The sequence below is a fragment of the Hippopotamus amphibius genome, chromosome 9 (genome assembly GCF_030028045.1).
Source record: "Hippopotamus amphibius kiboko isolate mHipAmp2 chromosome 9, mHipAmp2.hap2, whole genome shotgun sequence".
Taxonomy (NCBI): Eukaryota; Metazoa; Chordata; class Mammalia; order Artiodactyla; family Hippopotamidae; genus Hippopotamus; species Hippopotamus amphibius.
This window is the reverse complement of record NC_080194.1, coordinates 102,950,899-103,012,852: the sequence shown is the minus strand read 5'-3', so window position 1 is coordinate 103,012,852 and position 61,954 is coordinate 102,950,899. Positions and strand designations below refer to the sequence as shown.

General features: G+C 44.4%; 1 pseudogene; it reads right to left on the bottom strand.

Annotated features, from left to right (window-relative positions):
* Positions 1-4,978: 4,978 nt before the first annotated feature.
* On the bottom strand, positions 4,979-17,042 carry LOC130829394 (zinc finger and SCAN domain-containing protein 25-like; annotated as a pseudogene).
* Positions 17,043-61,954: the final 44,912 nt, after the last annotated feature.

Below are 61,954 nucleotides of genomic sequence, written 5' to 3'. Positions count from 1 at the left end.
ATTCCTGATTTATCTGAAGTTTATTCTTTAATATGGTATGAGAAACGGATCTACTTTTATCTTTTTCCAAATGGCTATCTGGGTATCACAGTACCATTATTTTAAAAATCAGTCTCTGCCCAGTGATTTGAGATACCACCTTTTTCATATGCTAAATTTCCATACAGAGCTGGATCTATTTCTGACCCCTGTATTCCACTGCATCTGTCCACTTGTGCTACTACCACACTGTTTAAACTCTTGGTTTTTCCATCCCTTATTTTTCATTCTTTCCATTAGCACCTCAGCCCAGGCAGCAGGAACTCTGAGAAATGAAGACTGGGAAACCTAGGGAGAGGACTGGTTCCCAACAAGAACCGCTTATCGTCCACTCTGCTCTTCCCGTTCACAGCACATGCTGAGCCCTTCGGCAGGAGTCAATGAAACGTCTAGATGATAGAGACTGGCTTTTCTCAAAGTCTTCACAGACATGGAGATGGCAAGACTTAAATAGCTTCTGGAGGTGGGACTCAAGAAGGCAAATACAGACTTCTACCACCTCTTTTTCCCAGTCTCTCTAAAAGCTAATATACCACCCTCTCAATAAAGTACATGTTTCAACTAGGAAAGGAAAACATGAAGCAAGCTCTTGTACCTGCTGTATTTCCTGGTCTCTGGCCACTTAGACAATGGAGCTGACTTGCACTACACGCGGCAGGGATGGCGGCCCTTTTACTGTTACCACTTTGCTCTTCCAAACTGCTTCTCCCGAGTCCCTCTGCTGTCAGGGCACAACACGTGCAACACCCACCCTGTCCATCCTCACTCTCCTAGCAGTTTAAATTCCCAGAGACAAACATAAGGGAGACAATTGCCTACCCTCCCCACTTCATAACAAATATTTTCTGAAAATTTTTATTGAAACATCAGTCCTGGGAATGGACTGGACAAGACCAAGCTCCAGAAGTATGCCCTTCACTGGAGACAATAAAGAAAAAAATAAGGACTTCCCTGGTGGCACAGTGGGTAAGAATCTGCCTGCCAGTGCAGGAGACATGGGTTCCATCCCCGCTCCAGGAAGATCCCACATGCCACAGAGCAACTAAGCCCATGAGCCACAACTACTGAAGCCCCTGCACCTGAAGCCTGTGCACCTAGAGCCCATGCTCCACAATAAGAGAAGCCACTGCATTGAGAAGTCCACACACTGCAGTGAAGAGTAGCCCCCACTCGTTACAACTAGAGAAAGCCCAAGCTCAGCAATGAAGACCCAACACAGCCAAAGAAAGAAAGAGAGAGAGAGAGAGAGAGAAAGAAAGAAAGAAAGAGAAAGTAGAAACAAAGAATAAAAAGGCAAGATAGTGTAACATGGAAGAGCTAAATTGGACTCCATGTTGGATCTGTTTCTTTGACTTTAACCTTTGCTTTTCATTGCTTTAATCATACACAATGGCCTGCCTCAGGGAACCCTACCCACCCACATCCCTTCCCCAAGGCTAGTCAGTCCAGGAGATGTTTTGCAAGACTGATAACTCTTTTTACTTTACTTCCCCACCTCTCCCTCTCTGATTCTACAAAAGAAACTGGCATCCAGACCCTGATAAGATGGTTTTTTGGAGACACTAGTCTGCCATCTTCTCGGTCTGCTGGCTTCCCAAATAAAGTTGAATTCCTTGCCTCAGCACCTCATCTCTGACTCACTGGCCTGTTGTGCGGCAAGCAGAGCAAGCTTGGACTCGGTAACAATAGGAATATGAAATGGTAAGAAGCCCAAGGGAATTTCTTTGACTTGTAGAAATTCTAAGTGAATTTGATGCATTACCTCCCCAGGACAGACCCTGCAATTGGCAGGGCAGCAGCTACAGATGACTGCCAGACTGGGGGCCCGCTGCGGGGCAACTTACTGCAGTGTTCTTCCCTCGAGAGCCTTCTAACTATGAAAAGGTAGAAATCCAGGTCTTTCATCCATTCAAGTATTTAGATCTACTATGGGCCTTGAAGATGTTATTATGGAGGCAAAAATGTTGGAACTGGCTACACTGTGCTTAAGTGGCCCCCACCATGCACATGCATTCACTGGGGACGGTGAATCTAGGCCCAGGCAAAAGCTCACTGCCGTGTGGAGGCTTCACAGCAGGTACTTGCCTGAAAGGAACCCAAAGCAACCAGCCAGGGTGCCTGTGATGGATCCGAGCATCCAGCCCTGAGATTCTGCTTCAATAACTCTGGGCTCTGCTTAGCAACACTACAGTTAACCCTCTGATCTCTAGTAACTCCTCTGTTTTCTAGAAATTACGCCACAAGGTCTTTAATTAGCAGGAAATAGCTCTAGGCCTTGGAAGCTCAGTCCTTTCTTTCAACAGCTAAACCACCTAATTTGCTTCAGCTCTTATCCTGAACCCAAGGGCAAGGGTTCTCAGCCAGGATCAGTTTGGCCCCCAGAGGACATTTAGCAAAGCCTGGAAACATCTTCAGTTGTCACAACTGGGCATTGAGTAGACCGAGGCCAAGGATCCTGCTAAACAGCCTACAGACTCACAGAACAGCCAGGGTGGCCTCCAAAACAAAGCATTTCCCGGCACAAAGGGAGAACCGTCCCGAGGTTGAGAAACTCAGGCAGAGTTTAAAAGAGCAAGTAGACTCCAGAGAAATGCGTTCTGCCAGTTCTTCTGTCTCAGGAGTGGGTTTGAAACCAGCTTATTTTTTAATAAACAAAGGTTCTCCTACTTCCCCCTAGGTACGGCAAGTACATCAGCACACTCAGCCTGCGTACAGCACTCACCCTGGCACACACTGTGAGAAGCAAACTGTTAATGCATTTCTGTCCAGGGACGGACCCTGGGCAGAAAGTTACCCTGGGGACAAAAGGGTTTCTCTTACAAAGGCCATACCCCTTGGGAGTGGCACCCTTCCTCATGGTCACAGCAGCAGGGCGCACACAGCCAGGCCCTGAAAGCGCACATTAGCCCGACGTGAGGGCACTGCAGACACTCAATCCTACATGGTGAGGGCTAAATATAAAGCGACCAAATGTCCCTGTTTGTCCCGGAGCCCCAGTTTACACCACTGTCCTGACATAATTAACAGCACTTCCCTTCACTCTCAAAAGGGGCAGGAAATGGACAAGATGAGCTTGTATTACCCTGTCACACCAGAGAGCAAAGAAGCTATCAAAAATGACTAAGGTTATGTCGAATCGGGAGCCAGTGTGAAGAGGCCTCCACTTCAAATTGACCAAAAGTGAAATGATTTGAGCATCAATAACAACTATGGTGGACTGGTTTAAATTCATGAATGCATTTTGATTAAAAAATAATAATAATTGATCACTTTTACAAGAAGAAAAGCCACCAGATCATTATTATTATGAAAACAGGTAAACAAAAGGAAGGAAAAATCAAGCATTTCCTTTCCTCTATGAACTGTATCTAAGAGTGAGGGGACACTTCTTACAGAAGCTTTCCAGCTAATAAACGAAGAATCTTTCACAGACTGAGTGAAATAAATACATTTAGGTTCCTAACATCATATAATGAGAAACAACCAGACATGCCACCATCTGCAATACGTTCTTGCCAAAATGTGAAATATGAATCTGGCTACACCTCTACACCTGTAAGTTTTTAGTCAATCAGTCGGCAGAGAACTATATTAAATTATGCCGTGAGTATGCAAACAATAAGGTTCAGAATGTGAGAAACTCCACAGGATAAATAATGCAGTTGTTTCAATGAATGAATTTCAAGGGGAAGGGGACTTCCCTGGCGGTCCAGTGGTTAGGGCTCCGTGCTTCTACTGCAGGGAGTATGGGACCAACCACTGGTCGGGAAACTAAGAGCACGCGAGCCGTGCAGCTTTTGTGGCCAAATAAAAAATTAAAAAAAAAAGATTCTCAAGGGGAAAAAGGGATAGGAACTATAGATTATTAGACTTAGAAGATAAAGCAACAAATTACAATTTATGGATCTTACTTTGATCTCAACAAAGCTTTTTAAAAATTATGTGGTTTTTTAAAAAAACATTAATTGGGAATTAAGGAACTGTTTGACTTTTTTAGGTATGATAATCGTATTGTGGGTTTTTTTTCCTAAAGAATCCTTACTATTTAGAGGTATACACTAAAATATCTATAAACAACACTTGGGATTTGCTTTAAAATACTTCAGTTGGGGAGGAAGATGAGAAGAAGGATGGGGCAGAGATGAAACAAGATTGGTTATCAGTATATAACCATGGTTAAAGCTGAATGACAAATACATGAGGATTCACTGATGAATGTTTGACATTTTCTACTATGAAAAATTCCTAGATAGAAAAATACAGAAAACAATATTTGACATTTGAATAGGTATCAAAAATAAGGCTGCTACAACTCCACTGAAAAAGTTCTCTTTTGAGACTCTTCTGAGGAACTGTCCATAAGCTTTGATCTCAAAGCAGACAGGGGGAGCCCATGTGGCAAAGACGGCAAGGCCTGACTCTTACAGAAGCTCCCTTAAGCGATCCCAACTGGCTGAAAACCCAGTGCAGGATCAGAGAATCTACTATTTAATTCAGGTAAACTGATGACTGATGAGCAACTCTGAATCCATGCTGCCCCTACTCCGCCCCATCCCCACCCCCAGCTTTGGAATACAGACTTCCTAGAAAAGGCCAAACTCAGGGAGGTCAGCCTCCACATCCCACAGACTAGAAGCCAGAGGCTTAGGAAAAGCCTTCCATTGGCTTTGGCCTCCAGGTGGCTGGAAGCCCTGCCTGGCTTGTCTGGGGCGTGGGGAAGAAAAGTGCTGACGCTGCACGTGGACCTCGACGTTGCTGAGAAGTAGCAGCCCAGCATCTCAGAGAATGTACGTCTCAAAGGGCCCTGGTCAGTGTAGCCCTGTGGGGACAACTGAAGGGCCAGGAGGTCATTCACCACGGTTATCTGCCAAGAAATGAGTGATAAAATAATGTGTTTCAAAGAGGACTGAGTAATGCAACTCTCTGTACTGAAGTCATTACCATTTACCTTATTTAAAATGGGAATAGGGGCGGGAGGGGTGAATCCCAGTGAAAGAATATAATATTGAGGCACCATTAGACAAATCGCATCTTGCAATTACAGGACACAGTCCAAAGACTAACTTACAGTCCCATCAGAAGACTAATCACTCAGCAGCCGGCGTCCAAAGGCACAGCATTACAACACTGCAGTGTGGTCCTGGCTAGTTAGGCTGTTTCCAGAATGTCCAAGAAAAAGGAAACCCTTTAACGATGGCAAAATAAATCTTAAACACAGTTACAAACACTGGATCTCCTCTTTTTTTAATGTATTTTTTTTTAACACCTACAAACATCTTTGTTTTTCCTAAATTGGCACTTGTGCAAAACAGACAGCTACCATCTCATCATCCCCAGGTGGCCCTGAGGGACCCCAAGCACCTCTCAGATGACAAGGACTGAGATGTACCGAGGACAGAGATAATTCAGGAACAAGAGGTAGGTGGTGGCGAATGCATTTCAGGGCCAGAAGCTGTCAGGACCAAGGCACGGGCTCAGATGCCAGGTCCAGAGGGTTCCTGGGGGCATCCACAGGTTCCACCTTGGGTGGTTCTGAAGATCAAATACGCTCACTAACACACAAGCTCCACAAGGACAGGGATTTCCCCCTATTCTATTCACTGATGTACCTCAAGCATCTAGAAGAGCTCCTGGCACACTGCGGCCTCAATAAATATTTGTGGTATGGGTCAAGTGAGGAAGCAGCAAAGTGCATTTTATATACTGTAAAGTGCCATCAAATATAGGGTATTGATACCAGCTCATTTTTTGGACTCACTGAATTAGAACTTTATACAGGACTGGATGATTTTCAAAACACTCCCAAGTTTATACAGTGAGCAACAGCAGAATATTAATTCCTAACAGATGTGTGGACAGTTGTTCGTGTTCAAGGAATAATGGAATGGGGGGGGAACTACCAATGAGAGTAGAATGTCACAGAGACAAAGGGGCCACAAATAAAGTAAATGAGGCTGCCTGAGTGACCCCAGCTGGGAGAGAGACCAGGCTCCAGGGGCGGGCAGCACAGAGCAGAACAGGGCAGGCGAGCGCGAGAGGACCTTCCTCCCGCTCAGCACTCACGGCCAGCGTAACTCAGGACGCTCTGGGCTATCAGCAAGTCTGCTTCCAGGGCCCGATCAGGCGCGCTGGGGCAACGAGGTCTCAGCGGTCTCCTTCACTGTACTCCTAGCGCCAGGTGCACAGCAGGTGTTCAATAAATATGTGCTAAATGGAAGAGCAGTGTGGGGAAGAAGGGAGTCAGAGTCTGAGCGAATGACCTTGCAGGGACACAGCTCTCAGAAAAGCGAGGTTCAAGCTGCTGACACGGGACAAGACTTCGCCTTGACAACCAGACTTGCTCAGGAGGTGGATGTGAAAACACCCACTAAAGGAGAAAAACCTTGACCTGAACTGAAACTCGGGCTGTCACTTCCTCAAAAGATGGTCAGAGAAAGTGTCAGCACCACTTGGGTAGGAGACATGAGACGCTGTGCTCGCTGGCATCTCAAACAAACCAGGCCTCTCTCTCCCTTCCCCTACGTTTGAGAACGAGTGGAAAGAAAATGGGTCAACGCGCCTCTCTACACCCAACACTCCTCGACGCCCCCAGCCCTTCCATGAGTACAGACAGGCGCATCTTCCAACGAGGTCTCCCTCCGCCTGGTGCTCCCGCCTTCTGCAGCACTGTCCGTGAGTAAAAGAGGGGCCTTCGGGCAGGGCGCGCTCACTGCCCCGGGGTCTCCTGGCGATGCTGCGTTTTCTAGTGCCAGTTGAGGATGGACTGCTGGTTGAAGCTCCGACCGCAGCCAGGGCAGCAGTAGGGCTTCTCCCCGGTGTGGATCCTTTAGTGCCTGACCAGCCGCTCCCCCTTGCTGAACTGCTTCCCGCACACCTGGCAGCCGTAGGGCTTCTCCCCGGTGTGGGCCCGCCGGTGCACAGCCAGGTTGGTGTTTCTGCTGAAGCACTTGCCGCACTCACAGGTGTAGGGCTTCTCTCCGGTGTGCGTCCGCCGGTGCACGTGCAGGTGCTGCTGGCGGCTGAAGCTCTTCCAGCAGTCCCCTCACTGGAAGGGCTTCTCGCCCGTATGGCTACTCTGGTGGACCTCGAGGTGGTGCCGCTGGCTGAAGGTCTTCCAGCACTCGCCGCACACGTAAGGCCGCCTGCCCAGGTGCGTCCTCTGGTGCTTCAGGAGGTACTCGTGCAGCGCGAACCCTTTCCCGCACTCCCCGCAGCCGTACGACTTGTCCTCTTTGTGGGTCCGTTGGTGTCTAACCAGATTTGAGCTCCGACTGAAGCCTTTTCCACACTCAGGGCACTGGAAAGGCTTCCAGAAGGAGCTTTGGGACTTGAGGTCATTGGTCAGAGGGGTGATGCCCTGCGGGGGAGCGGGTGGCCCGGGAGCGTTTCCCACCGAGCTCCCGGCCTCCTGCTCACAGGTTCTTCCAAGCTCCGGGCCCTAGAGAGCGGCGTCCCCAAACCTCTCTGCCGGCCCCTGAGCAAGCGGCCCCTTGCGGTCTGCCGGCTGGGTCTTCGCCTCCTTCTCCCTGCTCCCCAGGCCTAGAGGACAAAGCAGATACAGACTGATTCTGAAGCACACCTGAATGCAGACTTCTATGTTAGAACCTGGCTTCTGAGAGTGTCCCATTAACAATCCTTTCTTTTTCCCTTTAACCAACCACCTCAGTACATTTCACTCTCTGACTCTAAAACCAGACATTCCTTTACTTCCTTCCATCTGTTAGGGACTGAATGTTGGTGTTCCCTCCCAAATTCACAGGTTGAAGCTCTAAGCCCCCAGGTGCTGCTATTAGGAGGTGGGGCCTTTGGGCGCTAATTAGGTGAGGTATGAGGGTGGAGCCCCCAGGATGGGATTGTGTCCTGTAAGAGGAGAAGCCAGAGCTGGCTCTCTGCACACACAGAGGTCCATGAGCATGATCCCTCATGATGGGATGAACGTCCTTATAAAAAGAGGAAGAGACACAAAATCTCTCTCTCCCTCCCTCTGCCACATGAGGACATGGCAAGAAGGTGGCCGTCCATGAACCAGGAAGAGAGGCCTTCACCAGAGACAACCACTATGCCAGCAACTGGACCCTGGACTTCCCAGCCTCCAGAACTGAGAGATATAAATGCCTTGTTGTTGAAGCTGCCCATTCCGTGCTATTTTGTTACTTCAGCCCAAGCTCAGACAACCTCCATGCCTTCCCACTTAAGAGTCTACTAAATTTTAATACCCTCCCTCTTAACTTTCTAACAAGTCAGACTCTGCTTTCCTTCAAAATCTGACTCAGTGTTTTCCTCTAAGGAACATGCCCCGTTTACACCCTTCCCTGGGTCCCATCAGCACATGTACTCAATCAGCACTGTGTATTCCACACTTACTTACACGTGACCTTGTTGCACGTGCTACTCTACAATCACCAGATGTTCGTTCAGCTGCCCCAGGAACACAGACCTGTTCCAGCAACGGGGAGGTCCCAGCACTTCTCCACGTCCTCCCTCAGCTCACTGTCCCTGCTGGCACTGTGCCCTCTGCCTCACCCTGTTTTATTAATTGGGGTCTCTGGGAGCCTGGCACAGGGACTGACTCGGGAGATGCTTCAGGACTGCCATGAGGAATGAACCCAGTGTGTACAGGCCACCCCTACATCAGAGTGTTTATTAGGACCGAATCGCCCTTCTACAAGTCCCTCCTCTGATCCCTCTTATACTGTCTCTAACTTAACAGAACAGTTGTTTACAGAAGATCACGGCGAGAGGAGAGAGGTACTAGGGAGCGAAGAAACCAAGAAAGAAGAGGGAAATGACAAGTAATGCTTAAATGGGAAAGACTCCTTTCAGGCAAGCCCATTAAGATAAAAAGACACTTCATGCCTCCTGATGTGATAAAAATACGAAGGACACAGCTCTCACTTCTAATGTAGTCTTTTATTTTGCACTTTTAACGAAATTAAAAATGTGCAAAACACATAGAGCTGAAAGAATTTTCATAATGAACGCGACCATGTAAACAGCAGCAAGTTCAGGAAATAACATCACCAGCACCCAGAAGTTCCCTCCCATCCCCTCCAGAGACACCATCCTGCCCCCAGGGGAACGTGTTGTCCAGGCTTTCATCACCATAAAGTATTTTTGCCTGTTCTTGAACTTTACGTATTTGATTCACACACTGTGTCTGACTTCTGCTCAACTAAGCTTGTGCAATTCCCCCATATCGTGGTGTAGCTGCGGTTGCCCTGCATTCTTTCTCATCCGTGTATGATGTTACACTGTAAGATTACACCCTACTTATTCATCTGGCTGGTATTTATCAGGGTAGTTTCCGGGTTTGAGGTGTTATGAAGAGCAAAATTTAAATTAAATGCAATGCATGAACCTAACTGGACCATGGGAAATGTGAGTACGTGCTAGAGATCACATATCATGGAATTTACATTTATTTTCTCAGGCCCAAGCCTACATAGTTGTCAGTGCAAGAGCTGCCATCACGTGGGAAGGACTCTGAGGAAGACTCAAGGTTGAGGCGGCTAGAGGATGCTACGCTCTGGAAGCTGACCTCTGGCTCACCTGGCCTCATCCTAAATGTTAAGGAAGTATGTGGGCTGCTTTGAAACAGGGAGCAGATAACAGGACAAGCATAAAGCCAGTCTCTAGAACAGTCAGAATGGTCAGGAGGGTGTAAAAACTCACTGGGAACAGGAGGGCAGAACCCTTACCACACACGGTGGCATCTCTGGCAGAGGCATGTCCCTGGCAGTAGGATGAAGGCGCTGGGGTGCTGGCACCTCCGTGCGGGCACTGTGCATGGCCCCTGCACTGTGCCGATACCTCAGGTATCGAGGGGTTCCACGTCCTTTGCCATCACAGAAATATCACATCTTTTCATCACACGTAGCAACCCTGTCCTGGACCCAGGCTTCCTGAGCCCCCGTGGCTAGTCCTTCTGACACTACTCCATGACGACCACTAGTCAAAATCCCACACTTAACTTTACAGTCGCCCTTTGTATCCAAGCTTCCTACTCCTCAGACTCAACCAACAGCACATCGTGCCAGACTGCAGCACAAGTTTATTGAAAAAAATCCACGTATAAGTGGACCCACAGAGATCAAACCTCCATTGTTACTGGGTTGACTGTATGATACTTTTGCATGTTTTAAGATGAAACATGTTTTAAGATGAAAAAAGACCAGGTGATGTCAGTACAGGTGAGTGGTCAGCACATAGCTTACAAAGAAGTTATGAAACAAAGAGAGTCAGAGGGAACAAAGGCCCTTCGCAGCCCCAGTTCTCCTCTCCCCACTGCCCCCCCATCCCACTGCCAGGGCCGTCCCGCACTGCTCTTCCTTCACTCCACGGCCCCAGCCCCTGCGGAGTCTGCCGGCTGTCCCCATGGGCCCTCAGCCTGCACTTCCCAGGCTCACCCTTCCCTCCTCTCTTCTCCTGCCGCTCCTCCCCCATGAGCTCCTTTCCTCCCAGCTCTGACCCCAGATAAAACCCGGCTGCCACCCAAGACACCCAGCTGGGGCCCTGCTTGCTCTGTGACACGGGCCCACACCAGCCCCTCCCACTGCTGAGATCCCACCGCAGCCCCGTGCCCTTCTCCACACACACACTGCAGGCTCTGAGGTTTCAGAGACGTTAGTCCTGCCCCAACACAGAGCTGCTAACATGGGGCCTGCACGCAGCGGGGCACTCACTAACACCTGCTTGTGAATGAGACCGAGCGGGGGGGTCCCTCTTTTGCTGCTTTTCTCTTGCTCTCAAGCCTCGGTCCCCTCCATTCACAGATGCAGAGAAGGAGTTCGTTCAGGGCATCCTAATGACTGACCCATCTCATCTCAGCTGGAATAACTACCTCATGTTTTCCTGCCCCTTGTCCGCTCCTCTCCTGATTCGGTCCACATGCTCCCGCAGACCCGTTTACTCGTCTGCCATGACATTCCCTACCTTTACCAGCAGCCTCAGGTTCTGAAATCTGGGGCAAGAACCCTGACCTACAGCTTTCAAAGCTCCTCAGTTTCTTACCTCCAGGATGCAAACAGTCTTACCTGGAGATGAAACCCCACAGTCCTGGGGTTCCATGTACTCCCCAAAGCAGACTATCTGTGCTGGGGTCACATGCCTCCACTCCTCCTCAGGGAAAGCCAGGGCCATGTCTTTAAATGGACCCAACCCCTGAAACAGCACAGGAGATGGCGATGGATAAAGAAATAATCCCAAGGTTGGAGCAGTAAAAAAGCAGAGAGACACAGAGGACAACACTCCAGGGGAGAACAGAGCAGGAAGACAGAAGGAACCGGGGTCCCGAGACGGCCCCGAGTGGGACCAGAAGTGCCTCCCTCTCAAGTTTTGTGACAGAGAAGTGGTGGACCTGTCTGAGTCACTGTATTTTTGTGTCTCTGCTGCAGCCACTTAGCTGGTACCCAACAACCGTGGCTTCCAACGTCCACCCTTCAATCCCCTCCACGCGACCCTCACGTTTGCTGAAGACTGGGGGCTGCTGCTCCGCCCCTCATCCAGAACTGATTTTTCCTCAGAGAAAAGTAAACACTTGGGCAGGCCCTGTCTTAAGAAACAGCGCCATGTTAAAATCATTGTGTTGTCATTGCAACAGCATGAAGAACTACTGTGGTAGAGGAGAATATCTGACCAAATTCAAAAACGCTGAATTCTTTCTTCATCTCCTCTAAACCATAATCTTGGAAAACAGAAACAGGAAACAGCACAGGCATCAAACCTTGCCCAAACACAGCTTTAGTGAGCTCACACTTGAGTCACTTCTGGGAATTCCCTGGCAGTCCAGTGGTCAGGATTCCATGCTTCACTGCTGAGGGCCCAGGTTCAATCCCTGGTCAGGGACCTAAGATCCCACAAGCCATGTGGCATGGCCAAAAAAAAAAAAAAAAAAAAAAATTGAGTTACTTCTTTTTTTCTGCCAAATGACATCTTTTATTCTATAAGGAGCTCTTCACTTTCAGACTCGATGTCCCCTTCAGAAAAGTGCCACACTGAAAATCCCCCACCTCCCTAGGAACACTGGGCATCCCATGGGAGACATTTACACCATGGCGGGAGTGCCCCACCTGTGCTCTGGTGACCCCCATTTGTGGCAGGCCAAGAAGTGTTAACAAGGCCCAAACTCCTGGTGCAGCCACAGGAGGGGCCAGAGACCACTCTGCTTGGTGCTCCTGGGAGCCCCCACCCAAGTCAGCTACACTCCTGCTGACACAGGGGCGTGTGGTCCAGAGGCAGAGCGGCAGCAGGCGCAGCAAAGGCTCTCCACAAAGGGCTACTGATCTCCTGGCCACCCAGAACAGCCTAGATCACACCTGTGGGGTTGCCACTGCTGATGCATTCCTCCTCACAATTACAGGAGCAATACTGAGTCGACGGAGGGAAAACAAGGGGGCAAAAAACCAAAGAGTAATACAAATGAGTGAATTGAGCCTCATGCCTGGACCCTAAGGCATAAGGCTCAATTCAAACTAATCACTAAGGACAGTAAAGTGGGGAAAACAAAGCTGTCACATCCATCAGAACAAGAAAGGTAGAATAATTCAACTCTGTGCATGGCACTCTGCTATGCCGAGAAATCTCTGGGAAGGTGAGCCTCACTCAAAGCAACATTGAGATCCCTGGAGGGCAGTCACTGCTCACCTGGGATCCAGCTGTAAGGAATCCCGCTGCCATCTCCTGGTCTCTGGTGTTCACTGCAGGGAGGCCAGGACCAGCCTGAAGAACTGGCAGAGCTGAGCAGGGAAATACACCAGGAGCAGGATTAGCGCTGCCCTGCAGCAGCTCGTTCACAGGCGTCCCCCACCTGACACACAGGACCCCAGGAACCATGAGGAGACTCCGCACAGGCAGGGCTGTGGGTGTACCCTACCCGGTTCTCAGCTGGGAAGAAGGGCCCAACCCAACATGTGCTGCCCTTCAGGGCTGTTCACCCTCCCAAGTCACACTCTGACAATAACCCCCTTTGAGATTCAGCAACACAATAAAGTCACATGTTACTTTCAGGGATTCAGTTTATCTGCCCACTTAAAAAAAAAATCCCTACATGTCAGCTACATATTTCCTGGCAGTTTCTATAAGGGATGTGAAGGAAAGGAGAAGAAATGATAAGAGCATGATACCAGATATACCCCACAGAAATCGAGAGATCAGGCTATAGAAAACAATTTCACTTCATCTGTTTCCTACAAGTCAAGGAAGTAGCCAGGGAAACAGAACCGCACCCTGCAGGTAACTTAAGTTTACCAACTGCAGGGTCTGTAAAGGAAAGGGGAGGGGGCAGGGCACGAAGCACCATTTTCTGTGCCTTTTCTTTCTTACTGCTTGCATCTTACCCTGCTCCTGGAAGGCTTGCGTCCCCTCTCCGAGGTCCTGGTTGAGCTGCTGCGCCTCAGTGCCTTGGCCTAGGCCTTGAACTCCTTCTCCATGAGGCATCCCCCACTTGGGCTTGACCTCCACTGGCCCCAGGTGGGCACTTGGTTCCCAAGGACCTCTGCAAAGTGCTGTCTCCTCCTGCTCTCCCTGCATGTGGCACGGAACCTAAGAACAATCCCCAACACCTATTAGAATGAGGATGCATAAGGCTGTGAAAAGAGTTGAATTAAAACCTGAAAAAGAGACCCATTCCAGCTGCAGGGGAGAGGAAGGACCAGCCGGCTTAGCTCTGCCCTAGGACATCAGTGAGAAGGTGAACAGGAAGCTAAACTGTCTTTATTAGGCTCCGAGCAACTTCTATGTATCCATGCCATTTTACAAGAGTCCCTTCTGCCCACCTCCATACTGATCAAACTCCACCACCAACAACATCACCGAGAGATGTTATTATTCTGTTGAGAACTTTAGCCCAAAACACTCACTATTAGAAAAAAGATTTCCTAGTTACAGATGCTAAAAGTAAAAAATACAAAGCCTAGACTGTGCAGTGAATTAGTGAGAAAAAATTGCTCTAGAAATAGCAAGGAAAACCCAAACTCTTAAAAACAGGCCCTCCTGGTCCACTTTTAAGCTCCCTGGTAGGCCGTCAAAAAACAAAACAAAACAACTGTCTTAGGATTATACAGGAAGTCAGGGGTGACTGCAGGGGGGAAAGGGAGGATAAACTGAAGAAAGATTGTTACCTGCAAGCAAAACAGTAATATTCAGTCCTGCCCTCTGTTTCCCAGACAGCAATCAAACTGTACCAGAGAAGGACAGACACATGGCCAGAGTCCCAAGGAAGCATCTGAGGTGCAAAGTCACTCACCATGTGAGCTGTCTGAGGCAGCATCCCAGACATGGAAACAGCACTGTTACAGACAATGCTTCTCAGGAAGAACATTTCACCAAGTGGAATTCCCTGCATTCCCACATGCACCTCTGCCCAAAGAGGAATGGGTCCACCAGGGACCTGGAAACCGATCACAACTGCCTTCTTTGGACCCAAGGTTCACAAGGGAAATATGGCCTGGCCTCTCCCCTGATGACTAAAAAAGAAGCTAACGCCCCTTCCACCAGCCCTGCATCTTCCCTGGGGATGGCTTTCCTTGCTGAAAATTCCTCTGCCCTCCAGAAAGCACCTCAAGTGGTCTGGGAGCAGAGGCGGGAGGTTCTGCACCTCATCCACTCCCACTGCTTCCTTGAATCTTTCAGTCCTTTAAAGCTTCCCTTCCCACACGAACGAAACGAGACCCAGATACCCCCTTCTCACCCACCGCCTTGGCCTCCAGGGCTCTCTCCGTGAAGTCCTCCACCATGGCCACCAGGGTCTTGCCACTCTCCGGGCCTTGCTCCCGAATCCAGGCGTAGAACTCCCCGGGCAGGATGGTCAGGAACTGCTCCAGCACCAGCAGCTCCAGGATCTGCTCCTTAGTGTGCAGCTCTGGCCGCAGCCACTGGCGACAGAGCTCCTGGAGCTTCCTGAGGGCTTCCTGAGGACCAGCTGCCTCCTGGTAGCGGAACTGCCGAAACCTCAGGAGAAAAGTCTCCGGGCTGGCGTCCTCCCTTGCCCTGCCCCATGGCAACTCTTTCTCCAGTTTCACCACAGGGACACCCATTTGCTGCTGAGGATCTCTCGCCATCCCTGGACGCTCTTTAAGCATCTTCACATCCCCTCCCAGAAGACTGAGGGTCTGCTGGGAAGACCAGACAGACAATGAGGACAGCATAAATAAGACACAGGGAAAGTCAGTCCATCCCAGTTCTGTCTCTACACCAATGAACATTCCTCTGGAGAACATGATAACAAGGCATTTTCAAAAGAGTGAACATATATCCTGAAAGTCATGTCAATTTAATCAGTAAGTACCTACTAACCACTTATTATGTGCAGAAAGTAAACAAAAAACATATAGGACTTAGCTTATACCCACAAACAGCTTAGGATTTCATGAGGGAGATAATACTATAATCATAAAATAATACAAGACGGGTTACAACCAGGTCAGTCACCAGGGTCCACTCTTACAACACTAAAGAAAATACATATTCAACACACATCCATGTATGGCTGGCACACAAAAGCTAGAAATAAAATAGAAAACAGGACAGATAAGGTGCTTGCCTTTTGATACTCACAAACTGGTGCAGCAGACAGAAAAAAAAAACAAATGTAAGCAAATAAACTTCAATTATAAATGGAGATAAGTTCTAAAAAGGAAATAAGCAGGGTGTTACTAGAGCCAATCAACTTGGAAAAGGCTTTTCTGAAGAAATGATGCTTAAGATGCGACCCAATGAATGAATGAGGATGAGGCAGTTATTCAAAGAACATTCCAGGCAAAAGCCTGGGGGCTGGACATTACTGGCAGTCTGACAACAAGCCAAAGTGCAGTGTGTCGTCAGCAGAGTGAGAGCGGGACAGAACTCAGGGGCAGGCAGAAACCAGATAATCCAGGGCCTGGGCACACAGTAAGAATTATGGGCTTTATGCTTCCTTATTTTTGTGCAGACATACATGTTCTTCAAAAGTCATTCTGCCTGGGAAGTGTCAGCAGAGAACAGATAAGAAGGGTCAAGAAGGGAAGCTGCACTTATCGCGGTCCAAGCAGCAGATGATAGAGACAGATCAGGGTGGTGGCAAAAGAAGCAAAGTCAAGACATTTTGGAGGTAAAACCAATTGCTGGTGACGAGGATGTGACTGTGTGCTCAGCCTAAAGAAAACAACAGAACAACACATATACCATCACTATAACTGATCAAAAGATTTCTAACTTGTGTGGGCTTTACTGTTCAGAAAGCACGTGAACACACACTCTAATACTTAAACCATCCTGTTGGGTGAGTACTATTCCCCCTGCTTTTCAGAAACTGAAGATGTTAAGAGGTTAGATTGCAGGCCAACCTCGGCCTCCCAAAACATGTGGTACAGATGAGAAACATGGGAAGCTAAAGAGAGAAAGCTTTATGCAGGTTCAAGTACTCATGAGAAAGAAGAAGTCTGTAGTAGACCTGGGGCGGGGGGGGGGTCACCCTAAATGGAGCAGAGAATAAGCAACTGGCAGTATGTTCGTCCCAAGCGTCTGCTTAATATTCTATTGGGTGTTTGTGTATTTATCTATCCCTCTTAAATGTACATTCATTTTCGGTCTATTCATCTTCGCTGCTGTATCAACTGAAACTTCTTTCCTGGTTTTCTAGCTATTGCATTTGTTCATGACTGCATTTACCGTATCATAGTTCGAATGTTTACCCCGCGTGCCACCATCTACAAGATTCCTTCCCTTTAGGCAAGAAAGTTCCTCACTCATCTTTCACCCCTAGCACATAACTAACAGGCGTCCCATGGCTTCTTTAAATGAGCGACTCGTTCTAAAATGACCACCTTCGCGCTTCACAGTGTTCCGCTTTGGTTCAAGATACCGGGGTCGTGGACACCCTTCCGTTAAACCAACCCTGGCCGGACGGGATCAGCCTCGCTCCTACCTGAGCCCAACGCGGTGCGGTCCCGACCCGCGAGGTCTCGGTGCCGCGGGAGGCCGCTCCGGGGAGACGCACCGCCCGCCGCCCGGCCCCGCCGCCCGGCCCCGCCGCCCGGCCCCGCCGCCCGGCCCCGCCGCCCGGCCCCGCCGCCCGGCCCCGCCGCCTTCGCCTCCTCCCGCCCCACACCTGGGCCGGTCTCGCCCTGGCCCGCGGCGGACCGGAAATGGGTGACGGACACTATCAGACAGGTGCGTCAAGGAAGGACCCCTTCCGTTTCCTCTCTAGGACGCTCGGAGGCCGGTGACTCTCGATGGTCGGTCATCCCCGGGGACCGTTCGGGAGTGCGCGCGGGACCACCGGGGCGCCCCCCTCCGCCCCGGCTACCTGCTCCACTCGAGGCTCGCGGGCGCCAGGCCCCTTCTCGCCTCCGTGCCTTTGCACCTGCGTTCCCTCGATGGAAAGGGCCCGCCAGACACACCGCCGGATACCGAGCCTCCCTTAGGGGGTTTAGAGCCCCGACGGCCAACACGTGTTCATTGTAGCCTCCGGCGTTCTGTGCGAGGCTTAGGGGCGGAGGGTGACGGAGGGTAGCACCGAGTACTGTGGGTTCACATAAGAGGCCTCCACCCTGGGTAGTGTGGGGGCGTAGGGGTAGGCGCTAGTCATGGAAGGCTTCCTGGAGGAGCCAGCACCTGAGCTCAGATTTGACGGGTGGACCCAAGAGTGAGGTCAGGTGCCCCCAGCGGAGGGAGCACGACGAGCCTAGCGAGTGGTGGGGATTGGCGGCTTTCCCTCACCCTCAGAGCCACTGGAGCGGGCGGCTGGGCTGGGTAATTCGGGTGATAACCTGGAGGCAGTGGGAAGCCGCGGAAAGATTAAAGGGTGGGAAGGAACCGATTTTAGAAAGATACGACAGAGAAACCTGTGAGAGACTGAGCAAGAGGCGGGGAAGTGGAGAGATGACAAGGCTGGCCGTGGGTTAAACCAGGCTAAACAATGCAGCCTCGGAGAGAGAGGATGAGCGACAGGACTGGGGCAGTCGTGAGACTAGAGATTGCAAAGAGGGTTTAGATGTGAAACCTACTGGTAAAGTAAAATTGGCAAAGTTTAGGGATTGATTGGATCTGAAGGATGAGAGAGATAGCGGGGTCATCTAGTACATGACAAAGGCCACATCTCATAGCAATAAGACTGGACTTTTAGAAAGTGGAGAACTGGTTGGTCATCTGGAAGAAGCTAAGTCCGTTCCTTATACCACATGCCAGGGCAAAGTCAAGCCCTGCTCACAGGGTCTCACACCCTTTTATATTACAAATTATATTATCCACCCACCTTGGAAACGGTGTGGGATGGCCTCCTCATGCACTAACATGCCCTCACACCCAAGAGGGACAAGGCTGAACCTTACCATCCAGGACCAAGAGAAACAGCCTGATGGAAATCTGTCTTGGAAAACTGAACTATACCTAGCGATATCAAAAACCATTGTTCAGCTTGCCATGGAGAAGACACAGGGAGAAAGCATTCTGGAAGAGACAGAGAGAGATTGGATCAGATCACGTTTCCAGGTTCACCTTGGAGAAGAAAAAGGGGCTCCTCTGAATTGGGAAAAAAAGAATCAAAGATGGGTTACATTCTAGGTTAGGGCTCAGCAAACTTTTTCAATGAAGGGTCAGGTAGTAACTGTCCTAGGCTTTTTGGAACACACAGTCTGTCACCAGTTCTTCATTTTTACAATCCACGCTATTCACTCTGCTTTGCTGCCTCACTCTATCGTCTCTCAGGAAACCTCGGCCGTGGCCAGCGAGGCTCTACGACCGGATCCCTCGCCCCAACCACCCTTCTCTCAAAAGCGCCCCTGGAAGTCCCAAGTGCTGGTGGTGCGGCCGCTATTGCGGTCCCCAGCTCGTGGGTGCAGCCCCTACTGGGGTCCGGCGCGAGGCGCGCATCCCAAACGAACGTTCCCTCGGCCGAAGGTTCCGCAAGCCCTGAAACCAGCCCCTCCCGGGGGCAAAGGGCAGGCAGTACCTGAGGAAAAAGCGTCCAGGGTCCTGCCCCGCCCTCTGTGGAAAACAGCCCCCGCCTCCGCAGCCGACGTGGCGAGCGACTTTCTAGCCTCTGCTGAGTCCACTGCGTGGGAGGGAGCGACGCAACTCCTCACCGCCCAACTGCCAGGTGGGGCCTGCCCCGCTGGGGGCTGCGCCCTCTACTCAGGGCGGGGCGGGGCCGGCGGGCGCGCTGGGCTCTGTCGCTCGAGGCGCCACTGGTGCTGCCTGGGCGGGGCTGGATGCGTGAGCGGCCCTTCTGGGATCGACTGGGGCTCCTGGCAAGTGGAGGCGGCTTTCCTGGGACCTGGTGCTCAGAAACTCAGGCTTGGGGGGCAGCCCTTCCTTAGAGGAGGGGTCTCCAGGTTTAACAAGAATACAGGACATCCGGTTAAACTAGAATTTCAGATAACCAACAAATGATAAACATGTTGTATGCAGTTTGGGAGATGCTTGTGCCACAAGTTTTGTCGTTTATCTGAAATAGTTTAAGTGGGGCTCTGTGTTTTATCTGGGAATCCTACCTTAAGGGTCAAAGGACCGGGCCCTGTCCTTGGAGGACAAGACAGGACAGTCCTCCAAGGTGTGATCTCTGACACTTAATTCCAAGGTATCTTCAGTTTGCCGGTCATCATCACCATCATTACATTTGAAACAAGTGCCTCTAAAATAGAGTTCCCTTACTGAGTTTATGATTAATCTCACTGTGCAAAATGTTATTGTCTTTCTCGTCCCGTCCCTGTTCCCCTCAGGATTGAGGGCTATCAAAGAAAAGGGGAGGTTGAAACCAAGTGGGTACAAAAGCCCCATCGTGTCCCCTGTTTCTTATTTAGTCTCCTAGGCCTTCCCTGGGTTCCAAAGAGAAGGCTCAAGCGGTTAATGATTGAGACAATAAAGTCCCCAGACTCCTAGTTCCTCCGGAGGGGCTGGAGATAACAATCCCATGCATATCAAGACCCCCACCCAGGTGGAGGGTGGTGACCACAAGCTCTAGACCCCAGGCTGGTTGGAACCAGAAGGCTGAAATTCCAGAAACATCACCCTGTTACCTCCCCACCAACCAGTCTGAAGAAAGTCCATGAGCATCCTTCTACCCTCTCCCCAAAAACTATCTTTAAAAAACACTTGTCTGGGACTTCCCTGGTGGTCCAGTTGTTAAGACTCCATGCTTCCACTGCAGGGGGTGTGGGTTTGGTCCCTGGTCGGGGAACTAAGATCCCACATGCCTCCCAGTGCAGCCCCCAAAACCCCCAAAGAAACAAAAACAAAAATCCTCACCTGAAAGGCATCGGTGGGTTCAGGTCTTTTGAGCATGAAGTCCTTGGTTGGCCTCCTGCAAATGAACTCTTACTTTGCTGCAAACCCCATGTCAGAGTTTGGCTGTGTGAGCCTTGGGCACAGGAGCCCTTGCTTGGTGACACGTTATTGTCATCACCACTCACTAAGCATCAGGCATTGTTCTAAGCACTTTGCACCAGCTCACTTAATCCACACGACAGCCTTAGGGGATGGTGCTATCATTAGCTGCATTTATTAGAAGGGGAAACTGATGTCCAGAGAGGTGAAATGGTTTGCACAAGGTGACACACATCCAGCAAGGTAGTGAAGCAGCCACCCACCCAAACTAGGGTCTGTCCAGCAAAAAGCCATTAAATTGAACTAAGCCAGCATTTGTCAAACGTGTTAAAAATACAAATTCCAGAGTGAACCTATTGTACCCAAAATTTGGCCTCTGTTACCGAATTGAGTGTTGGAGACAGAATTTTGGGTGAAGTAGAAAAGGATAGCTTTAGGGCTTCCCTGGTGGTGCAGTGGTTAAGAATCTGCCTGCCAGTGCGGGGGACATGGGTTTGATTCCTGCTCCAAGAAGATCCCACATGCTGCGGAGCAACTAAGCCCGTGTGCCACAACTACTGAGCCTGCGCATTAGAGTCCGTGAGCCACAACTATTGAGCCCGTGTGCTGCACCTATTGAAGCCCACCCACCTAGAGCCCATGCTCCGCAACAAAGAGTAGCTCCTGCTCACCACAACTAGAGAAAGCCCATGTGCAGCAACAAAGACCCAACACAGCCAATAAATAAATAAATTAATTAATTAAAAAAAAAAGAGAGAGAAAAGTGCTCGCTTCGGCAGCACATATACTAAAAAAAAAAAAAGAGAAAAGAATGCTTTACTGCTTTTCCAGGCAAAGGGGGGCGCAGCAGGATAAAGCCCTCAAACCTGTGTGTGTAGACCTGGAGCGGGTAGTGAGGAGTTTGATAGTCATGGTTCAAAGAGGAGGGCTTGATCAGCCTGTGGACCTTCCTGACTGGTTGGTGGTGAGGTATCAGCATCATCAACCTTCTGGCTCCAACCAGTCTGGGGTCTACCTATTTGTGGGCAGCATGCAGTTAACTTCTCCCATCTGGTGGGGTTTCAGTATCTGCAAAACAACTCTAAGATATTGTTATGTGTATCCCTTGAGGGAGCACCAGCACCCTGCCCCAAGGCTGCACTATTTTTTTTTGACTGCTCCTCCCTTATTTCGGCACCCCCTCCCTTCCCTGAGTAGCAACTGTTTGGAACTCAGGGAAGGTCCTAGAGGGTGAATGAAGCCTATTTCCTGCAACCAAGCATGGGAGACTAAGAAAAGCTTCTGTGCCCCGGATCCCCAGAGGGTCCTGCTCAGTTTCATTAGAGTATAAATCTCCAGAAAAAGGGTCTGTTTCTAACTCCCCTGGGAGTTCTTATGATTACGCCATGACTGGGAAACTGTTTTGACTAGCTGCCTATTTCTGAAGCATTACTTGGGTGGCTAAAATGACCAGGACAACTGTCTTCTAATCTTAGACAAGAGAAAGTAAATCATAGCAGTTAAGAATAAAAGTGCCTAGGAGAGAGAGAAAAAGATGGCGGCGAAGTAGAGGGACGTGGAAGGCACCCCTCTCCACAGATGCATTGGGAATGCACCAAAAGATGCAATAATTCCCACAGAGAACCAACTGAACACCAGCAGACGACCTCGGACACCAGAAAGGACCGCAAGGAGCCCAACATAACCGGTAGGGAGGCATCTACGACGGCTCAAAGAGGGTGAAGCAGTGGAGCTGTGGCAGACGGGAGGGAGTGAGAAACATACGGAGGGTCCGCACCGCAGCTCAGCATTCCCGGACCGAGACGTCGATTCACAGCTGAACAGAGGGTCCGGTAGCTGGAGCATGGGAACCAGAGAACTGGTTCAGGGTGAGAAAAATTGTTGCCAGTAAGGTGACTGACCGAGAGGACAGGAGGGAAGAGGTCTGTGGCGAGGAGTGCCAGCCCCTGAGAGCTGCCCGGCCATGATGGCGGCTGGATGCTGCAGGCTCACGGGCGGTGGGGAGGAGCCGCGGGCATAGCCTCTCTCTTTCAAAGCCTCTGCAACAGGCAGTGGAGAGATGCCCTGTGGGCCACCTAAGGCGCTCAGGGATAACAAGTACCCCCAGACACTCGGGCGGTGCTAGATTAAAATCCCTTGGAACGCCAGCAGCAGGGAGGCTGCCGAGAAAAAAACAAAACAAAACAAAACAACCCGAGAGAGGCCCAACTCTGAGATTTTCTGTTTACACCTGAGCCACCAGCGTCCCTCTGCAACAGGCACCTCCAAGCCCCACTGAAACAACAGTGTGCCACTGCTCACTCACTCCCAGGGAAAGCAGCCACTATTGTACCCTCTCCCTCCCCACACACCAACACTTACAGACAAACAATAAAGGAAGATCTGCTGGCCACAGAATAATGCAAAAACACCCAAGGCGAGTAGAAGGACACTTATGGCTGAGACTCTAAGGAAACAGAAATATTAGTATCAATACATATTGAACTGGTCCATTTTGGGATCAGTTCTGGATTTTTTTTTCTTCCTTTATTAATTACGATCTTAGTCCTAAGGGATCTACAAGTTTTACAACGTAATTTTTTAATGCTATTTTTTATTCTATTTTTATTTTTTTGCCTTTTTATATACTTCTATTTCTAGCTAACTTTTTGGTAGTATGGACAATATATCTCTCATACTTTTCTTTCATCCCTATCTTTTATACAGTTCTATTCCTTTCTTTTTATTTGCATATTTCCAATCACACTATGCTCTTCTGTTCCCCTTTCTTCCATCCATTTTTAGTTTATTTTATCTTAACATACTTATAAGCAACACTATCGATCTGCTCAGACTCCTTGCTCTATTCTCCAGATGATGCACCACCTTGGTATTTAATATTAGGTTTTTGTCTTTGTCTTAGTTCTTAGTACAACTGTCTACTTTCATTCTGAGAATCTCCATTCTGTCTGGTGGTACTCTAGCTCTTTTTTTATATTTGATCCTAGCTTTACAAAATCTCCCTGGATTAGTGTTTGTATATGTAAGGTGTTATTTGTTTGTTCGTTTGCTTTTGCTTTTGTTTCTGATTTGCTCTGTTTCAGTTGTCAATTTCTGTTGGGTTTCTCTTTGAATATCTGATAGCATACTGGGGTTATGTCAGGTCTTTCCAGAGCCTTATGTCCTAATGGATTCAGTAATTGTGTGTCTTATACATGTATGTGTTTCCTTGACTTAATATTTGTTTAATCCAATACTTGGACATTAGTCTGAGGCTTGGACAGTCTTCTATAAACACCTCTATCGCCAGGACAAGCAACCCCAAAAGTTTGGACAACCATGAGGAAACAAAGAAACACCATGCAGGCGAAGGAGCAGGAAAAAAACCACAAGACCAAATAAATGAGGTGGAAATAGGAAAAATACCTGAAAAAGAATTCAGAGTAATGATAGTAAAAATGATACAAAATCTCAATAGCAAAATAGAGAAAGTACAAGAAACAGTTCATAAGAACTCAGAAAAACAAACAGCAATGGATAACAAAATAACTGAAATTAAAAATACTCTAGATGCTATAACCAGCAGAATGACTGAGGCAGAAGAATGAATAAGTGAGTTGGAAGATAGAATGGGGGAAATAACTGCCACAGAGCAGGAAAAAGAAAAAAGAATAAGGGGCTTCCTAGGTGATGCAGTGGTTGAGAATCCATCTGCCAATGCAGGGGACACGGCTTCGATCCCTGCTCCAGGAAGATCCCACCAAAAAAAAAAGAAAAAAGAAGAAAAAGAATAGAAGACAGTCTCAGAGACCTCAGTGATAACATTAAGCGCACCAACATTCGCATTATAGGCATCCCAGAAGAAGAAGAAAAAAAGAAAGGGTCTGAGAAAATATTTGAAGAGGTTCTAGTGGAAAACTTCCCCAACATGGGAAAGGAAATAATTCACCAAGTCCAAGAAGCACAGAGAGTCCCATACAGAATAAACCCAAGGAGAAATACACCAAGACACATATTAATCAAACTAACGACAATTAAACACAAAGAAAAAATATTAAATGCAGCAAGAGAAAAGCAACAAATAACATATAAGGGAAAACCCATAAGGATAACAGCTGACCTTTCTACAGAAACTCTGCAGGCCAGAAGGGAATGGCAGGATATACTGAAAGTCCTGAAAGAAAGAAACCTACAGCCAAGAATACTCTACCCAGCAAGAATCTCATTCAGATTTGAGGGAGAAATCAAAAGCTTTCCAGACAAGCAAAAGTTAAGAGAATTCAGCACCACCAAACCAGCCTTACAACAAGTGCTAAAGGAACTTCTCTAAGTAGGAAACACAAGAGAAGGAAAACACCTACAAATACAAACCCAAAACAATTAAGAAAATGGTAATAGGAACACACATGTCAATAATCACCTTAAATATAAATGGATTAAATGCTCCAACCAAAAGACACAGACTGGCTGAATGGATACAAATACAAGACCCTTCTATATGCTGCCTACAAGAAACTCACTTCAGACCAAGGCATACATATAGACTGAAAGTAAAGGGATGGAAAAAGATATTCCATGCAAATGGAAGTCAAAAGAAAGCGGGGGTAGCAATACTCTTATCAGACAAATTAGACTTTAAAGATTATTACAAGAGACAAGGAAGGACACTACATAATGATCAAGGGATCCATCCAAGAAGAACATATCACAATGGTAAATATCTATGCTCCCAACATAGGAGCACCTCAATACGTAAGGCAAATGCTAACAGCTATAAAAGGGGACATAGACAGTAACACAATAATAGTGGGAGACTTGAACACCCCACTTACATCAGCGGACAGATCATCCAAACAGAAAATAAATAGACACACAAGCTTTAAATGACATATTAGACCATCTTGACTTAATTGATATTTATAGGATATTCCATCAAAAAAGGACAGAATACACTTTCTTCTCAAGTGCACACGGAACATTTTCCAGGATAGATCACATCTTGGGTCACAAATCAAACATCGGCAAATTCAAGAAAATTGAAATCACATCAAGCATCTTCTCAGACTACAACACCATGAGACTAGATATCAATTACAGGAAAAAAACTGCAAAAGATACAGACACATGGAGGCTAAACAATTCACTATTAAACAACCAAGAAATCACTAAAGAAATCAAAGAGGAAATCAAAGAATATCTAGAAACAAACAACAATTGAAAACACAACAACCCAAAACCCATGGGACGCAGCAAAAGCAGTTCTAAGAGGGAAGTTTATAGCAATACAGTCTTACCTTAAGAAACAAGAAAATGATCGAATAAACAACCTAACCTTACACCTAAAACAATTAGAAAAAGAAGAACAAAGAAACCCCAAAGTGAGCAGAAGGAAAGAAATCATAAAGATCAGAGCAGAAATAAATGAAAAACAAAGGAAAGAAACCATAAGAAAAATAAATAAAACTAAAAGCTGGTTCTTTGAGAAGATTAACAAAATTGATAAACCATTAGCCAGACTCATCAAGAAAAAAAGGGAGAAGATGCAAATCAACAGAATTAGAAAAGAAAAAGGAGAAGTAACAACAGACACCTCAGAAATACAAAAGATCATGAGAGACTACTACAAGCAACTATATGCCAATCAATTGGATAACCTGGAAGAAATGGATAAATTCTTAGAAAAATACAATCTTACAAGACGGAACCAGGAAGAAATAGAAACTATGAACAGACCAATCACAAGTACGGAAATTGAGGCAGTGATTAAAAATCTCCCAGCAAACAAAAGCCCAGGGCCAGACAGATTCATGGGCGAATTCTATCAAACATTTTGAGAAGAGCTAACACCTATCCTTCTCAAACTCTTCCAAAATATTGCAGAAGGTGGAACACTCCCAAACTCATTCTACGAGGCCACCATCACAAAGCCAGGCAAAGATGTCACAAAGAAAGAAAATTACAGACCAATATCACTGATGAATATAGATGCAAAAATCCTCAACAAAATACTAGCTAACAGAATCCAACAGCACATTAAAAAAATCATACACCATGATCAAGTGGGGTTTATCCCTGGGATGCAAGAATTCTTCAATATACACAAATCAATCAACGTGATACATCATATCAACAAATTGAAGGATAAAAACCATATGATCATCTCAATAGATGCAGAAAAAGCTTTTGACAAAGTTCAATATCCATTTATGATAAAAGCTCTCCAGAAAATGGGCATAGAAGGAAATTATCTCAACATAATAAAAGCCATATATGAGAAACCAAAAGCCAACATCATTCTCAATGGGGAAAAACTGGAAGAATTCCCTCTAAGAACAGGAACAAGACAAGGGTGTCCACTCTCACCATTATTATTCAACATACTTTTGGAAGTTTTAGCCACAGCAATCAGAGAAGAAAAAGAAATCAAAGGAATCCGAATTGGAAAAGAAGAAGTAAAATTGTCACTCTTTGCAGATGACATGATATTATGCATAGAAAACCCTAAAGACTCTACCAGAAAACTGCTAGCACTGATTGATGAGTTTAGTAAAGAAGCAGGATACAAAATTAATGCACAAAAATCTCTTGCATTCCTATACACTAACAACCGAAGAGCAGAAAGAGAAATTAAGGAAACTCTCCCATTCACCGTTGCAACAAAAAGAATAAAATACCTAGGAATAAACCTGCCTAAGGAGGCAAAAGATCTGTATGCAGAAAACTTTAAGACATTGATGAAAGAAATCAAAGACGACACAAACAGATGGAGGGACATACCATGTTCCTGGATTGGAAGAATCAACATAGTGAAAATGACTGTACCACCCAAAGCAATTTACAGATTCCATGCAATCCCGATCAAATTTCCAATGGCATTTTTCACAGAACTAGAGCAAGAAATCTTATGATTTGTATGGAAACGCAAAAGACCCCGAATAGCCAAAGCAATCTTGAGAAGGAAAAATGGAGTTGGTGGAATCAGGCTTCCTGACTTCAAACTATACTACAAGGCCATAGTGATCAAGACAGTATGGTACTGGCACAAAAATAGAAAGGAAGACCAATGGAATAGAATAGAGAACTCAGAATTAAGCCCAAACACATATGGGCACCTTATCTTTGACAAAGGAGGCACGAGTATACAATGGAAAAAAGACAGCCTCTTCAATAAGTGGTGCTGGGAAAATTGGACAGCAACATGCAAAAGAATGAAATTAGAACACTTCCTAACACCATACACAAAAATAAACTCCAAATGGATTCAAGACCTACATGTAAGGCCAGACACTATAAAACTCCTAGAGGAAAACATAGGCAGAACACTCTATGACATCCATCAAAGCAAGATCCTTTTGGACCCACCTCCTAGAATCATGGAAATCAAATCAAGAATAAACAAATGGGACCTCATGAAACTTAAAAGCTTTTGCACAGCAAAAGGAACCATAAACAAGACTAGAAGGCAACCCTCAGAATGGGAAAAAATAGTTGCCTATGAAACAACGGACAAAGGATTAACCTCCAAAATATACAAGCAGCTCATGCAGCTTCATACCAAAAAAGCAAATAACCCAATCCACAAATGGGCAGAAGACCTAAATAGACATTTCTCCAAAGAAGACACACAGATGCCAACAAACACATGAAAAGATGCTCAACATCACTCATCATCAGAGAAATGCAAGTCAAAGCCATAATGAGGTATCACCTCACACCGATCAGAATGGCCATCATCACAAAATCTGGAAACAACAAATGTTGGAGAGGGTGTGGAGAAAAGGGAACTCTCCTGCACTGTTGGTGGGAATGTAAGTTGGTACAGCCACTATGGAAAACAGTTTGGAGGTTCCTTAAAAAACTACAAATAGAACTACCATATGATCCAGTAATCCCACTTCTGGGCATATACCCAAAGAAAACCATAATCCCAAAAGAAACATGTACCGTAATGTTTATTGCAGCACTATTTACAATAGCCAGGACATGGAAGTAACCTAGATGCCCATCAACAAATGAATGGATAAAGAAGATGTGGCATATATATACAGTGGAATATTACTCAGCTATAAAAAGGGATGAGATGGAGCTATATGTAATGAGGTGGATAGACCTAGAGTCGTCATACAGAGTGAAGTAAGTCAGAAAGAGAAAGACAAATATTGTATGCTAACTCACATATACGGAATCTAAAAATGGTACTGATGAACTCAGTGACAAGAACAAGGACGCAGATGCAGAGAATGGACTGGTGAACTCGAGGTTTGGGGGGGGCGGGGGGTGAAGGGGAAGCTGAGACAAAGTAAGAGAGTAGCACAGACATATATATACTACCAACTGTAAAATAGCCAGTGGGAAGTTGTTGTATAACAAAGGGAATTCAACTCGAGGATGGCAGATGCCTTAGAGGACTGGGACGGGGAGGGTGGGGGGGACTCGAGGGAGGGTGGGGGGGGAGTTGAGGGAGGGAGGAAATACGGGGATATGTGTATAAAAACAAATGATTGAACTTGGTGTACCCCCCAGAAAATAATAAATAAAAAAAAAAAAAAAGGAAAAAAAAAAGTGCCTAGGAGTTCTGGAGTTAGACTGCCTGTTACCGCTTGCTGGTGGTATAATCTTGAAAATTACTTAGTTTCTCCATGGCCCAATTTCCCTATCCACTAAAGGAGGACAATAGTGGTATCTTGGTTATAGAGTTGCTGGGAGCTCTAGATGAGTTGGTGCATCAAAGTGCTTAAAACAAAAAACGAACAAACAAAAAAGTGCTTAAAACAATAGTTCAAACAGCAAGTGGTAAGTACTCAATGAATACTGGCCATTGTTTTTCTCCTCGTTATTAATCACTGTATCTCTACTGACTGCCTATGGCCTGGTCCAGCAGAAAATTCTCAGGAAGTGTTCAAAGAAGGAACAAGTAAATGAGAATCAAAAGTCCTGATGGTGGCCTCAAGGCCCTGCAAGATCCAGCCCTTGCCTACTTATCACCCACCAACATCTAGGCCACAGTCTTCCTTTTTCTTTTTTTTTTTAATTAATTAATTTATTTACTTTTGGCTGCGTTGGGCCTTTGTTGCTGCATGTGAGCTTCCTCTAGTTGCAACGAGCAGGAGCTACTCTTTGTTGTAGTGCTTGGGCTTCTCATTGTGGTGGTTTCTCTTGTCGCGGAGCACAGGCTCTAGGCCTGCAGGCTTCCGTAGTTGTGGTGCACTGGCTTAGTTGCTCTGCAGCATGTGGGATCTTCCCAGCCCAGGGTCCCTGCGTTGGCAGGTGGATTCTTAACCACTGCACCACCAGAGAATTCCTGAGGCCACAGTCTTCTTTCAGTTCCTTAAGCAGGCACATCCATTTCCCTCTTTGCATTTTGGTTCCTTCTGTTTACAATGTACCTGCTTATTTGAATATCAAGGCCTTCATTTAAATCACACTTCCACAGAAAGGCCTTACCCTACACACTTGCACATACTCTTCAGAGCTAAAGTAGGTCTCCCTCATTCTTTTTATAGCACTGTGCTCATGACCATCATAGCCCTTTGCACAGTCGGTTATTATATGTTTACAGATGTAACTATTTGTTTAATGTTGTCTTTCCCAGTTCGAATGTAAGGTCCATAAGGGCAGGTACTTCAATTGTCTTACTCACCAAGCAGGGTGCTTAAGACATAGACTCTAATGGCTGTTGCGTGACAAATAAGTGGATGATGGATATCTTGGCAGGATAACCTTGTTTTGACCCTGGACAGTGGGTGGGCATAGCTCTATTGGCAGTAATGGTGAGTAACTTCAGAGCTGCATGGGTGCTATTGAACGATAGTTATGGCTGCATCTATACCCCATCCACTACTGGGACCAGCAACCTCTGAGCCTCATTGCCTGCCACCTCCTCCCGATCACTGTGCAGGTCAGTGCTTCCACGCTCCCTGACTGTACTCTTTCAGCCCATATGCTCTTGTTTTCAGCTGTCAGCCTGGAAGGTAAGAGAGGCAGATAGGCAGCATAAGAAGAGCATATTCTTGGGCAGCAGGCTGACCTATTCAGTCCAGTTCTCAGCTGTGTGACCATTGGCACATCACTTAATCTTTCTGAGCTTCAGGTTCTTCATCTAAAAGGAGGTAGTCAGGGAGTTCCCTGGCAGCCCAGTGGTTAGGACTCGGCACATTCAGTATGGAGGTGACCACGTGCAATCCCTGGTTGTGGAGCTAAGATCCTGCAAGCTGTGCGGTGTGGCCAAAATAAAATAAAATAAGAAATATAAATAAATAAATAAATAATTGGAAATAATCACAGCCCCAATCTCATGTAGTTTTTGTGAAGAGTGCATGATCCTCCAGGCAGAGTTTGTGGAGCATACTCAGTGCTTGATACATTTTTGCTGTAGTTGTTATTGTTAATATTGTTGTTGGAATACACTTCAACTCATTTTTTTCTAGTCAAAATTCAACTCTCTCAAGATTCTTTTAAGGAATTCTCTGGCAGCCCAATGGTTAGGACTTGGAGTTCTCACTGCTGGGGCCCCAGGTTCGATCCCTGGTTGGGGAACTAAGATCCCGCAAGCGGCACGGCTCAACCAAAAAAATGTTTTTTTTTTTTTTTAAATTCTTTTAATCAAAACTATACTTCAATAAAAAATTTAGAAAATAAAAATAAATTTTAAAAAAAGATTCTATTCAGGTGTCACCTCTTATATCAGCCAGGTATCATTTCATTGCAAATAACTAAAAATCAGTTCAAATTGGTTTTTTTTAAAATTTATTTTTATTATTTTTTTAATTTGTTTATTTTATTATTTATTTATTTATTGGCTGCGTTGGGTCTTCGTTGCTGCACACGGGCTTTCTCTAGTTGCTGTGACTGAGGGCTACTCTTCATTGTGGTGCGCAGGCTTCTCATTGTAGTGGCTTCTCTTGTTGTGGAGCACAGGCCCTAGGCACGTGGGCTTCAATAGTTGCAGCACATGGGCTCAATAGTTTTGGCTCACAGGCTCTAGAGCACAGGCTCCATAGCTGTGGCTCACGGGCTTAGTTGCTCCGTAGCATGTGGGATATTCCCAGGGCAGGGCTCAAACCTGTGTCCTCTGCATTGGCAGGCAGATTCTTTACCATTGCACCACCTAGGAAGTCTAGTTCAAATTGGTTTGATCAGAAAAAGGATTTGTTGGCATATATAAGTTAAAACTCTGGGAGGTGTGGCCAAGATGGTGGAGTAGAAGACCCTGACCTCTTCTCCTCCCACAAGTACATCAAAATCACAACTATTTACAGAGCAACTATTTATGAGAAAGACCAGAAGATTAGAAGAAAAGATCCTCTCCAACTAAAGATATAAAGAAGGAACCACAGTGAGATGGGCCGGAGGGGTGGAGATGTGGTATAGTCCAGACCTTATAACCTCAAATAGGCAACCCACAAATGGGAGGATAATTACAATTGCACAGATTCTCCCCAGTGAGTGAAGAGTCTTAGTCTCACATCAGGTTCCTCAGCCTGGTGGTCCTGCACTGGGAAAATGAGCCACCAGAATGTCTGGCTTAAAGCCAGTGGAGCTTGCATACAGGAAAGCTAGAGGGCTATAGGAAACAGGGACCCTGCTCCTAAAGAGTGCACACAAAATCTCATGTGCTTTGAGTCCCAGCCGAGAGAGTAATTTGAAAGGAGTCAGGTGTACTTGCTGATCTTGGAGACCCTCCCAGAGAGGCAGGAGCCAAATGGGACTCCACCTGGGGACAAAAACATGGGTGGCAGCTACTGGGGGGAGCTCCTTCTACCGTAAGGACACCTGTGCTGGCTAGAGCCATTTTGGAGCCTCCCTCTAGCCTGTTAGTGATGGGGCTTGCCCTCCCATCAGTGGGCCAGCATTAATCCCAGGACACTGTGGGCCCCACAGCTGGCCAACCCGGGACTCAGCCACTTCCACCAGCAGGCTGGCACCAGCCCCAGCACTCCCTGGGCTGTGCAGCTAGTCATGCCAGGGCTCAGCCCTGCCCACAAACAGTCTGGCAGCTTCCACACAAGGCATGGCCTGGCAGACAACTGGGATGAGGGCCACCTTTGCCTACCAGTATGCCCATAGTAACTTGCCCTGCCAGAACAGAAGGGCCCCTGCAACCCACATAGGGGGGTATCCCTAGAGCTTTTTTTTTTAAAATAAATTTATTTATTTATTTATTTATTTACTTATTTACTTATTGGCTGTGTTGGGTCTTTGTTGCTGTGCACAGGCTTTCTCTAGTTGCGGTGAGTGGGAGCTACTCTTTGTTGCGGTGCAAGGGCTTCTCATTGCAGTGGCTTTTCTTGTTGCAGAGAGTGGGCTCTAGGTGTGTGGGCTTCAGTAGTTGTGGCACGTGGGCTCAGTAGTTGTGGCTCGAAGGCTCTAGAATGTAGGCTCAGTAGTTGTGGCACACAGGCTTAGTTAACTCCACAGCAACATGGGATCTTCCTGGCCCAGGAAGAGAGCCTGTGTCCCCTGCATTGGCAGGCACATTCTTAACCACTGCACCACCAGGGAAGTCCCACCCCTAGAGCTTATAGCTCTGGCAACCAGAGGGGAGTGTGCTGCTGGGCAGCATATCAGCTAGTGACTATTATGCCCCCTTCCCCACTCTTTAAAAACTGCCCCCGTTCTTCCATCCTACCCCTGGTAACAGCTAATCCAAATGTGTTATAATTTAGAGACCTAGGTGTATTACTAAGAACATCAGTTGCTGTAGTGGGCTGTATTATAGCCTCATTCCATGAAGCAAGCAGAGCAATTTGTCCTAACACTTCAGAGGCCCTAGGCAGCTGAGCTTCTATAGATCTTCTGTCTCTTCCTCACTGTCAGGCTGTGAGCTGTCTCTTCTCACTGTTCTGGCATCTGCCTCTAGCCGGTCCTCCGTTTTACCTTCTTTCCTCGTTTCTTACTTGCCCAGGTTTGTAAAACCAGACAACAATGGTTGCTAGGATTCTAAGCCACGTGGGTTTATGGACTTCAGCCAGGAGGCTTGGGCTAAGAGCCTGAGGCCTCATTTAGAGACGTCCACTTGGGCTTTACATTAATGAACATCGTCATTCCTGGTTAGACTGTGTGATAGTTAATTTTATGTGTCAACCAGGCTACCCCCCGCTTCCCAGCCCTGGGCTCAGCTATTTGGTTGAACATTATTCTGGATGTTTCTGTGATGATGTTTTTGGATGAGATTTACATTTAAACCAGTGGACTTTCAGCAAAGCAGATTGCCCTCCATAATGAGGGTGGGCCTCATCCACTCAGTTGAAGGTCTGAATAGAACAAAAGATTGACTTCCCCCAAACAAGAGGAATTCAGGGCTTACCTGATGACACAGTGGTTAAGAATCCACCTGTCAGTGCAGGGGACATGGGTTTGGGCCCTGGTCTGGGAAGATCCCACATGCCATGGAGCAACTAAGCCCGAGTGCCACAACTACTGAGCACCCGTGCCTAGAATCTGTGTTCTGCAACAAAAGAAGCCACTGCAATAAGAAGCCTGCACACTTCAATGAAGAGTAGTCCCTGCTCTCGACAACTACAGAAAGCCCGCATGCAGCAACAAAAACCCAATGCAGCAAATAAATAAAAAATTAAATAAATTATTATTTTTTTAAGTTTAAAAAAAAAAAAGAGAAGAAATTCAGCCGGCAGATGGCCTTTGGATTTCTACTGCAGCACCAGCTCTTCATGAGTCCCTAGCCTGTTGGCCCACCTTGCAGATTTGGGACTTGTGTAGTTGTGTGACCCAATTCCTTAAAATAAATCTTTCTGTGTATCTATACATCCTATTGTTTCTGTTCCTTTGGACTAACACAGACTATCAGAGGTCTACTTTGGAAGCAGTAGAGTTGCAGAGTTGGGCTCATAACTCAGGTTGGTATCATCATTCTGGAATGAAGGATGGTATCCTGACAGTATATCTGAGATACACAGAAGTATGAAAGCTCAATGTAACTATTAAGCAATCTGGGCACCAGATGCCCCTCACCTTTACCCAGTCTTGACCCGAAACCCTCCAGGTGGGACTCAAGGATGATGGACTAGGGGATGGGATGGGATTGGGATAAAGGAAAGTCCATGAAGATGTCAGTTTTACACATTTGATCTTTTCTTTTGGGGGGTGTGGCGAGTTGGGTCTTTGTTGCTGTGGTCGGGCTTTCTCTAGTTGCAGCAACTGGGGGCTACTCTTCCTTGCAGTGTGTGGGCTTCTCATCATGGTGGCTCTCTTGTTGCAGAGCATGGGCTCTAGGCGTGCGGGCTTCAGTAGTTGTGGCATGTGGGCTCAGTAGTTGTGGGCTCTAGAGCACAGGCGCACTAGTTGTGGCGCATTGGCTTAGTTGCTCCTCAGCATGTGGAATCTTCCCAGACCAGGGATTGAACCCATGTCCCCTGCATTGGCAGGTGGATTCTTAACCACTGTGCCACCTGGGAAGACCCCTGGTCATTTTTTTTTTAAGATTTATTTTATTATTTATTTATTATTTATTTATTTTTGGCTGCATTGGGTCTTCATTGCTATACTCAGGCTTTCTCTAGTTGTGGCGAGCAGGGGCTACTCTTCATTGAGGTGTGCAGGTTTCTCATTGCGGTGGCTTCTCTAATTGCAGAGCACAGGCTCTAGGCAGGCGGGCTTCAGTAGTTGCAGTGCACAGGCTCAGTAGTTGTGGCACACGGGCTTTGTTGCTCCATGGCATGTGGGATCTTCCTGGCCCAGGGATCAAACCCGTGTCCCCTGCATTGGCAGGTGGATTCTTAACCACTGTGCCACCTGGGAAGACTCTGGGTCATTTTTTTAAAAAACCTGAAAATAACTTGCTTTGACCAGATCAAAATATCATACTTAAGTCCCCCAAAATGACTGTTTTAGTTTTTGTGTTTTTAATTTAGTGACTTCATTGATAGTGTTATAAGCTTGGTATTAAAAAGATTTTTCACAATTTTTTCTCCCTTTTTAAGATATTAGAGAAATTTCTGAAATGTTCCAGGTATACCTATATTCTCCAGCATGAAAGTTAAATCACGTCCTTGAGATCTTTGAGACATCATTGCAAATCTCTTAGGTGAGTTGTACAGCTTACACATTTTTGTTTTCATTATTAGAAATAAAATATAACTATTATGTGTGTTATACGTAATTATTCTTTGCGAGTATCTACAGGGCTTTTCATGCACATTCTCTCCTTTTATCCCCTAAACAAAATGTAGTTCCACCTCGTGTTAAAAACGAACTCATAGAGCCTCAAGGAAGCTAAATAACTTGCCTGGAGTCAGTTCACCATATACCAAAAGTGGTAAAGCCAGAAATCCTCTTTCCACCTTCTTTCTGCCTCTTGTGGTCAATTTTCAGGCTTATTGGGTACTCCTTAGACATATATGAAGCCTCACTATTGCCTACCATTTGATTTTAAGTTTCTTAAGTTTTGACTTTAAAAACTTGTGTCCATAGGGAGGTACCCATTTAGAGGCTAGGCTGGTCAGTCACATGACCTGAGTATAAACGTGCTTATTCCACTTACTAGCTCTGTGCCCTTAGGCAAGTCACTCAACATCTCTGAGCTTTGTTTTCCTCATCCCTCAAGTGGGGATAATCACATTTATCTACAGAGGTGTTGGCAAGATTCAGAGCATGGATAATTTAGTGTGTATCACAGCACATAATAAGTGCTCCATAAATTGCTTGTTATTATTGTCATTGGTATTATTTCAGATAAGCGATTGAAGACCTCCCAGTACGACAGCACACTCGGGCTTCTTGTGCAGTGCGGCACGGCTTCCTGGCACTCAGAATCTGGAATGGAGAACTGAAGTTCAAAATATCATCCCTAGGAAAGGGAACCCTCCTATACTGTTGGTGGGAATGTAAATTGGTGCAGCCACTATGGAAAACAGTATGGAGGTTCCTTAAAAAACTAAAAATAGAGATACCATAGAAATGCCATCCAGGAATCCCACTCCTGGGTATATACCCAGAGAAAACTGTAATTCAAAGTCATACATGCACCCCTAAGTTCATAGCAGCGCTATTTACAATAACCAGGACATGGAAACAACCTAAATGTCCACCAACAGATGAATGGATGTGGTGTGTGTGTATATGTATATAATGCAATATTACTCAGGCATAAAAAAGAATGAAACAATGCCATTTGCAGCTACATGGATGGACCTAGAGATTATCATACTAAATGAAGTTAGAAAGTGAAAGACCATATGATATGACTTATATGTGGAATCTAAAATATGATACAAATGAACTTATTTACAAAAAAGAAACAGACTTACAGACATAGAAATCAAACTTATGGTTACCAAAGGGAAAAGATTTGGGGCAGGGGTAAATTAGGAGTTTGTAAAATAGATCAACAACAAAGGCCTACTGTATAGCAAAGGGAACTATAGTCAATATCTTATAATAAACTATAATGGAATATATATATTTATATATATATATAAATACATATATAACTGAATCACTTTGCTGTACACCAGAAACTAATGCAACATTGTAAATCAACTATACTTTAATGAAAAAAATTTTAAAATCCATCCCTAATGAAGTCTCATGCTGGCAGACATCCTCTCAGCCTCTTCCTTCAGATCAAGCTGGCCAATCTGCAAGCCGCTAGCTGCATGTGGCTACTTAATCAAAATTAAAATTAAATGACAGTTTCTCCATCATACTAAGCACATTTCAAGTGCTCAATAACCACAGGAGGCTTGGGTGACCTGCTTTAGGGAGAAAAACAATACAGAACACTCAGTTAAACGCGTTTCAGATGAAGTGTGTCCCCACCTAGTTAGATGAAATATTCATTTGTTGTTTATCTAAAGTCAAATGTAAGTGGGCTCCAAATTGTATCTGGCTAGTGGCTGCTGTACTGGACAGCACAGATGTGGAGCACTCCCATTATGGCAGAAATTTCTACTGGACAGCGCTGCTTCAGAACCTCAATGAACGGGACTTCCCTGGTGGCGCAGTATTTAAGAATCCTCCTGCCAATGCAGGGGACACAGGTTTAATCCCTGGTTGGGAAAGATCCCACTTGCTGTGGAGCAACTAAGCCCATGCACAACTACTGAGCCTGCGCTCTAGAGCCTTTGAGCCACAGCTATTGAAGCCTGCGCACCTAAAGCCCGTGCTCTGCAACAAGAGAAGCCACCGCTATAAGCTCGCACACTGCCGCTAGAGAAAGCCCGCACACAGCAGTGAAGACCTGAAGCAAGCAAAAATAAATAAATAAAGTAAATAAATAAATTTATATACATATAAAAAGAACCTCAACAAGCAACTTATAGCTAATGAACCCATCTGTTACTTCTGTTCTTCTGTCCAATGACACGGGATAGGCGTGTAGAGCACAAACAGCCCAAAGTATCCCTATAGAAAGGGTTTTGAAACAGATAATACAAATTATTCCAATAATTTTTCCTCCCAAAATTTGAATTTAATTTCCTCACTTAGGCTTTTGTTCATCCATTTATATTCTTTTCTGGCTCCCCTGCATTGCTTAATACCCCTTGTGTGAAACGTGGCGTGATTGTAGGGACTTACTCTCCCCTTCTAATCTTCATTTGCTTTATTTGAATACTGAGCTCAGCCTCCTGAAGCATTTAAATATTGCACAACTACTCACTTTGGGTTGTGAAAAATCCTTTTTTCCTTTTCTCAACAAGAACTAGTGTTCTCAGGACTTCCCTCATGGTGCAGCAGTTACGAATCTGCCTGCCAATGCAGGGGACACGGGTTCAAACCCTAGCCTGGGAAGATTCCCACATGCTGTGGAGCAACAAAGCCCATGCACCACAAGTACTGAGCCTGCACTCTGGAGCCCATGAGCCACAACTCTTGAACCCATGTGCCACAACTACTGAAGCCTGCATGCCCAGAACCCGTGCTCTACAACAAGAGAAGCCACCACAATGAGAAGCCCATGCACCGCAAGGAAGAGTAGCCCCCACTTGCCACAACTAGAGAAAGCCCGCACGTAGCAGCGAAGACCCAATGCAGCCAATAAATAAAATAAATTAAAATAAACTTTAAAGAAAGAATTAGTGTTCTTAAAGCTCCAATCCTAGTGTACTAGATTGTACACCTAGTGTACAATTTAAGCTCCTTGCAGAAAGAAAAGCTGCGTGGAATATACCAATTTCCAGCATCAAACCTGACACGTAGGAAGCCTTCAGTCAATCTGCTGAATTAAATTGAATTGCTTCTCAAACTTACTAATGCTAAGAGTCTTGAGGGCGGATTTCAAATTCTGGTCAGTTGTTCCATTGGTATTGGATCAGTTCACAGTGAATGACAACGACAGAATGCCACACACTTCAGAGCCTGCCCCTTGTATTGTGCATTCTTTAATTTGTTATTTATGCAAAGTAACTGCAATTGATTCCTGGCCCTCTCTGGATGGCATTTCTGCCTTTGGGGACTCAGGACCAAATTGAAAGCCATTGGTTTCACTGAAAAACTCTGCAGACATACTGGCCCTTCCTTTGTTTTCATTTTATTTTTCCATCTTCGTCCTGCTGGGTACTGTTTGACTGAAAGCAAATCTTGTGTTTGCTAATGTCACAACAATGGTTTTATTTCCCACAAGAAGGATCAACTATGCACAGGTTTGAATGTGACAAGTCTTACTGGTTTTTATCTTTCCAGAGCTCTAGCCTAGTTTGTTTTTGAGCTAATGTTCCAGAGAAATAAGGGCTGTATCTAAAGTCACTCCAACAGTATGATTCTGGATTTTCTCTCTGACGACGTTAGTCTCAGTGAGTGGTCCTCAGCCTTGTTATACGTGAGAATCCATCACCCAGGAAGCTTTCTAAGCACACCTATTCTCAGACTTCACCCTGGAGTTTCTGATTGGATATGTCTTGGGTGAGACATGAGCACTGATCTTAAAAATGTCCCAGGTGATCCTGATATGCAGTTAGGGTGGAGAATTGCTTGTCTAGACTCTATGATGAGGCCAATATCTGAGTCAGGTGAATAGCAAGTGACGATCACAGCCTATCACTGCAGGTGTGACAAGTAGTGCAGCAACATTTGCTGAGTCCCTGGGCACTGGGATGTGTGCCTTTTAATTTGGGGCTCCACACTAGATATAAAGTAAATGAACAACAAGGACCTACTGTATAGCACAAAGAAGTATACTCAATATGTTGTAATCACCTATAATGGAAAATAATCTAAAAATATGTATATATATAAATATATAATTATACATAAAATATATATAATATGTATATTATATATATAAAACCAATCACTTTGTGATATACCTGAAACTAACACATTACAGATCAACTTTATTTCAATAAAAACTAAAAAAGAAAATAATATGGGGCCCCAGTTAAGTTTTACCACAATCTTGAAAGATTGAATAATGTCCCCCAAACTCATGTACACTGGAACCTGTGAATGTGACCTCATCTGGAAACAGGGCCTTTGCAGATGTAATCAAGTTCATAGGAGGTCATGTTGGATTAGGGTGGGCCCTGAACCCAATGACTGATGTCTTCATAAGAAGAGGTGAGGACACAGAGAAGAAGCCCATGTGATGACAGGTGAAGAGATTGGAGTGATGCAGCCACAAGTCAAAGAACACCAAGGGGTACTGGCAGCCACCAGAAGCTAAGGAATCAGCAAGGAAGGATCCTTCCCTAGAGCCTTCTGAGGGAGCACAGCCCTGCTGAAACTTTGATTTCACACTTCTAGGCTTCAGAACTGAAAGAGGATTTATTCATGGACCCTGTTGTTTTAAGCCACCAGTTTGTGCTAATTTATTATGGCAGCCCTAGGAAACTGATGCAGATGTGTATTATCGCCACTCCACAGATGAGAAAACTCAGGCAGCATGAAGGTACAAAGAAGTTATGCGTGGGCCCCGCCACCAGAGTTTATACCGGGGCTGTAGGAAAGCAACATGTGTAGATGAAGAGCTTGGGCTGTGGAGGAGACAGACCTGGGGGCATCTCAGTTCCTCTGCTTACAAGCCACATGCCCACAGGCAAGTCCCTTAGTCTCGCTAAGCCACATGTTCTCATCTCCAAAACACAGTACTTCATAGAGTTTTACAGAGAATTAAGTTCTCTCTAAAGAGAAACCGTAGGAAAAAAATACCTTGACTTACTCTCAAAAATGGTCCTGTAATGCCAAACAAAACGAAACAAAAAGGTACCTGTAATGATTGTCATTACTATTAGCGTTAATAATAGATGAAGCTGGCAAGGGTGCTCTCCAGAGAAGGAGAAATCAGAACTTACTCCTGACTTTGTGCTACAGCTTCACCCCTTCTCCTGGCCCAATTGTCTTCGGTCAACAAACACGAGGGGAGGAAAGAGAGGAGGGTCTTGAGCTCCCCCTAGAGGTGAGTGTGGGTAACAAACGATGCGAAGAGAGGAAGGAAGGGAAGAAATACATCTATGAGAACGGGAAGTAAGACAGGTTAGGTGGAAGAACTGTTTGGGAAGAAACGTGAATGCCAAACAGAGGAGCTGTTTCAAGAAAGAAAATCCACGGTAGTGGCTGGAAGGAGCTGGACATAAAGAGAACAGCTGAAACCTGGACTGGCTAGGAGTAAGGTTCTGGCTGTCAGAAGGGAAGAGAAAAAAATGACAGAGATAACATGAAAGAGGTAACCCGGTGACAGGACAGATGCAGGGACTCTAAGACCAGAATCAAAAGCTCGGGTTTCCTCAGACTCAGATATAGAGAATAGAGTTGTGGTTGCCAAGGTGGGAGGGGGTAGAGGAGGGAAGAATTGGAAGTTTGGGGTCAGCAGATGCAAACTATTATATACAGGATGGGTAAACAACAAGGTCCTACTGTATAGCACAGTGTCTTCAATATGTTGTGATAAACCATAAAGGAAAAGAATATGAAAAAGAATGTGTATATATGTATACCTAAATCACTTTGCTGTACAGCACAAATTAATACATTGTAAATCAACTATACTTCAATAAAATTAAAAGACCCCCCGGGCCTTCACCCCCCGCCAAAAAAAGTTTGGGTTTCTAGCCTGAGAAAACAGAAGAAAAAATGAATCTGGTCTCAGAAACAGCTTAGTTGGAAGGGGAAGCCAGTTTGGGGAAGGAAAAAAAAAAAAAAAAACAGATGAATTAGTTTTTGAACAAGTGGAATTTGAGGGAGTTTGGCATGAGGAAGTGTGGATTCTGGTCGTGGCTGAGCCACATGTTAACAGTGAACGCAACATATAACTCTTCTGGGCTTCAGTCACTTGATCTTTAAAAATTGAGGGCGCTGCGTGTGACCTTGGAAAACAGATACACGCCAGGCAATCACTGACAGGCTCTGAAAGAGGATCGGTCACTGGACAGGGGAGCACACACGTTTGTTATTTGTGGTCACTGCAGACTGCAGAGGCAGTAGCAAACTTTGTACTTTATGCAGCTATAGTTCATCAGTTGTGGAAACTGGTATTTGAAACATGTGGTTAGGCTCTTGGTGTGATCTCACATACTCACTGAAATGTGTACACCCTGGAGCCATGCAAAGCCAGACACCTCTCTCCCTCCTCTCTCCTCGCTCTCTCTCTCCTCATTTCTACCAAAGATCACCAAATGAAGACTCACTTGTTTCCAAATTAAGTTTTCTTTCATTAAACTTGGCAGGAGCTTTCCCTAAAAAAAAAAAAAAAAAAAAAAGAAAGAAAAGAAAAGAAAAGAAAATCTAGGGCACTGCATTAGACCCAAGTTGGCAAACTCATGGCAAGTGTGGTTTGTTTATTCTACACAGGGTTTTACATTTTAATCAGCTGCCAACATTTTGAAATTGGGAGATTTTACACAAAAGCCCAGATTTCTGCCTCCAGCAGTTGGTTAACACTGAACATCAGCTGCCCCCTTTAGACTGGCCATGAATATGTTCTCTGGCTTTTCCACAGCCTCCACCATGCCCTATTGTCTGCCTGACACTGAGGTCAAATTGTCATTGATACCCAGTTGGCTTCACACATTTAAGTTCCCTTCCTGGTCCCTCTGAGGCAATGGAGTTTGAAATTCCTGGATTAGGCACTCTCTAAATTTCCTTTCAGTTCAGTAAGTCTAAATCTTACCTCCATTTACAGTTGGAAATACAAGTCTAATGGGAAGTCAGGGTTTGGGGTACAGATTTAGGAATTACATGACAGGTTATAGTTAAACTCTTGAGCTGTACCATGGGTATAAATGTAGAAAAAGGAGAGGAGATGAGAGAATCAGGGTAGAGGATATTCACCCATGGCTAAGCATGGTCAAGGTTAAGGACAGGAGAAAGATGAAAGGTAAAAAAGAAGACAGAAAAAGGAGAGTTTAGATGGATAGGGACAGTGCAGCTTGATAGAAACAAAAGAAGTCTCTAGAAGGAGTAGAAGTCAGAGAGATTTCAGGGAATCCAGGGACAATGAGAAACTACAGCGATGGCTGACATATTGAGCATGTACGTGTGTTCATTTTATCCTCACAGCAACCCAATGAGGTAGGTACCATCATTTTTCCTATTTCACAAATAAGGAAACCGAGGTTCTGGAAGTGTAAATAACTAGCCCAAAGTCATATATAATGAGGCATTTCCCACAAATTCTTGGAAATCTAGAACCAGTAGAAAAAGTCACTCATTTTTAAGCACATAGGGGGTCCCCAAAGACAGAATATAAGCCATCAAGGGTTGAGGGTGAATGAAAGCAGAGAAGTAATTGGTGTATGTTTTATGTAAAGGATACTCAGCTGAAAAAGACAACCGAAGGTAGCTTTTTCAAGTTATTTCAGTCACTGACTGTACTTTTGACTTTCTGACTGAACTGGGGTAATTTCTGAGGATGCCAGTTTTTTCTCCCCTTTTTGATTGACAAGTAATGATATCATCCCATCTCAGAAGATCTTTGTGTCATCTGAGTGTTTACGTGATTTGCTTTGTGTCACTGGTTCTTCTCATCTTTCTAACATCATTACATCTGTAAGGGTCCCACCAGGAGACAGTGCTCTCCAAGTGTCTACAACAGAGGGAATTTAATACAGGGGATTCATTACACAGGGGAAGGAAAAGCTGAGAAGCCAAACAGGGATCAGTGAGGCCACCAGAGTTTAGCAATAGCAGGAAACCACTCCCATTCCTAGGCTGGGGACAGAGGGAGGAGGTGGTGGTACCATGCAGGCATCACCTGGGAGAAGTGGGTTCCATGGTGGGCCAGTCTAGTTGGGGGCTGGAGCCATGGAGGAGACATAACCCTTGCTAGAGACATTGCTCAAGGCAAAGAGGAAGGAGGAGAAACATCTCTCTTTTGTTCTGCAGTCTTCCACTGCTGCCATCATTGGCCGAACTCAGCCAGCTGCTGTGGGAACATGGGATCCCAGCTCATAGGAGCCAGGACCCTGCAATACAGAGCAGATCAGGAGAAGGGTCACTCAGGAGGTATAATGTTTGGGATATATTTTAAGTAAAAATTGTAAATAACCTTATTGGTTTCATGGGGGAATTTAGGGTAATCCCAGGCCATTTGTCACCAAGAGTAGTAGCTTGTCTATGGAGACTATATACTGTGTGAGAAAGTCATGCCTGGAGAATGATGAAGGAAAAATGAACAGTGATTACAGGGAGACTTTTAAAGAAATTGACTCATGGACATTCACAGAAATAATTATAATAACACTCACTACTTACTGGGGTCTGTCGTGTGTTTCATAGGTTACATATATTATCTTCATTTATTATGCATGGATTATAGAGTAGAAACAGACTCAGAATTAGACTTGACAAGGCCACCCAGAGGAGGCAACTGCAGCCCGGTGTCTCTGACTAGGAGTTCTTTGCACTAGACTAGTGTTTTCTCAAAGTTCAGCCATTTGGGAACAGTCTCCACAATTTTTGTCTTATTTGTATCCTTTCTGGACTATTCACTCATTAAATATGTATTTTAAAATCGTCTCTTTTAAATCTTGCATTTAAAAGTAACTTTATATTCACCACTGAAAATGGAAAACTCCTATCGACTCTTGTAATAGAAGATAACTCTGAAAACAAATACAGTGAAAACGTTGGAATCCAGGAAGATATGTTGTCTGCTGAAAGTTCTGAGCCAGAGGCCTTCTCTTGGGTAAAGGGGGAAAATTAGCAAGTGTTAGAAAGGTCCTGAAGGCCTGCTAGTACCAACGGAGACTTTCCCCTTGTCATTGGTGTGAGTGAAAGGGAATAGAGAAAGCAGAGACATTAAGCATGATGTGACTTCAACCTGATGTTGGAGTATGTATCACCTGAATTTGGATGTGTATCTATGGTAGACTGAATAATGGCCTTCCAAACATATCTGTGTCCTAATCCCCAGGACCAGTGTATATGTCACCTCACATGGAAAAGGAGACTTTGCAGATGTGGACGAGGTAAGATGGGGAGATTCTCTAGATGATCAGGATGGGCCCAATGTAATCTCAAGGGTGCTTATAAAATGGAAGTAGGGAAAAAGAAGGTTATGGGACTGTGAAAGCAGGTGGAGAGGCATTGTGCAGAAGCAGAGGTCAGAGATCCAAAGAGAGCACAGAAGATGCTATGCTGCTGGCTTTGGAGATGGAGGGAAGGAGACCTGAGGCAAAGAATGCAGGTGATTTCCAGCAGTTGTAAAAGGCAAGGAAACTGATTTTTCCCCTAAAGCCTCCAGAAGGAACATGGCTCTGCTGACACCTTGATTTTAGCCCAGAGGAAACTTGTTTGGACTTCTGACCTCCAGAAACACAAGATAATAAACCTGCATTGTTTTAAGCCATTAAGTTTGTGATAATTTGTTACAACAGCATTAGGAAACTAAGATGACATCTCATTTGAGGGAAGGACCTCATAGTATGGGAAGAAAGAGTCATGGAATCTCATCCTACCTGACCCTTTTAAGTCTTTCCCACTAGGATCTGTCAAATACACAATAAATCTACTTAAAACAGACAGTTTTGTGAAAGGCCTTGGGTGGTACCATCAGTAGAACTGACCACAAACCAGTCACTCAGCCTGTGTTCTTCAGCAATGCTGGCCCCTGTACCCAACTCCATGCTGGACAGCCTACAGTCCAGTTGTTAAGCCTCTAGCAACATCTGCAATCAGCCATTAGCACCACACAACAGGATGATACGTATTCCTGCACTTCTTTTTTTCCAGCTTGAATCAAGAATCTTTCTTTAAATTTTATTTTTTAAAAATGTTATTGACAGAGGGTGGGGGGGACTCGAGGGGGGGGAGTCAAGGAAGGGAGGGAATACGGGGATATGTGTATAAAAACAGATGATTGAACCTGGTGTACCCCCCCCAAAAAAAAATGTTATTGACACAGTTGATTTACAATGTTGTGTTAGTTTCAGGTGTACAGCAAAGTGATTTAGTTATACATACGTATATACATATACATATATATTCTTTTTTTTACATTCTCTTTTATTATAGGTTATTACAAGACATTGAGTATAGTTCCCTGTGCTATACAGTAGGTCCTTGTTGGTTATCTACTTATTTTGTTTTTTAATTTTTATTTATTTTTTGGCTTCACCGCAAGGCATGTGGGATCTTAGTTCCCCAACCAGGGATCGAACTTGCTCCCCCTGCATTCGTAGTGTGGAGTCTTAACCACTGGACCGCCAGGGAAGTCGGGTTATCTATTTTATATATAGTAGTGTGTATATGTTAATCCCAAACTCCTAACTGGTCCCTCCCCTTCTCGCCTTTGGTAACTATAAGTTTTCTACGTCTGTGGGTCTATTTTTGTTTTGTGCATGAGTTCATTTGTATCATTTTTTTAGATTCTACATATAAGTGATATCGTGATATCATATGATATTTGTCTTACTCTGTGTGGATTACCTCACTTAGTATGATAATCTCCAGGTCCACCCATGTTGCTGCAAATGGCATTATTTCATTCTTTTTATGGCTGAGTAGTATTCCATTGTGTGTGTGTGTGTGGGTACATGTAGACACTCCACATCTATCCATTCTTCTGTTGTTGGACGTTTAGGTTGCTTCCATGTCTTGGTTCTTGTAAATAGTGCTGCAGTAAACATTGGGGTACGTGTATCTTTTCAAAGCCCTGAATTTCTTTTTTTTTCCAGGAAATATTTTATTTATTTATTTTTTGGAAGCTCTTTATCAGAATATAATGGCTTTACACTGTTGTGCCAGTTCTCGAGGCACACCAAAGTGAATCAGCTGTATCCATACACATATCCCCATACCCCTCCTCCCACCCTCTTCATCCCGGCCCTCTAAGTCATCACCCATCATCGAGTTTATCTCCCTATATTATGCAGGAGCTTCCCACTATCTATGTTACATTTGGTAATGTATATATGTCAGTGCTACTCTCTCACTTCCTTCCAGCTTCCCCTTTGCCCCCCACCCCATGTCCTCAAGTCCATTCTCTACACCTGTATCTTTATTCTTGCCCTGTCACTGGGTTCATCAGTACCATTTTTTTTAGATTCCAAAGCCCTACACTTCTTGACAGAGACTATTAGTGGAAGAGAAATTCAAAAAGAAGAGAGCAAAGAGATTTGTTTTCCTGTTTTGTCCCTTAGTGCTTCATTAGAGGAGCCACTCTTTGTAAACACTAGTTCCTGGATAGATCAAATTCATGTCAAAATTCCATGAAGCTAGAGCTAGCTTAAGAATTTTAGAAGCCTGACTTGAAATCATGGTGCCTCCTTTATAATTGAGAATAGTGCCAAAATAAGGATGAGGAAGTCCAACAAACTTGATTTTTTTCCATTATTGGCACTTAGATGCATATATTTTTGAAATATCATAGCATCAAACCCTTTTTGATTTTTTGCTCCTTTTATGACCCTTCTTTACTGGTGTTATATTCATGTGTTTTGTCTGCCACTTGGGTAGTATGATATTATGAAAAATGTAAATGGTAGCATGTGTGAAATTTAAGGGACTTCTTCAATTTTCCCTGAAAGTCCAATTACCTTACAAATGGATGGTCTTTATAAAATGTTAAATCAATTAAGAGAAAAAGATAGTGTTTTTGTAATTTCATTCTCCCCAGACATTACCACAGTGGCATATATAGCATATTCCAACATTTTAATTCCTGTAGGAATGTGTGTGTGTATGTGTGTGTAAAATTCCATTGTTCCACAATTCTGTTTTTTTTAATACTTATTTATTTTATTCTTTATTTGGCTGTGCCAGGTCTTAGTTGCAGCACGTGGGATCTTTTAGTTGTGGCATGCGAACTCTTAGTTGCAGCATGTGGGATCTAGCTCCCTGATTAGGGATCAAACCTGGGCCCCCTGCATTGGGAGCATGGAGTCTTAGCCACTGTGCCATCAGGGAAGTCCCCATTGTTCCACAATTCTATTTGGATTCTGGAGTTGTTTCAAATTCTGTTTTTTTCAGGGGAACTGTATGAAGTTGCTGTTTTCATACTTCAGATGTGGTCAAATAGCAGTGATTTCATATGGTTCAACTTAATGTTTATAAGCAATACCACAATGAACAGCTGAACCACCTTGGTGCACTTTTCTGATACTTTTTTCAGCATAAGTTCCTGGAAATTGAATCATTAAGCTAAGGAGTCTACACATGTGAAAAGTTGATGGGGATTGTCAGCGTTCCCTCTCTTCCCACCAATAGTGTATGAGGCCTCTCAATGGCCCTCTGCACTTGACATCCACACACTAAGCCATGGGTAGACCAGTTCATTCTTATCAAGCATGAGACATTCCTCTTTCTTTTAGATTTTTCTGTGGAACTTTTGTTTGCAGTTGCCTCCCTTTGGAGTCATCTTTCCTCTGACATACACATACACTACTGCCTCCCCTGCTCCGTACCGCACGGAAACCAGGAGGTAGAAACCTGCACTGTGCTTTCTCTCATGTCAGCTGTTAACAGAATTTCCTGAAATGTGATTTCTAAAAGCAACTGACTTATATGTTTAGATCTCCTGTGCTTTGTGTTTATTAACTTCTAAGATTGGTGTGCATTGTGAATACAGAATGCTAATAAAATGAAGGAAAAGTTTAGAGTAAGCTTACAATTGGTATAGCCACTATGGAGAATAGTATGGAGGGTCCTTAAAAAACTAAAAATAGAACTACCATATGATCCAGTGATCCCACTCCTGGGCATATATCCAGAGAAAACTCCAATTTGAAAAGATACACAGACCCCAATGTTCATAGCAGCACTATTTATAATAGCCAAGACATGGGAGCAACCTAAATGTCCACTGACAGGAGAATGGATAAAGAAGATGTGGTACACACACACACACACACACACATTGAAATACTATTCAGCCATAAAAAAGAATGAAATAGTGCCATTTGCAGCAACCTGGATATGGACCTTGACGGTATCACGCTTCATCATAAGTGAAGTAAACCAGACAGAGAAAGACAAATATCATATGATATTCTTATATGTGGAATCTAAAAAAATGACACCTATGTACAGTGAATTTATGTACAAAACAGAAATAGACCCACAGACATAGAAAACAAACTTACGGTTACCAAAGGGGAAAGGCAAGGGAGGGATAAATTAGGAGTTTGGGATTAACATATATATACTACAATGTATAAAATAACCAACAATGATGTGCTGTATAGCACAGGAAACTATCCTCAATGTTTTGTAATAACCTATAAGGGAAAAGAATCTGAAAAAGTACATATATATATATGAACTGAATCACTTTGTTGTATACTTGAATCTAACACAACATTGTAAATCAACTATACTTCAATTCTAAAAACTTTTAAAAGCATAAAGTAAGCTTACAAGGTGCCAGCTACAATGTTAAGCTTTTAACTTATTGATTCCTCACAGCCACCCTGAGAAATGTGTTACCATTCCCATTTACAGATGAGAAACTTGGGCTCAGAGCGGTTTAGTGGCTCACCCAAGTTGGCATAGCCCCTGTGTTAGTTACCTGCTGTCACATAACAGGTCACCACACCCATAGCAGCTTAAAACAGTATGTATGTATTGATTGATTCATTGATTGAACCTGTGTCCCCTGCATTGGCAGGTGGATTCTTTTTTTTTTTTTTTAAGGTCTTGGGTCTTTTTATTTATTTTTATCTTTTAAATTTTTTGGCTGCATTTGGTCTTCGTTGCTGCACGTGGGCTTTCTCTAGTTGTGGTGAGTGGAGGCTACTCTTTGTTGTGGTGCACATGCTCCTCTTTGCACAGGCTTCTCATTGCAGTGGCTTCTCTTGTTGTGGAGCACGGGCTCTAGGCATGCAGGCTTCAGTAGCTGTGGCTCACGGGCTCTAGAATGCAGGCTCAGTAGTTGTGGCACATGGGCTTAGTTGCTCCACAGCATGTGGGATCTTCCCGGACCAGGAATAGAACCGATGTCCCCTGCATTGGCAGGTGAATTCTCAACCACTACACCACCAGGGACGTCCCAAACAACACATATTTGTTATTTTCCAGCAGTCTGGTCATAGCTTAACTAGATGCTCAGCTCACAGGCTGCAATCACAGTGTCAGCTGGGGCTGGGGTCTCATCTGAAGACCTGACTAGGGATGAATCTGCTACCAGGGTCGCTTGCATGGTTGGTGGTTGGCAAGATTTAGTACCTCAAGGGTGGTGGCCTGAGCGCCTCAGTTCCCTGAGGGCTGTTGGCTGCAGGCTGCCCCCAGTTCCTGGCACATGACCTTTCCAATGTGGCAGCTCACAACATGGGTTCTTGCTCCATCAAAGTCAGTAAGGGAGAGAATCTTCTAGCAAGACAGAGCTCACATATTATGTGGCCTCATTCCAGAAGTAACTTCCCATCACTTTTGCCATGTTCTGTTGGTTCAAAGCAAGTCACCAGGCCAGCTCACACTCAAAGTGAAACCATTACACAAGGGCACAGATACCAGGAGGTGAGAATCACTGGAGAACTTTACAGATTCTACCTGCCACATCAACTAAGTAGCAGAACTAGGATTTGAAGCCAGTCATTTCAAACCCTGAAGCGCCCTACAGTAACCCCATGTGCACTATTGTCTTGTGAGGCAAATTACCCTGATTACATCTTAGAAAGATTAATCTGGTTATTCTAACATGGACTCTAGAATTTTTCCAAATGGATTATGCTTTGAAATTTCATCTCCCAAGGGGGAAGCTGAAAGATACATCCAGGGTGGGTGAATTAGCTAGTTCCATGAGTTTTATTTAGGAGTAACTCTAGAAAGTAAAACTAATGACCATTTGACTTCCAGTGCTAAATCCTGACCCCTAGATATTAGACTTAGCCTTTGTATGTGATTTTTTTAGAATATCTGACCAATTTACATAAGGATAAATACAAATTGGAGAGATGATTAGATTCATAGTAGATAAAGCAAAGTTTCCCTGGGAGAAAGAATTTATATTATTCATCCAATGTGGCTTTTTTCCCCCTCCCATTTGGTGTCTTGAATCTGTAACTAAATTCAGAATCAAAATGACCAGCCTTAATAAACATCTTCAGACTTAGTCATACATCTGTGTGTAATTTGGTTTGGGGGAGAACAGGAGAACTGATTCATGGGGGCATTTTGTGGGCAGAGAAATATCTTCATTTACTGACATGTTCCTAGCGACAGAAGTTTTCTTTTTTGCCCCCAAATCCTCAAAGTAGAAACAGGCAAAATGATGATAAGAAATCTAGAAAATTGTAGATATATTTTAGTTTCTTTAGAGTGCAATTGTGTTGTAAGGATATCTCATTGCATTTGCTAAAATAAAGTCGGTCTCCTTTAAAAAAAATTTTAATGAGAAACGTGGATAAACGTGGATTTTTTCCCTCAGAACTAACTTATGGAATAGCAGGTAAATGCTATCATATTAAACTGCTTTGGGACTGCTTTGGCATTTCAATTGCATTTTCCTTGCATGATGAGTTTTCTTTGGCTGTTTTCATATTATTCAACTCTGCAGGCATTCAGAACTTAGCCAGCTCAATTCCTTCTGGGAAGTAACAACAACACTAATAACATTTATTTAAAAATTTTATCAATCACTTAGAGTGTTTCATACTATGCTCCTCATTTCCCATGCATTATTTTACTTTCTTTTCATAATAATCCTAAAAAGTAGGCATTTATCCCAATTTATCCCTGATGAGGAAAATGAGGTTTCAGGCTCAGAGAACTAAAGCAATGTGACCAAGCTCACACAGAGAGTAATTGGTGGAGCAGGATTTGAGACCATGCCCTTTGTTTGTTTGTTTATAAATTTATTTATTTATTCACTTATTGGCTACATCGGGTCTTTGTTGCTGCACGTGGGCTTTCCCTAGTTGCACTGAGCGGGGGCTACTCTACATTGTGGTGCATGGGCTCCTCACTGTGGTGGCTTCTCTTGTGAAGCACGGGCTCTAGGCACACAGGCTTCAGTAGTTGTGGGACACGGGCTCAATAGTTGTGGCTCATGGGCTCTAGAGCGCAGGCTCAGTAAATTGTGGTGCACGGGCTTAGTTGCTGCTCTGCAGCATGTGGGATCTTCCTGGAGCAGGGATCGAACCTGTGTTCCCTGCATTAGCAGGCAGATTCTTAACCACTGCACCACCTAGGAAGTCCCACCCTTTGTTTGTTGATTTTTTAATGTTTATTTAATTGTAATTTTAAAATGAAGTATAGTTGGTTTACAATATTGTGTTAGTTTCAGAGACCATGCTCTTCAGTGTTTAGGCAAGTGCAATGAGTAAATGAATGACCAATGAGGTGACTTACGGCAGACCTTACCTCTAATTGTATGAGCAAATCATATTTTCTCAACTCTCCCACCCTCCTCTATGTGGTTGTTGGTAAATAATGAAGGTAAATAATGTCAACTGTGAAATCAAACAGAGGTTTATTCTAATGCAGCCTTACAGCGTTTTAGCTCTGTGGCTTTGGCAAAGTTAGATAACCTTGCTAAACCTCCGTTTGCTCCTACCAAAAAGCTGGAATAATGGGCATATTGCCATTTTACAGTTAATATGAAGATTCTCTGAGGGTATACAAGTAAAGTGCTTAGCGTGATGCCTGACATTGTGGGTAAATGTTTACTCGTTGATAGTTAAGGTTATTATAACATGGACTTCTAGAGAGCTGGATTTGAGTCCTGGTTCTGTTATGTACTAGTTCTGTGACTGTAAGCAGGATACTTACCTCTGTGTAAAATGGGCATCGTAGTATCTCCTTTGTCAAGAGGGATTTTGTTTACTTACTTACTTAATTATTTTTTAATGGCTGTGTTGCGTCTTCATTGCTGCGTCCGGGCTTTCTCTAGATGCGGTAAACGGGGGCTACTCTTCGTTGCAGCGCACTAGCTTCTCATTGTGGTGGCTTCTCTCATTGTAGAGCACAGGCTCTAGGTGCACGGGCTTTACTAGTTGCAGTACACAGGCCCAGTAGTTGTGGCTCGTGGGCTCTAGAGCGCAAGCTCAGTAGTTGTGACATGTGAGCTTAGTTGCTCCATGGCATGTGGGATCTTCCTGGAGCAGGGATCGAACCCGTTTCCCCTGTATTGGCAGGCAGAGTCTTAACCACTGCGACACCAGGGAAGTCCCTGTCAAGAAGGATTTTTTTAAAAGGTTGTATGGTAGTGGTTCTCAAGTGTCAGACATTTGGCAGTGTCTGGAGACACTTTGGTTGTCATGACTGAGGGGTGCTGCTACTGGCATCTAATGGGTAGAGGCCAGGGATGCTGCAAAACATCCTGTGATGCAGAGGACAGCCCCCCGCCCCCAGCAAAGAATTACCTGGCTTCAAATATCAATAGTTCCAAGGGTGATAAATCCTGTTGTATGGGCATTTCGGAAAGAGCCAGCGCCCAGTAAAGGCTAGCTATTATTATTTCTCGTCTCTTTGAGCTTTCATTTCAATCAATGTGTTATTTCTGAGAGTGTTTTTCAGCTTTAAAATTCTCCAATCCAACATAATGTGAAATTTATCTACAACTATGTATGAGACAGGTAGGATCTGAACATTGTTTTTGAGTGTTCTCATCAAGACCAGTTGAAAACAATGATCTATTTTGGCAAAATGGAACATTTTGTTGTTGTTGTTATTTGATCTTTTATAGAAATTTTACTTTAGAACAATGGTTGAGTAGAAAAGCTTAGAAAAGCTAGTTTCCCCCACCCCCATTTTATATTAAAAGAACAACTCTAGAGAGGAACTATCTGTGCTATAATCCCATCCCAATTTCCAGGGATTTCATAAAACTCAAGGGTTTTGAGACAAGAAATATCCACTTGTTACTGATTTTTTTTTTCTGAAAAGTTATGGTTATGGGCATATTTGTCCACCTGTGTTTTAGGAGTTAAAGTCATCTTTGATATATCAGGCCATCTTTTCCCTGGAGATGAGACTTTGTTTAGATTTTATTTTTTCTTTTTATAATAGCAACACTTAATCATTGTGGAAAACTTGCAGAATATAACGAAATATTAAAGAAAAGGAGGAGGAGGAAGAAAAGAAAACAGGCATAATCTTGTCACCCCAATAAAGTACTATTAATATTTTGGCATATTTTTCCTAGTGTTCTTTCTCCAAGCATTTCTTTAGACAATCAAAATGATACTATATAAAGATTTTTTTTCTTACCTTTCTCACTTAAGATCACAGCATAAAAATTTCTCTATGTTATAAAAATGCTTCCTAAACATTTCTAGGGCTGTAGAATATTTCATTTACACATTTACTTATTTATTTATTACTTTGGCTGCATTGGGTCTTTGTTGCTGCACTCAGGCTTTCTCTAGTTGTGGTTAGTGGGGGCTACTCTTCGTTGCAGTTCACAGGCTTCTCATTGCGGTGGCTTCTCTTGCTGCAGAGCATGGGCTCTAGGTGCGTGGGCTTCAGTAGCTGTGGTCCACAGGCTTAGTTGCTCCTCAGCATGTGGGATCTTCCCGGACTAGGGATCGAACCCGTGACCCCTGCTTTGGAAGGGGAATTACTAACCACTGCGCCACCAGGGAAGTCCTTATTTCATTATATTAATGGATACTTAAAAAATGTATACCACTTCTAAAAATATTTTATTACAGGATATATTAGTTGCAAAATATCAAAAAATACAGAAGTATAGCAAATAAAAACTAAAAATTAACCTCTCGTGCCTCGAAACCTCTTTCCTTAGTTGTAACTGCTTTCAACAATTTCATGTCTATCTTCCAACATGGTGTTTGCGGCAGTCATTAGCATTGTCTGAATATTTTCAGTTCCAGGCACATAGCATGATTGTGCTTGTGGATATTTAGGTTATCCCAATTTGTCTCTTGAAAAACAAAGCTGGAGTAAGTATCAACATACACATATTTTGAGTCCTGAGTATCAGAGGTACACTTGTGGATACATCCTAGTTGACTTAATTGGACACATGAACCAATATGTCCTATATTTGGACACATTTTCCTACAATTGAACACATGAACCATTTCCAATTTTTTTTTGCTATCATCCATGCAGTGGTTTTATAGTTAACATCTATTTGTTTGAAACTTTTGGGCTATATGGGGATTATTTGTTTAAGATAGAGACGCCAACGTGGTATTACTGAATCAAGGGTTTGGGCATTTTCAAGGCTGTTGATGCATGTTGGCATGGTTCTATTTTATAGACTCCTGTTTCAGCAGGAACTGTCCTGGTGTCTGTGATTGTTTTACACGTAGAGAGTGAGGGATCTGAACTGCCCATCATCAACTCCTCCTCCTCAAGCCTGTCTAAGGAACCAATCAATCTAGGCATGAAAAAAGCTCGGTTAATACTGATAGACTTTTTTTTTCTAGTAGCTAGAATTTTGCATCATTTTCTTTAGTTTTATTTTTGAGGCATTGATGTATTTCTATGTTTTTAGACAAAGTTGTTACATCAGACCCTTTACACATAAGATTTCACACCTGAATTGGCCTTGAGTTCAGTAGGGCACACCAACTGAGTTTCACTGACGACTTCTCTTTCTTTCTCTCCAAGACAATGATCCCTACCTTCTCCCCTCACCCCCCACTGCCATGTCTATCACCTCCCTGCATCAGTACCACTTTCCCCCTTCCCTCCCTGCATTGATAATGATGGGACAGACTGCGATACCCACAAAAGGAACTCTTTACCTTGTGCATTGCATCTTCTTCCCTCTTACCTGTTCAGTGGGTAGTAGTTCTCTCTTTTGCTACTCTGTCTTTCACTCCAGCATGCATTGCTGAAGAGATTTTTGTTGTAGCTGGACTTAAGTCACAAAAGCGCTTGGTCTTCCTCTCTGGAAAGGAAATAAATAAAAAAACAAAGATGCAAAGGGTAATATCTTGTCAGGTTTTCTAACTGAATGAGGACACCTCTGAAATGATGTGGGTTGCAACTGCCCTATCCTGGAGGGTTTGTCTGTGGGACAAACCACCTGCTGCCCAAACTTCAGGATGCTCCACACAAGCTGCGAATTTTTCTTTCTTTCTTTCTTTTTAAAAAAACATTTATTTATTTATTTAGCTCTTTATTGAAATATAATTGCTTTATACTCTTGTACCAGTTTTTGAGGTACACCAAAGTGAATCAGCTGTATTTATACATATATCCCCATTTATACATATCCCCTCCCTCCCTTGACTTCCTCCCACCCTCCTGTCCTGGCCCTCTAAATCATCAACCATCACCAAGTTGATCTCCCTTTGTTATACACAAGCTGTGAATTTCTAACTGCCGAAGGTTACTCTATTCCCAGCCCCCAGATTTGCTGGTATGACATTCACAATCCCTAGTTTGCATGCAATCCGCAGAGCAGATGAACTGGAAACATAAAATCCTCTTGTCTCACTCTTCACACAGTACTGTTCTAGGCTTTCTCAGTTAAACAAATAAATATGCAGAACTCCAAGTTAGGTTGACGGGCATTGGGAGTGTGTCTTCTTTGAGACATTCATTCATTTGTCCTGCAAATATCTATTGCATATCTGCTTTATTTCAGGCATTGCTTTGGGGACTTGGGATACATGTGTGAATAAAACAAAGACATCTGTCCTCATGGAGCTTACATTCTGGCTGGGGAATTCAGACAATACATATTATAGATGGATGATACAGTGTGATTGAAGATGATATAGATGCTATGGAAAAGGACAAAGTAGAACAAGGCAAAGGGGACTGAGAACACTGCAGCAGGGGAGAGGGCAGGTTGCATTATTAAATAGGGTGGTCAGGGTCACCCTCATTGAGAAGGTAAAATTTCAGCAAAGATCTGGAGGAGGAGAGGGAGTTAGCCAAGCAGATATCTGTGGGGGAAGTGTCCCAGTAGAGAGAAAAGCTAAAAGCAAAGGCTCCAAGGGGGTGGAAGAGAATGCCTGGGACATGCAAGAGCAGCAAGGAGACCCATGTTCCAGGAGCAGATGAACAAGGGGAGAGTAGTTAGAGAAGCAGTCACAGAGCACATCACATAAAGTCCTTTTATGCTATTGTAAGAGCTTTGGTTTTACTTTGAATGAAACAAGGTGACACTGCAACATTTGGAGGAAAGGAATGACATGATAAAGCTTACATTTTTATTTTTATTTTTTTAAAGAACTTTTATTGAGGTATAATTGACATACAATAAACTGCATATATTTAAAGTGTAAATTTGATATACTTTTTTCTTATTAATAATGTATATATGGCAATCCCAATCTCCCAATTCATCCCACCGCAACCCCCACTCACCCCCTGCTTCTCCCCTTGGTGTCCGTATGTTTGTTCTCTACATCTGTACGGCTTAACATGTCTAAAGGCTCACTCTGTCTGCTGTGTTGAGAACTGACTAGAGGAAAGGAGAGAAGCCAGGAAGCCTGTTAAGAGGCTGTTGCTGGGATCCAGGCAAGAGTTAACAATGTCTCAGAATAGGATGCTAAAGGTGGAGGCACAGACAAGTGGTTGGACTCCGAATGTATTGTGAGAATAAAGTCAGCATGATTTTATGAGCACTCGGATGCCAAGAGAAGACAAGGATATTTCTGAGATTTTGTTCCGAGCCATTGGAAGGATGGAGTTGTCAGCACATGAGATGGAAACAATGGTGCAGTGTTTTGAGTGGAAGATCAAGAGTTCAGTTTGGGGTGGGTTGAGCTTGAAATGCCTGCTAGATACCCAAGTAGAGATGTTTGTAGACAGTTGGAGAGATGCATCTGGCATATGGGAGAAAGGTCTGGGTTGATACCTACAAAGTGCTCAATTTTTTTATATTTCTGTGAGTCAAAATTTCTGTTATTCAAAACAGAACTTTTTTTTTGGTTTATTTGTCAGTAGTTTCATGTATTTCTCATCAGTAATAATTAATGTTTAGAATGCTGAACATGAGAACTATGAGACCCTCAAATCCCTTCTGATTCATCGGTAAAATTTTTTAAAATTATTATTTATTTATTTATTTTGGTTATCTTAGTTGAGGTTCAAGGGCTCCTTAGTTGTGGCATGTGAACTCTTAGTTGTGGAGTGCATGTGGAATCTAGTTGCCTGACCAAGGATCAAACCCATATATATTCCTTGCATTAGAAGGCGGATTCTTTTTTTTTAAATTAATTAATTAATTAATTAATTAATTAAATTGGCTATGTTGGGTCTTTTTTGCTGTGCGCAGGCTTTCTTTTTAGTTGCGGTGAGTGGGGGTTACTCTTCGTTGTGGTGCGTGGGCTCCTCATTGCCGTGGCTCCTCTTGTTGCGAAGCATGGGCTCTAGGCATGTGGGCTTCAGTAGTTGCAGCATGTGGGCTCAATAGTTGTGGCTCATGGGCTCTAAAGCGCAGGCTCAATAGTTGTGGTGCATGGGCTTAGTTGCTCCGCGGCATGTGGGATCTTCCTGGGGCAGGGATCGAACCTGTGTCCCCTGCCTTGGCAGGCAGATTCTCAACGACTGCACCACCTAGGAAGCCCTAGAAGGCAGAATCTTAACCACTGTGCCATCAAGGAAGCCCCCCACTGGCAAAAATAAAATCAAGTTAGGAGGACCTTGTGCTTTAGTTTGTATTTGACAATTCATGATCTCTTCATGGCACGGATAGTGGCACCAAGAGTATTTAATTCATTGGTCCCTTCTCTAGTTCTGTTTGTACAGAGATGGGAACGTGGTGTGAGTGAAATAGCTTTAGAAGCACACAGATCTGTGCTAGATTCTTTTTCTGGAACTTTTCTGCTCTGAAGAGTAATTAAAAATTTCTGAATCCCCAAATCATCACTATACAATAGGAATAACACCCATCTTAGAGGGATATTGAGGAAAATGCTGCACCCGATAATTTATTTATTTAATTTTAAGATTTATTTATTATTTAATTAATTAATTTATTTATGGCTGTGTTGGGTCTTCGTTGCCGTATGCAGGCTTTCTCTAGTTGTGACAGACAGGGGCTTCTCTTGTTGCAGAGCACGGGCTCTAGATGTACAGGCTTCAGTAGTTGCGACACATGGGCTCAACAGTTGTGGCTTGTGGGCTCTGGAGCGCAGGCTCAGTAGTTGCGGCACACGTGCTTAGTTGCTCTGCGGCATGTGAGATCTTCTTGGATCAGGGATCAAACCCGTGTCCCCTGCATTGGCAAGCAGATTCTTAACCACTGTGCCACCAGGGAAGTCCCTGCACCTGATAATTTATAATCACTGTTTTTGTGATTTACCTATAAGGGCACCCAATAAACCATCTTATTCCCTCTACTCCTCTTCCCACCATGCACAGGATGCCTAGCATGTAGCAAGTGTTCAATAAATGCTTATGATTCATGATTTAGAGGACCCCCACCCTCGGAGGGGTCCTCATTTCTCTCTCCACTCTTCTGCTATATATTTGTTTGTTTCCATGCCACTATGTGGCCTGACACATTTATCGATCGGTTTACCCTCTACCTCATTCATGAAACGTAAGCTCCAAGAAAGTAAGAAATTGCATTTATTCAATCTCTATATCTCTAGCACCTAGGACTGCATCTGATACATTGTTGGGGTTCAACAAAAGTTTATGGAATAAACTAGGAGATGAATGAAGGATTTCTACCAAGAAACCAACTCTACCATTTCCTAGACGAAGTGAAACTTCAAGGACCATCAACCAAATCACCCTGAAAAATCTTCTACCCAGGAAAGGACAGACTGGACATTATTTCCAGCAGTAAGTGCTTACAAATTAATTGATTTTTCTGACTCAGTGTGGGTTTCAACCATTTATCTGAAAGTGCCATAATATATTCTTTGAATTGCTCTAACAATAAGACGCGAAAGCTGAGACGGTGAGTTAAACACTGAGTCGAGCCATCTCTATTGGCCCCTCGTGTTTATTGCCTGTTAGCATCACTTCTGCAGTGGCAGCTTCCATGCACATTTGGTTCTTCCGGGGACAGATGTGAGGAGTTTTCTCCCCATTTCCCTCCCGGCTCGTTTGAGAAAACTGCAGACCTGCTCTTTGGTGACATCATCGGCTCGAGTATCAGGAGCCTTTGGTGGAGGGCTGCCAGACCTTCTGAAGAAGGCTTGCCTTGTCCTAGCCCTGGTGAGCCACCCACCCCTGCAGCAGTCATGTTTAATAACACGGAGAATACAAAGCCCGGCTGGTGAGTCACTGTCGTGAGTGACCAGCCAAACTGAAATCTCCTTTAACAAAATGGCCATGAAACGCAGGAAGCAAAAACAACACCCTCCGTTAATTTCCACTTTTAATGGGGATGCTATGCATTTCCAGGGACAATGCCTGTGCTTTCTTCTTCCTGGTGGATGTCATAAAACACCTCCGAATCCGAGTTAGGTTCAGAGTTCTTTCTTAACCCAGTGTTCTGCAAACTTCAGGCACGTGCAAACTGTCTTCTCTCACTTTCTTTGCCCCGTCTGCATAATACATCTGTGACTATTTACTTCCTAGTTTTCTTTACTATAACTCACTTTGGTTGCTTAAACATCTGTGTTCAAAAGACAAAAATTTCATCTTGCTCCTCCTGATTCTATTAATCCAGTATTTCCTACCACAAATAGACGTATAAAATTAGAGAGGAAAACAGAATACCATCAATTCTTGTTAAACAGCTTCTGCGGTCTGCTGGGGCCTCTGAGGCTGGGATTTGGGATATCTCTGATAAAGAGGGAGAGTGGAAAGTGTTAGGTGTTAAAGATATGGTAATTGCAGATGGAGATGGTCTCATGAATGAACTGAGGAGGGAATACAGATGAAGCAGTGCCTTTGTGGTTATCTGTTCTGAATTGAGATTGTGGTGATGGTTACACAAAGCTATGCATGGATTAAAACTGCACAGAGGGACTTCCCTCATGGCACAGTGGTTAGGAATCCACCTGTCAACGCAGGGGAAACAGGTTCAATCCCTGGGCCAGGAAGATCCCACATGCTCTGGAGCAACTAAGCCTGTGAGCCACAACCACTGAAGCCCATGCACTCTAGGGCCCACCTGCTGCATCTACTGAGCCTGCACACCTAGAACCTGTGCTCAGCAACAAAAGAAGCCACCGCACTGAAAAGCCCACACACCACAACAGAGTAGACCCCATTTGCCACAACTAGAGAAAGCCCCTGCACAGCAGTGAAGACCCAGTGCACCCAAAAAATGTTAATTAATTAATTAATTTTAAAAGTTGCACAGAGCTATGCACGCACACACATACATACATGTAAAAACTGGTGAAATCTGAATAGGGTCTGTAGCCTGGTTAACAATATTGTTCCAACATCAATTTCCTGGCTTTGGTATAGTACTTCAGTACATAAGATGACACCATTGGAGGCAGCCGGGTAAAGAATTCATGGGATGCTATGTGTGGCTTTTGCAGCAACTTCCTGGGAGCTCACAAATTTTTTTAAGTTGTATATTTTTAAAAAGAGTACTGTCTCCCCATGTGGCCTGATTCTGGGTATCACCTAAACTCGACAAGTGTATTACCAGTGGTATATGTCTCCTTTTGGGCAAAAATTGGTTTATTATTTTTTGGAGGTAAAACTCTAAGAAGATGCATTTATCAGACTTTGAAACCCTCATGTGTAGGATGTGGTATGGTAAGAAGCAAGATGGCATTGTGGTTTAGAAGCTTGGGATCAGGGTCCCATCAGAATTGGGGTGAATCATAGATTCACTCTACCAGTAGCAAAACCTCAGACCACACTCTTAGCCTCTCAGAGCCTGTGTCTCTTTGGTTGAAAATGAGGATAAGAATGTAGTACCTTTATCATGGGGTTTCTAAGGGAATTGTATGAAATCATCCAGATAAAGAACTTAGGATACTGCATGTCTTGTCCTATCTTCTTTCTCTTATTCTCCTCCTTCTCATAATCACCACCACCGCCACCACCACCATCACCATCATCACCACCATCATCATCATCACCATCATCACCAGCACCATCACCACCATCATCACCACCAGCATCATCATCACCACCACCATCACTACCACCATCATGTAGCAAGAGGAACTAGCATTTGGGAAATACTAACTACATCTCATTTCACAATTAAGAAAACTAAGAACCAGTGAGAATAGTTGACTTGTGCTAAGTGAAATAATGAAAGTAATGTCATACCTGGAATTAGAACTCAGTTCTCTCTGCTATTCTTTTTTTTTTTTTTTAACAATTTACAAATTTTTTTTTGGTTTTTTTATTTTTAAAAATTTTGTATTTATTTTCTGGGGCTGCATTGGGCGTTCGTTGCTGCACACAGGCTTTCTCTAGTTGTGGTGAGTGGGGGTTACTCTTCATTGTG